General features: G+C 40.3%; 1 pseudogene; it reads left to right on the top strand.

The window, feature by feature from the left end:
- Nucleotides 1–31,207: 31,207 nt before the first annotated feature.
- LOC130028601 (GPI transamidase component PIG-S-like) lies at nt 31,208–48,859 on the top strand (annotated as a pseudogene).
- The last annotated feature ends 23,230 nt before the right edge of the window (nt 48,860–72,089 follow it).

Here is a 72,089-nt window from a genome sequence, read left to right on the forward strand (position 1 = left end):
GGAATTACTCCTGGCAGTGCTCGGGGTGACCATATGGGATGCTGGAAATCGAACCCAGGTTGGCCGCGTGCAAGTATTGGATTACTTTTTAAAGCATTTTTCCATCTGGAACTTTTTTTATTGCTTTCTTATAGCCTTTGCTATTCCAGATATTTTTCATTTTAAATAGCATCTAATATTTTCATATGTAAAATTCTAACTGTAGAGTTTTGATTGTTCAAATTGTTACAAATATTTCTACTTCATATGGTGTCAAACTTAAATGACTGTTTTAGTCAGTTTATTGATAAAAATACTTAACTAAATAATATCTGGTTCCAGAGAGATACTACAGCAGGTAGGGCACTTGCCTTGCACTCAGCTGACCTGCTTTCAACCCCAGGCATCCCACATGATCCCCTGACCACACACTAAATTGCAGAGCCAGGAGTAACTCCTGAGCGCCACAGGTCTGGCCCACAAACCAAATAAATAATACTTAATTATTTTATTTGATCACTTGATCACTTGACTTCCCATTAATCATGGATTTGCTCGAGCAGGCGCCAGTAATGTCTCCATTTGTCCCTGCCGCATGCTAGTGTAGCCCAGTGGCGTCTGTTCGCTCTAGGAACACGAAGAGCCTCAAACCGATCGTTTATGATCTTGATGAAGGAGTCTGACCATCTGGTAGGTGGGTGTAATTATTTTATTTAATTTAAAATACTTTCGTGCTTTAGAATGTGAGCACTGTAGCACTGTCCTGTTGTTCATCGATTGCTCAAGCGGGCACCAGTAACATCTCATAACAAATTGTGAGATTTGTTGTTGTTACTGTTTTTGGCATATTGAATACATGGGTGAGATACTCTCGGTAGCTTGCCAAGCTCTTCGAGACGGGCCGAAGAATCGAAGCGGGTTGGCCCTGTTGGCACATGCAAGGCAAACGCCTTACCCGATGTGCTATCACTCCAGCCCCTAGAATGAGAGAAAATTGGTAATCTTATTTAGCTTGAATTCTGTACGTACTCAAATTTTATATGCCCCAAAATGGCTTCAAGAGTATTGTAAACTATAATACCTTAATAAAAGTATTGTAAACTATAATACCTTAATAAAAGTATTGTAATAATACTTTAATAAAATTTAAAAATTGCATTCCCTATTATATGTAACAGTAAATTACTTCAAGTAATAAGCACACTACTTGGAAATCCAGATGTGAAGTCGTTGAAACATGCACTGTGAGTTCTTGTCTATATCCCCTGGAATGCTTTAACTTCTTCTGAAAACCTCTCTCTACTTTCTGTCCTTTGCTTCTAAGAGCAAAGGATTTTTTCTCTTGCAGAAATGTTTGGTTTAGTGATAGAAATAGTTTTGTTTAAAAAAAAAAGAAAAAAAGTACTTAGACTATAAGATGTCACAGCTGCACACTCCAGGAATTCTAACATTTTGAATGTGGGACACAGTGGGAGTTAAATTTTTAACTGGATGGTACTTAGGGGTTCAAACTATCTCTGCAGCTTGTTGATCTCTTTCAGATTTATTTATGTGTCTCAATTCATGATCAGTTAATGAGCTTATTTGGCACCAGAGGCAGTTCATGGGCATGGCTGCCAGTTCCCAGAAGAACAGGGGGACTGGGGGAAGAACAGAAGTCTGAATGGTTCCCACCACACTGGATGTGATGTAAAGTAGAAGGCAATCAATCTCGATAAGAAAATATTCACACACAAGGCTTAACCTGTAACAACATGTTAGTAATGTCTTATACAAAGGCATAATGGCTCCAGGATGATCAGACAACAACCTTCACACACTTTTGTCTAAGAAAATCTTTTTCGATAATTTTTAATGAATTATTCATAAACGGTCATGGTCAAGGTCCTCCCGTTGTTCATCGATTTGCTCGAGCAGACCCAGTAACGTCTCCATCATGAGACTTGTTGTTACTGTGTTTGGCATATCGAATATGTCATGGGTAGCTTGCCAGGCTCTGCCGTGCGGGCGAGATACTCTCGGTAGCTTGCCGGACTCTCCAAGAGGGGCGGAGGAATCGAACTTGGGTCGGCCATGTTGGCCGCTTGTAAAGCAAACGCCCTGCCGCTGTGCTATAAAAATCAATGCAAAATAAAGTACTTAGGGCCTGTTATTGGGGCAGGCGTGAGTAGTGGCTAGAAAAAAATGTAAATAATGGTGGTGGGAAGGTAATGGTCGTGGGATTAGTGTTGAATATTGAGTGTAATAAATCATCATGAAAAAAATGTATAAAAGTAAAATTAAATCTAAAAACTTTATTTAGGGAAATGTAAAAGGAATAAAATAGAGAAGACTGCATGAATACATCACGATCATGATCACTATTACCCTGTTGTTTGTTGATTGCCTCGAGCAGGCACCAGTAATGTCTCCTTTGCCTAGCCCTGATATTTTTAAAAAGTGCCATATTCAAGGCTGTTTCAGGGTTAGGAGAATGAGCCCCATCATTGTTACTGGTATTTGGCATATTGGGTACACCATGGGGAGTTTGCCAGACTCTGCCGAGTAGGCAGGTTACATTTGGTAGCCTGCAAGGTTGTCCAAAGTAAGAATGGGGTAATAAGATGTCACTTCCAGGAACTGAGTTTTACAGTCTCTGGGTCTTGGCCGTTGATGAAATTACACAGCGCCGGAGGGGGGGTGGGACAGTTGGTGGGTGTGACCCCCACCTACTGGAAGATGGAGGATCTGGGTGGAGGATGCTCAGCCCCTATCCGAGCAGGCTTGGAGATCTAAGCCCCAGGACCCGCACGCCTTTGTTCCTCTTCAGGTACCTTCATGCGTGTGGAGAATGGTCTCAGCATGGTTGTGGCTGGTTCTGGAGGTCTTCAGCTGCCAGGGCTCTGCTCGGGGAGGGGGGGGGAAGGAAACTCAACCCGCCCCCCTTTAAGGGGCCCCGGCAAGGACAGCCAGGCACAGGGGCAGGAGACTGCGCTGTTCTCTTCTGGGAGCTGGGTTTTATAGTCTCTGGGTCTTGGCCGTTGGTCGGATTACACCCACCAACTGCCCCCAGCACCATGTAATCCCATCAATGCATGAATACATGCTCAATAGAAAACACAGGTTTTGGGGGTGTCATGGGGGAAAGCCCAGAGTACATATCTGAGGTTGAGAAGCAGCCAATCTTCTAGGTTTAGAATGAGCCCTGTATACCCTGTATACCTTTACAAAGTTGACATGCCTGTAGGGTTTTTTTTCCCCCCCATACTGCCTTAACCTGAAGTTATCTGCATATAGAAAAGTTAGCCTGGATGTACCAGGAAACAAAGCCTTGGACTCTTGATGGTCCTTTCATATTCATGTAGATTCTCCCAAAGCACCTCCCTTTCTGAGATATTCCCCCATTTTCTACATGGTGCCACAGTTTTTGTATCTAGATGGTAGGCACTTTCACCATCTTCAAATAGTTCATTATTATTATTGTAAAAGAAAATGTTAGCTTCTATTTCTGATACCATTCTATAAAAAGGCATGTTTGGATAAAAAGTCATGTTCCTTATGTTTTATAAAATAGCAGTTAAGATCAATTTTTTCTTTAAAAGCAGTATTAAGTGTTCACTGGGTTCACAGGAGTAGATCAATTCATCTTTTATCAGTGCCTTGTCATTGGTTAAGTTAAATGGGAACTGACTTTATTTTGGGATGATGAAACTGACTAGTAATTCCATCAAGTTTTATAGCATTGAGTGGTTAAGGGAGAGATTCTTAAAGTAACATAGTAAACTCCCTTCCCAAACTATAGGGAAAACAGCTTGCTCACACATGAAAGCAAGAAGAAATTTTTGCAAGTTTCATTGGGTACCAAAATTTCGTTACCATTCATTTGTAGTTCTGCAACGATCAGGGTTGTAGTCAGTTTTTTCTATGAAATATACAATTTATTGACCATTCTCCATTTCATCTGTGTCTTATTTTACACACTTTTGTTGAGTTATACAAAATTCCCTCTATGGAGTGTGTGTGTGTGTGTGTGTGTGAGAGAGAGAGAGAGAGAGAGAGAGAGAGAAAGAGAGAGAGAGAGAGACTGTGTGTTCTGTATTCTTGAATGAACTATATTTATAAATTAGAGTCATACTTTGATGACCCCTGTTTTCTCCTAGTTTAAGTTTTTCGGTGATTGTCACCTTCCTCTAAAGATTATGTATTTGCATGATTAAGATACCCATATTCTTAATATTTCACCTCTAGCTACTATAAAACTTCTATTTAAGTAATAGTTTACAATATGACATAGGATTTAGCTGTACCATAATATAAATCATTATCAGTATATATTACATTGTATTCAACACAAAATTTCTATTTTATACAAGTTTTTATGATTTACTCACTCCATTTTTTGGGAACCAGTTTTTTCACTAATAGACCAAGAACTTGTTGCAATTGTGTTTGCTTGGTAGTTAGCTTATTTTCCACACAAATCATATTGCTTTTATCTTTCTCCTGTTTTACATGACTAAGCTTATTTTTCTGAATCCTTTCATAGTGTTAAAATGGATAGATTTTTAGAAAATATTGTCACTAATTAATTAATGCATTTTTAGGCATCACAATTTACAAAATAATTAATGATTGAGGTTTAGGCACACAGTGTCCAACACAAATCCCTTCTCCAATGTTTACTTGCCTCCACTAGTGTTTCATTTCCCTCCCTCCCAATACTATGTAGAATATTAATGGTAAGAGTAGATAACCTTGTCTCCTGTCCGATCTTAGAAGAAAGGCTTTCAGTTTCTGACCACTGAGTAATGTTCGCTGTGGAGTTGTGAAAACTAATCAGATTTTATTTTTGTAAGAAAATCAGAATAGCATTTAATTGTGCATATCTACTGTGCATTCCATGGTGTTAAATTAATAGTCAATGTGTAATTAAGGAGCAATTTAGCATACTGATAATGAGAAAAGTCAAAGTTCTATCACATTCATGATCCTAACATTACTTCCCAAAGAAATTTTTGCCTTTTTTTTTTAAGTTTTATTTATTGAGTCACTGTGAGAACAGTCACAAAGCCTTTCAGTTTAAGTCTTGGTCGGTCATACAATGAGAAAACACTTGTCCCTTCACCAGTGCACATTTTCCACCACCAAGAACCCCAGTATACCTCCCCCCCACCGTCTGTGAGGCAGATTTCCACTTTACTCTCTCCCTATGTTGATCACATTCAATATTTTGACAAAAGACCCAACATTATTATTTGGAATTTCCCCAACATTCAGAACTGCCAAAAAGATATCATTAGATAATTTGTGTTCTATTTCTGATTATAAAGAGCATATGATGCTGTGTGGCCACTATTGCGGCCACATGATTTTGGATTTCTGATATTTTAGTAATAAGCCTAGAGGGATTACTGCCAAAAACCCCTGGGTTCTGAGATTGGTTTGTATGCCTCTGGGATCATGGTCATTCAGGAGCTGGAGGAGGCGTTTGTGGTGGCAACCTGGGGCCTTGTCAGGGCGGGGAACAGGGCCAGTCCCACCCCCTTTCCATGAGGCTCTGCGTGCCTCGTCAATGCAGTCTCATACCTGGTTGTACATTAGGCTCGAAAAGATGGAGGCCACCATGCCACTGCTACAAGGGGGGACAGGCAGAGGGACAAACACCCTTCCTCTCCCAAGGTAGCATAGCACCGTAGTTTAGTGCACAGTCCAGGTGCATTTCAGTTGGGCATTATATTTTGCTCAAAGTTTCCCACCACCATTCAAGTCTGCCTTCCAGGGAAAGACACTAGATCATTTACTTTCTATTGCTCACTTTGCATATCAGGAAACGTAGTGCGGGGATGTAAGCTGTGCAGTTGGGAGAATAGTCCTGGTGAGCGCATACTGGAGCCATGCTTGTAGAAGCTCATGGTTGCCGGGATTCCATCTGGAGAAGGCGGGGAGACAGCACCTACCCAATCTGGGACTTCCCGATGATATCGGCTTGGTATGGGGCCTGAAGAATTCTCTGGGAGCTGTGGAGCCTGCTGGGCAGGTTTCTTCACTGCTGTGTGCTGCAAGATGCAGGCCGTACTTTTGGACACAGCACTCCTGAGCTTTAGTTGCACTGCTTATGAAATTTGCACACATTTTGTTGTTGTTGTTGTTGTTGTTGTTGTTGTGGAGGTGTTGGTGCTATTACAAACTTTGTGAAGGTGTTTGGTGCTATTGCATACCAGTGATCACACACTCTGTTGTGGTGGTGAGAGCCCCAGAATGCAAAGTTGCCAGGGCCAGGGTTGGCACATGTGGGTGGTGGGTTTGATTGAATTTCTTTTTTTTTTCCCCCTTTTTTTTTTTATTAGTGAAACACCATGAGGTACAGTTGTAGATTTACAATTTTTTGTGCTTGGGTTTCGATTATACAATTATCAGATACCCATTCCTCCACCAGTGCCCATTTTCCACCACCATGGATAATATCCCCGCCACCCCCATCCCCCCATCTCCCCTGACTCTGTGGCAGGGCAATCCCCTGTGTTCTCTCTCTCCTTTTGGGTGTTGTGGTCTGCAAAAGAGGCATTGAGTGGCAAACATGTTCAGTCCATAGTCTACTTTCGACATGCATCTCCCCTCCTGGGAGGATCCTCCAAACACCCTTTATTTGGTGCTCCCTTCTCTATCTGAGCTGCCCTTTCCTCTAGGATACCCGGCTGGCCTCTAAGTTATGGAGTAATCCTCCTGGTGCTGATCTCAGCTATTCTTGGGTATTAATCTCATATTTTGTGTCTTTATATTCCCCAGATGAATGCAATCTTTCTTTATATTGTACTGGAAGTACTTGCAATAGCAATTAGGCAAGAAAAAGATATTAAGGGCATTCAGGTAGGAAAGGAAGAAATCAAGCTCTCCCTATTCCTGGTACTAATCTCGGCCACTCCTGGGTGTTAGTCTCCCATATTGTTATTTTATGTTCCCCAGATGAATGCAATATTTCTATGTCTATCCCTCTCTTTCTGACTCATTTCACTTAGCATGATACTTTCCATATTGTACCACTTGTATGTAAATTTCATGACCTCATCTTTTCTAAAAGCTACATAGTACTCCATTGTGTAGATGTACCAAAGTTTCTTTAACCAGTCATCTGTTCTTGGGCATTCAGGTTTCTTCCAGTTTCTGGCTATCGTAAAGAGTGCTGCAATGAACAAACAAGTGCAGATGTCACTTCGACTATACATTTTTGCCTCTCTTGGATATTTTCGCAGGAGTGGTATTGCTGGGTCAAATGGGAGTTCAATTTCTAATTTTTTGAGAATCGTCCATACTGTTTTCCAGAAGGGCTGAACCAGTCGACATTCCCACCAACAGTGAAGGAGTGTCCCTTTCTTGCCACATCCATGCCAGCATCGGTTGCTTTTGCTCTTTTGAATGTGGGCCAGTCTCTGAGGTGTGAGATGGTATCTCATTGTGGTTTTGATCTGCATCTCCCTAATGATTAATGATGTAGAGCATTTTTTCATGTGCTTTTTTGCCATTCGGATTTCTTCTTTGAGAAAGTTTCTGTTCATTTCATTGCCCCATTTTTGGATGGGGTTGGATGTTTTCTTCTTGTTGAGTTTAACCAGTATTTTGTATATCCTTGATATCAACCCCTTGTCAGATGTGTATTCGGTGAATATCCTTTCCCATTGTGTAGACTGTCTTTGTATTTTGGACACTGTTTCTTTGGAGGTGCAGAAGCTTCTTAGTATAAGATAGTCCCATTTATCTATCTCTGTTTTCAATTGCTCAGCCAGTGGTGTGGCATCTTTGAAGATACCATTAGCTTCAATGTCATGGAGGGTTTTGCCAACTTTATCTTCAATTTACCTTATGGTTTCTGGTCTCATGTTGAGGTCTTTAATCCATTTTGATCAGGGACGAGACAGGGATGCCCACTATCTCCACTGCTGTTCAATATAGTACTGGAAGTACTTGCAATAGCGATTAGGCAAGAAAAAGATATTAAGGGCATTCAGGTAGGAAAGGAAGAAATCAAGCTCTCACTATTCGCAGATGATATGATACTCTACTTAGAGAACCCAATAACCTCCACCAAAAAACTCCTAGAAACAATAGACTCGTATAGTAAAGTTGCAGGCTATAAAATCAATACCCAAAAGTCCATGGCTTTCCTATATGCAAACAGTGAGAGAGAAGAAAGCTACATGAAAAAAACAATCCCGTTCACAATTGTGCCCCAGAAAATCAAGTACCTAGGAATCAGCTTAACTAAGGAAGTAAAGGACCTGCACAAAGAAAACTACAAAACGCTACTTCAGGAAATAAAAGAGGACATGAGGAAATGGAAAGATATCCCCTGCTCATGGGTCGGGAGACTTAACATTGTCAAAATAGCAATACTACCGAAAGCATTGTATAAATTCAATGCAATCCCTATAAGGATACCCATGACATTCTTCAAAGAAATGGAGCAAACACTCCTGAAATTTATATGGAACAATAAGCCCCCACGAATAGCTAAAGCAATTCTTGGGAAAAAGGAAATGGGAGGAATCAACCTCCCTAACTTCAAACAGTACTATAAAGCAGTAATAATTAAAACAGCATGGTACTGGAACAAAGGCAGAACTGCAGACCAATGGAACAGGGTTGAATACACTGACATCTCCCCTCAATCATATGATCATCTAATTTTTGATAAAGGTGCAAGTAATGTGAAGTGGAGTAAGGAAAGCCTCTTTAACAAATTGTGCTGGCATCACTGGATGGCTACATGCAAAAAAAATGGGCCAGAACTCTGCCTAACACCATGTACAAATTTTTGCCTTTTAAGGAGTCATTTGCACAATTATTCTACCTTGTTATTGTGCTGTTCAAGGTTTACACCATATGTACAGTAACTGTTCTTGACAAAACAGAAACAAACTCTGCCCACTTACATTATTTTTTTTGTCATTACTCTTACAACAATTTTCCCACTGTATAAAAACAGCACCTTACGCTCACTTTATTTCAATTTTTAATTGTTTAATATAATAGAAATCTTGACAAGTTATTTGTAGCCATTGTTTAAAATGCATGAAATAAAATATTCTTCTGTTGATACTCTTTTTTAAAGAATTTAAACACCATAGCAGGTGGAAATCTATGTGAACCATTTCCAAGTAATCTAAACTAAATGTACTTACATTATAATCCTGTTACAGAGAAGAAGAAGGGGGCATAGGGGCATGTTTAAATTAAGGAATTACACTCAAACTAAAATTGTCAGGTATAAAGACACAACTAGAGCAGATGGCAGAGATTATTATATCTTACATTGAAAAGAAAATCAGTTACTGTTTTAATATAAAAATGTCTTATGGATACAAAATATTTAATTAAAATAATACATTTTAATTTTATGTTCATTTAATAAGTTACTTTATTAAAATAAAAAAGGCCTTAATTAAATTCAATATACAAATAATCTTAAAATTCCCTCCCATATAAATTAACACTGCAATTTCACTGTCTGTTCTTAAAAACTATTCATTAAATTATATTTTGCTCCATTTCCATATGTGCTAGAATATAAAATACACCCAAAAGAGCAGTTTTATCTGTTATCTCATAAAATTACCATTTCCTACACCATGATTCTTGATGTTACACCTGTTTTTATCCTGGCCGTGTTAAATATGAATCTACAGAGGACAAAAGTGTTAGTGGCTCTACTTCAAAGTTTCTCATCCTTAACTGTGTAAGAGTCACACAGAGATGTATTATAAATTCCTCATTGTCTACCCAGAGATGCTAATTAAGTAGCTTTGAGTTGATACAAGGTAATTTGTTTATTTGTTTTCATAATTTAGCAACATTAATGCTACTCTTACCAGGTTCACTTTTTGAGCAAAATATTTTTAGATTTTTTTCCAATAAAAAATAGATGGGCACAGAAATAGTTCAGTAAAACAGAAAAGGCTCTTGCCTTGCTTACAGGTTTGATAAACCCAGGTTTAATCCCCTGCAACCCATATGATTCCTTGAGTATTGCCAAGAGGATTCCTGAGGTCAGACCCTGGAGTAAATTGTGACAAAAGCAAGCTATGTATCCACCCCTGCAAGAAAGAAAAAAAGAAAAACAATGACTAGATAATGGACATCTGGTCGCATACATTCTTCATTTGTGTGTGTGTGTGTGTGTGTGTGTGTCTGTGTGTATCTATATATGTATGTGTATTGTACTAAGTGGGGGAAAAATACTTTTTACTTGTCAGTTTTTTTTTCCTTGAGTTTTAAGATTGTATTTTTTCATGGTCTTGCTATATAAGTTTTGATATTACTCAAGAAGTCAGCCAACTAGGCTGATCAAAGACCGTATCATGAAGATCTCCATATGCTGACAGTCATCAGAACATCAGAATTGAAGTTATAGAATCTGATTCTATATAATTGAAGAACATCAAAAGAACATCAGAATCCGAAGCTAAAACAGTATACCCCAAAGAATCAAGTCCTTTGTTCATTATGTTATCTTTTTTATTTGTTTATTTTGTTTATTGTAAGTTTTTTTAATTTTTTTTTTTTTGGCCTCTGGTACTATCTTTCAAGCCCCAAAGAACCAACTTTAAAAAAAAAGTGTCAAGGGGGTATGGTGCCGCCAGCAGGTCAATCTGTACCTGTGAGGTGAGTGCATCAGCAGCCTGATGGCAACGTCAGACTTCAGATACCCCCAAAATTGCTGCTGTGCTTTGGCCAGAGCCCAAAAACTTGGGGCAAAGTTTACCAAGAAAGAAAACGGCCCAAAGTTAGGTATGTGGGAGACACACCCACAAACCACCTCCGGCTCAGCTATATAATTGGAGGCATGGCCTCTCTGGTTCCTGACCGAACTGCTTAACAGCCATGATCCCAGAGTCGGAACCCAAAGGCTTTTAGCAGAAATGTGTCTGTTCCTGAGTAGGTTACTGGCCCTGGGCCACTCCAGGTGGGAATAAGATTTGTGCCTTGGCCTGTTCCCCTGGCGGCCTGCTGACCACCATCCTCAGAGGCTACTGGACAGTCAGGTTTGGGCCTCCAGTGACGAAACACACAGGGCCTTACCACATGGGGGTGGAGCCGACTCTCTCCCCATCCCAACAAGACTTCGAGTCACCACCTACAAAAGGCCTCTCTGGCTCCTGATCAAGTTGATTAATAGCCTTGATCCCAGAGACTCAGAAACAAGTCTTGAAACCCAGCGGCTTTTGGCAGAAATGCATCTGGACCACATACAAGGTGGCCGCCACCTCAGAGCTTATTGGAAAGCCAGGTATGAGCCGGCGGTGATGGGGCAACTGCAGTCTCATGGGAAGGGGGACGGTACTGGTCCATCCTTCACACCCTCCCAAGGTCACGAGTTGCCTCCCACAAGCGGCTCTCTGGCATGGCCATGGCACCAGAGGCAAAAGGACTTAATCCAGAACCAGGCAGCTTGTGGCAGAAAAGTGAATGGATCATGCGTTAAACTACAGCATGATGCCTCCCCGGGAGGAAAAGGGTGTTGCTCCCTTCCACCTTTTTCCCCACTGGCAGCAAGGTAGCCACCACCTCAGAGCTTATTGGAAAGCCAGGTATGAACCAGAGGTGAAGGGGCAACTGCAGTCTCATGGGAAGTGGGGCAGTACTGGCTCATCCTTCACGCCCTACCGACATCATGAGTTGGCCCCCCACAAGCAGCTCTCTGGCATGGCCATGGCTCCAGAAGCAAAAGGACTTAGTCCAGAGCCCAGAAGCTTGCAGAAGAAAAGTTAATGGACCATGTGTTAAGCTATGGCGTCATGCCTCCCCAGGAGGGAAAGGGTGTTGCTCTCTTCCACCTTCCCCCCCACCCCCCGGCAGCAGGGTGGCCACCACATCAGAGCTTATAGGAAAGTCAGGTATGAGCCAGCGGTGACGGGGCACTGCAGTCTCATGGGAAGGGGGACGGTACCGGCCCGTCCTTCAACCCCCTCCCAAGGTCACTAATTGCCCCCCACGAGCGGCTCTCCGGCACGGCCATAACACCAGACACACAGAAACCAATCTCATAATTATCTGGCTCTTTGCAGAAATTCAAAATCGTGGCTGCGTGATATTATATGATTCTCATAACCAGCTATAGAAAACAAAGTATTTCACAATGCCTTTTCAGCAATTCTGATTGTTTGGGGGGAAATTCTAAATAATAATGGTGCATCTTTTGTCAAAATAATGAATGTAATCAATGTAGAGAAGAGTTAAGTAGAAATCATCTGCCTCACAGGCATTTGGAGGGGTGGGAGGTGGGGTATACTGGGGTTCTTGGTGGTGAAAAATGAATACTGGTGAAGGGAAAGATGTTTGATCATTATATGACTGGGACTTAAACCTGAAAGCTTAGGAACTTTTCCCACAGTGATTCAATAAATAAATATAAAAAGAAAAATAAATTAAAAATTTAGGTGGAATTCATGCCCAATTCAATCAGCTAATCAGTGGCTGAATAAATAGCAGTACTCCTACAAAAAAAGTGTCAATTTTTTCATTCCCACAGATATTATTCAAATTCCACTGTCCCACTCCTATATTTCCTTGTACGTCCTATGTCCCCCGTTTTTGTAAACAGTCCAGAACTGTTATCTCTGGGCTCGAAGATCACTCCTGGTGGGGATTGAGAGACCATATGTGGCATCAGAGATCAATCCCAGGCTGGCAACTTTCCAAGTAAGCACCTTGCTCACTGGACTATCGTTCTGGTCTCCCATCTATCTTTTTAATGCTTTCTGTTGTTTTACACTGTGCTAGACAAAAAAAAAAAATTATCAATGAGATGTAACATATTTGTATCTTTGAAATAGAAGTTAGTCACAGAACTTGAAAATTAATGACCATGAGACTAAATACTGGCTATGTTCTCAAAATGGTCACGGTCACAATCACGGTCCTCCCGTTGTTCATCGATTTGCTCGAGCGGGCCCAGTAACATTGTGAGACTTGTTACTGTGTTTGGCATATTGAATACGTCACGGGTAGCTTGCCAGGCCTTGCCGTGTGGGCAACATACTCTCGGTAGCTTGCCAGGCTCTCCAAGAGGGGCGGAGGAATTGAACTCGGGTCGGCCATGTTGGCTGTGTGTAAGGCAAACGCCCTACCCGCTGTGCTATAGCTCTAGCCCCTCAAAATTGTATCACATGGTATCTTCAGGCTCCGAACAGCTTGATTCTCTAACAACCTAAATGTCTCAAAGGGTCCATGCAAATATTTTATTAAATAATTAACTGCATGAAATTTGATTATTTTTATGTAAATATTTAAGTTTTAGCTTTTATGGTGGTTATCGAATGTCTTGGGATAAACTTCCATATTCTTCAAAGAACTTATTAGGGGTCTGAAATTTTTCCCCAAGCAATATATAGTTAATCTGTTTTATGAAATCATTCAAGGCATTTAATTTCCCTCATCTTCACTTTTATTCATCTGAAATATAAAATAAACCTGATGCAGTATTTTTCTTGCTCACCTAACTCAAAACTATTAGTATTTAAGAAAATAGTTCCTTTTACTATGTTTATTAAGCAATTTTCTCTAGGAGATTGTAAATATATGTGCCCATTTTTTCCCCAGGAAAGAAGAAAAATGCAGGACAAATTAGGTTTACACATATTTCCATGGGAAAGAAAACTATATTAAAATTATTTATAGGATTTAAACTACTTCCCCAGGCCAATTTCTTAATCCCAGCTGTAATATTTAGGTTCTCTATAAACCTGAATTGCTTAATTACTTACTCCTTCAGAGAAATCACACTACTACTTACTGCAATTTAATTGACACTGGCATGTGCTGTTACATGATAGGCTTAAAAGATCAAACTCTAGACTTCTTTAATAAGAATAGTTTTCTAAATTTCTTTCTTTCAAAGGAATTGAACTCTTAACCATCCAGGGCCCCAGACCAGTTATTAGAACTTTTCTGTCTGTTGTTCTGTATCCAAGCTTGTCACTTCATCAGAACTAAAGTATCTATTCGTATTTTAGAGAACAGCTTTCTGAGCAGAGCAAAAATAGAGCCCATTGGCTTCCTTCTCTAAATTTCCCTGTGAATCGTGAAAGTTCCTCAACATGAGATCTGTAGCATTTCACAGGATTATCAAGTTAGTCTAGGCTTCACTTGTCTTTGATGGTTACCATCTATACACAGTCTGCTTTTCAGTGTTTCTTTGTTCAGTAGCCACTATTCTTAATATAAAAGCTTACCTTTTCAATAATTGTTAGTTTTTAAACACTTCAATATCATCCAGTCCAAGTTAAATAAACATATCTCTCCAAATCATCTTTATCTTTTGAGTACAATAAATTTCTTAAAATTCAACCAGATAAAATCACAAAGTATCTTTTTATTCTAAAGAACAACCCTACTTCTTTTATGTAACAAACTCCTAGTTATAGTTGCCAAAGACATTAAAATTTCAGATTTAAAAAAGCCAGGATAAAAACAAAATAGCACAAGTACCTAGGAAACAGCTTAAATAAGGACGTAAAGGACCTGTACAAAGAAAACTACAAAACGCTACTTTAGGAAATAATAGAGGACACAAGGAAATGGAAAGATATCCCCTGCTCATGGGTCGGGAGACTTAACATTACCAAAATGGCACTATTCCCCAAAACATTGTACAAATCCAATGTGATCCCTATAACAATACCCATGACATTCTTCAAAGAAATGGAGTAAACACTTCTGAAATTCATATGGAACAATAAGCCCCCACAAATAGCTAAAGCAATTCTTAGAAAAGGAAAATGGGAGGAATCAACCTCCCCAACCTCAAACTCGACTACAAAGCAGTAATAATTAAAATAGCATGGTAGTGGAACAAAGGCAGAGTCGCAGACCAATGGAACAGGGTTGAATATGCTGACACTCCTCCAAAATATATGATCATCTAATCTTTGATAAGGGAGCAAGAAATGTGCAGTGGAACAAGAAAAGCCTCTTTAACAAATAGTCCTGCAAAACTGGACAGCTACATGCAAAAAAAAAGGCTCAGATCTCTACTTAACACCATGTACTAAAGTAAGATCCAAATGGATTAAAGGCCTCAATGTCAGACTGGAATCCATGAGGTAGGTACATTGAAGACAAAGTTGGCAAAACTCTCCATGACATTGACGATAACGGTATCTTCAAAGATGATATACCACTGGCCAAGCAAGTGAAAACAGAGATAGACAAATGGGACTGTCTTAAACTAAGAAGCTTCTGCACCTCAAAAGAAACAGTGACCAAAATACAAGGAGAGTTTACAGAATGGGAAAGAATATTCGCAGAATACACATCTGACAGGCGGTTGATATCAAGGTTACACTAAACACTGGTTGAACTCCACAAGAAGAAAACACTCAACCCCATCAAAAAATGGGACGACAAAATGAACAGAAAATTTCTCAAAAAGAAATCCAAATGGCAAAATGGCACATGAGAAAATGCTCTACATCAACAATCATTAGGGGAGGCAGATAAAAACAACAATGAGATATCATCTCACACCACAGTGACTGGTCCACATCCAGAAGAGCAAAAGCAACCGGTGTTGGTGTGGATGTTGGGAGAAAGGGACTCTCCTTCACTGCTGGTGGGAATGCCGACTGGTTCATCCCTTTTGGAAAACAGTATGGACAATTCTCAAGAAATTAGAAATTGAGCTCCTATTTGACCCAACACCCATATATCCCGGAGAGGCAAAAAAGTACAGTCAAAATTACATCTGCACTTGTATATTCATTGCAGCACTGTTCACAATAGCCAAAATTTGGAAAAAATCCGAGTGCCCGAGAACAGATGACTGGTTAAAGAAACTTTGGTACATCTACACAATGGAAGACTATGCAGCTGTTAGAAAAGATGAAGTCATGAAATTTACATGCAATCGGTTCTATATGGAAAGTATCATGCTAAGTGAAATGAGCTAGAAAGAGATGGACAGACATAGAAAGACTGCACTCATCTGGGGAGTATAAAGTAACAAAGCGGGAGTCGAACACCCAAGAATAGTAAGGTAAGTGAGATAAGTACCAGGAGGTCTGCTCCATGGCTTGAAAGCCTGTAGCACATGCTGGGGGAAAAGGCGGCTCAGATAGAGACGGGAACACCAAGTAAAGGGTGTTTGGAGGACTTGTTTGGGATGCGAGATGCGTGCTGAAAGTAAACTATAGACTGAACATGATGACTACTCGATACCTCTATTTCAAACCACAAGACCCTAAAGGAAAGAAAGAGCAAAAGGGAATGCCCTGCTACTGAGGTGGTGTGGGGTGGGGAGATGGGGTGGGGGAGTGGGAGGGCTACTGGGATCATTGGTGGTGGAGATTGGGCACTCATGGAGGGATGGGTACTCAATCATTGTATAACTGAAACCCAAGCATGAAAGTTTTTAAGTCTACAATTGTACCTCATGGTGTTTCACTAATAATAATAAAAAATTAAATAAAAATAAATAAAATATATTCAGCATCTTCAGACTGACATCAATAATAGTTTTAAATAAATATTACATTGTTAGAATTAAAAATAATTATATGAGTATCATAACAAAGATATAGTAGTTCAAATGACAAATACAATGGAGCTACTTAGGAACTAGTTATTTTGTTTTTTGGCTTTTTGGGGGGGAATGGGGTGCAGTGCAGGGGTGCTTAGGGCTTATTCCTGGCTCTACAACCAGGGATCACTTCTGCAGGGTATCAGAGGACCTTATGTATTGCTAGGAATTAAACTCGAATTGGCTGCATACAAAACAAGCTCCATATCTCCCATATTATAGCCTTGATCCTAAAAAAAAGTTTAATAAAATTGAAGGGTATAATGAAAATATATAAAAAGATCTTATATCCTAAAGGTTTCAAAGCACTTTTGGGAATTAGCACCTGAAGAAATTATTTTAAAAAATCACTCAGAATAGTTTTCTTAAGTGTATAATATAATAATGATGGTTGAAGGAAACAAGTGTTAAAAGTGGCACCTGTTTTGGGATAAAGATAAATATTGGTTTTGGACAAGGAGTTATGATATATTGGAATATTTAATTTTCTAAGTAGATTTTTTTTCACTGTTCCTGAAGGAAACAGTTAAGATCAACATACTTGAAGCACATTTTAGCTCAAATAAGAACTAATTTCCAAGAAATTTTGGGTTGTATAAAATTTCTTACCCAAGAGAGAACAGATTACTTTAGATCTTAGTATAATTCATGAAACTACTTCTCATAGTGACTCCTACACAATTTAAATTAGAAAGTTGAAGTTTTGGGGCTGGAGCAATAGCACAGGGGTTAGGGTGTTTGCCTTGCACACGGCCAACCTTGGGTTCAATTCCCAGCATCCCATATGGTCCCCCGAGCACCCCCAGGAGTAATTCCTGAGTGCATGAGCCAGGAGTAATCCCTGTGTAACACTGGGTGTGACCCAAAAGGCAAAAAAAAAAAATAAAGGTGAGGTTTTCCTCTGGCCAGCAAAATAACTTCATGGCTTCTCAATAGAATATGTATTTTCTAAACGGTTTCCTGATTCTCCTATAATCCTCCAGTTAGATGCCTCTCTCAGATATCATAACATCAATAATAGTTTTTAGTTATAGATATTGCAAATACATAATTTATCTAACAAGAGCAGTAAGCAATCAAAGGAAAAGGACAATATATCCCAAAGCTAAATGTAAAAGGAAACAAAATGATTATAGTTGGATGAGCAGTTTTCCATTCATCTCAGTTTATTTAAAAGAGCTGTATTTAGTCCTTCATTGCTCAGGATTTCTTTTGCAGCTTAGCCAGTGCTTTTTTGTTTGTTGGAAATCTAAGAAATTTCATGAAAATTTCTTATGCTTACATTGCTGTTGCCTTTGTTTTTTCCAGAAGATTAGATATTTGCTCACATATTGTGGGATGCATGCAGCAAATAATATTCATAAGATTGCTTTAAGTTTGTACAATGGGATATTTTTTCATGTTATTTTGTAGACTATTTGTTATGGGAAAACATCAGGAGGAAAACTAAAATGAAAACATATTTTTCTTAGAGTAAGTTCTATATTAAAATAAACTTACATTTAAAAACATGCTTCGAGTGCTATGCTCTTGCCATATTGCACCTCAAAAATCTACTTGGTTGATCTTCATATGGTGTTTTATTTTTTTGTTTATAAAAGTATTTTTTGATGAATATTGGCACATTACCTTGTGAAATACCAGTGCAAGTGTGCTTGAAGAAAACAACTGTAGCAGGTTAATGTGCAAGCATTTTTGTGTTAGAAATACAGGTTTAGATTTAAAACGGTGAATGGGCTTGGTGATAGGAGGTCATTTATCTACTTCCAGTGATTATACAAAATTGGTAGCTTTTTGTTACATGAATGGCACTATTACAGTTCACAAAGGGGACACACATATTCCTCAAAATGAATCTTTTATGTAGTTCTTTTCAAATGGTGCTATAGTATCATTTATATAGGGATGAGTTTTCTGACATTTTCCTATTTCTACAAAAATTCATTCTCAAGCTTTCCTGAGGATGCCTCTATGCATTTGAAAAATATTTTCACTTTTGTGGGGTTTTTTGTTTGTTTGGGGCCTATTGTGTTTAAAGATTGCTCCTGGTTTTGTGCTCACTCCTGGCAGAGCTGGAGGACAGTATGTCATAATTTGTATCTGACCCCTGTTGGTTGCCTGCAAGGCAATTGCTTTACCAGTTGTATTCTCTCCAGCTCCTTGAAAATTATATTTAAAATTACTTAATTGAGATGAAATAAGGGAGTCTCACTATCCTTATATGTTTCTAAGAGTTTCAGTAAAATATAATGTGTTTTACTGTTTTACAAACACTTTTCAGCTTTAACGAAACTTAAGCTCTATCCTTAGAGTACTTTCAAATATTTTTTTAGTTTTATTAAGTACAAAAATCTGAGAAATTCTGTTATTCAGTTAAATATTTTTCTACAAGTTCTATTAGTTAGAAAGGGAAATGTAAGTTAAGGCAAAAGGACCTATTAAAGCTATTTTACAGATGAATAATTTAAAGTTGGTTCTATACTTTCTAAATATTAATTATTAGCTCCATCTGATGAATAAAATAGTTTGTCCTAATTAAACGTAATTTTTCCCTTAAAATCTTGAATTCTCAAGTTAACTGTAACTCCTAATAATTTTCATGGCAGAGTGAAATAATTGTCAAATTGAGTGTGTCAAGCAAGAGTCTGCAATAAAAAATCAAGAGAAGCTTGACAGTAATGAAAAGGACCTATAGTTTGTCTCAGAAAAAAATTCATTTTTTTGGTTGAAGAAGTAAGACACAAGATTAATCAAGTGTATTTTCCTTGCTCAAACTGAAAATATGATGGTGGAAAGAGAACTTAATGGTACGATGAAGTGACTGAGGTCCTGTCAGAGGATCTAAAGACCCCAGAAAAATTAATTTAAATATCAAAATATGTGGTAATATTTCTAATTAGATAGTTAGGTATTTTAAACATGTTAGACTCAAGCATGACCATATGAATTGATTAGGCAAAAAAAAGATAAATGAAAATGACATGACTGTTCCACGCTGGAATTTTAAATGCTCTTTTATACATTTTTTCACAGACTTTTCAATTATGGAAGCATTTACTAAGATGATGCCTTCATCAACTTAGTACCCAGATAACTGTGAGGCATATACACACCCTTGTTTGCTCACACTTGACATGTAGAATGAATAAGAAGTAAACTACATTGCTTAAATAAAATTAATTTTGGCTAGCTTTTTTGTACAATAATTTACTTTGTAAAGTAAACCAAGTAATCCAAAAGGCCATCAATAGGAGTAGCCCAAGGAAGGTGCCAGGAAAATTCTGCTTGGTGGCATATTTCAGTTACTCCATGAATATAGAAAGAAAAAAAATGATTAAGATGATATCATGCAAGAGACAAATAGACACACATTTTATTGCCCTTTCACTCAGTAGTCTCGGTTCTGAGGTCATGATGCAAAGGTATGTATTCAATTGGTTTTGACTGCTTCTTTGCTTTAATTGTCTATATCCCACATACTAGTGTAATCAACCTATCATTCCGTTTCTCCTTTTATCTTATTTTACTTAATCAATACTACTTCAGTTCCATTCATGCTTTTGCAAAAGAAAATATTCCATATTGCATACATACGCAATATTTTCTTTACTAATCTGTCATTGAGCACTTAGGTTATTCAAAGCATGGCTACAGTAAACATGCAGTGAATACACATGCTAATATTTCATTTCAAATGAGTTTTTTTTTCTCTCAAACAGATAGCTGACAGTGGTATTGCTAAATCATATGATGGTGTGCTTTTTTAAAAAATACTTTTAGAAATGCTGTTTTTCATGAGGTTTAATCAGTTTATATTCCCACCATTAGAGAATGAAAATTCTTTTTTTCCCTCTCACTTGTCACTTCTGACCCATCTGATATAGATTAATCTCACTAGTGTGAGGCAATATTTTACTATTATTTTCATTCACATTTCTTAGTTAATAATAGATGATGAGTATTTTTATGTGCCTACTTGCCATCTATATTTTTTGGGTAGTTTTCATATCTTCTCTCCATTTTGTGATGGATTGTTTTTGTTTTCACATTGGTGAGTGTTTTGAATTTCTTACAGACTTTGGATATTTCACTTTTGTCAGATATGTTGCATGCTAATACTTTGTTTCATCCACTAGGCTATAATTTTGTTTCAGTAATAGTCTCTTTTTGCTGTTCAGAAACATTTTAGCTTGATGTAATCACATTTGTTTATTTTTACTTTTGTTTCCCTCACCACTAGAATGGCAGCCCCAAGTACAAGGAGAAGTATTCCTGACTCACAGGGAACACGTGTTGAAAAGAGTTTCCTGTTTCCATTTTTGTTGCAGTGCTCTTGGGCCAAGCCTGGAAGTTCTTGGGGTCAGGATCTTCATCTAGTAATGCTCAATAGTCATGCAGAGTCAAAGAACAACCTAAGACCTAACACATACACATACTATGTATTCTAAATTTATATCCCTGAAACTATTATTGATTTTTTTCTTTTATAAACCCAAAAAGTTAAAAATATTTTTTTAGTTATATTAATTTTTATTTTTTCCCTTTATTTTTTATCAGTGAAACACCATGAGGTACAGTTATAGACTTACAAATTTTTGTGCTTGGGTTTCAGTTATACAATGATCCAAGTACCCATCCCTCCACCAGCACCCATCCTCCACCACCGCAGGTCCCAGCATCCCTCCCCCCCCCCCCCTCGTGCCCCCATCCCACCCTGCCTCTGTGGCAGGGCATTCCCTTTTGTTCTCTCTCTCTCCTTTTGGATCCTGTGGTTTACAAGAGAGGCATTTAGTGGCAATCATGTTTGGTCTATAGTCTACTTTCAGCATGCTTCTCCCATCCTCGGAGGATCCTCCCAACACCCTTTATTTGGTGTACCCTACTCTATCTGAGCTTCCTTTTCCCCTAACACTTGTGGCTGGCCTCCAAGTCATGGAGCAAAATTCCTGGTACTAATCTTGGCCACTCCTGGGTGTTAGTCTCCCATTTTGTTACTTTATGTAACAAAATGGGAGACTTAAAATATTTTTTAAAAAATGCATGCAGGACTTTTTAAAGAGGAAAGCCTATCTAAATGTTTGAATTTGGTAACTTTTGTCTTAAAGAAAATTGAAGCACAAAGAGAAATTCTTTAGAAAATAATTGAGACCAGGTTAATAGTTTATATATTTTCTTAAAATAAATCTGCGATACATGAAATAACATGTTATTATGATACTAGCATTAAACACTATGTTAGCATTATGTTTCTAATTAATATTTTATTAAGATATTAATTAATTTTAAAACAATTATATTTCACCAGAGAAATAACTTAATGAGTTGGAGGATATACTTTGCATGCTGCAGGCTCAGGTTGGGTTTCCCACACCACACGGTCCCCTGCACATCACCTTGATTATATTCTTAGTGCTGGAGTAGGTTGAGGAGATTCTGAGATTCACTGGGCATGGTCCAACCACAGAGAGAGAGAGAGTGAGAGAGAGAGAGAGAGAGAGAGAGAGAGAGAGAGAATACAGCACATACTCTATTCTAGCACTGAAAACAAAAGAAAGCTAAAATTAGAAGAATATTGGTAATTTTATTTTGTAATACTAATTTTCTTTTGTTTACCTGTGGACAAACCCTTAGAGGTTTGTCTCCATAAGGAAAATCATTCAGCATCAATTTGGCACATAAGGATCTAATATTTAAGGAGCATGGAGCAGAAATCCCTCTCTCTAATTTGATTGTTCCATGTCAGGAAATAGCTTTTTCCTTTTATATCCTTGTTTTCATTCCACTAATAAGCCATTTTAACTAATTACAATACCAGCCTCTGCTTAAAAATAGGCCCAGTCAACCCGTCATGAATGCGCGTGAACACCTGAGTAGGTGAACTTTTAAACATATCATTATTTACAAGAGGACTGAGTTTTCTTCAATAAATTTCTTAAATCTATTTCAATTGCTCACCCCTAGAGCAATATTTCCTCTTTATGCACTGGATCATCCTTATATTGTTCTTATATTGTTCATAAAATAAAAGCACAATTTTAAAACCACTGAAACTTAAAAATGCAATGATCTAACTATTGCTATTGAAAAACAAAAAATCTGATAAAATGGAAATTACTGCAGTAATTATGAAGATGGAAATAATTCCAACTAATTGCACAAATCACATTTTTAGAATGTGTATTATTTAATAAGTATATATTACGTTTCTCCTCAGTATTTTCTTTGAAATGGAAATGTTAATATACTTTCAACTATAGATACAGAAAAAGCATTAGAAATTTCAGTGCGCATATTATCATTTATATAAAGAAACTTATAAAATATTTGAAAGAAATGTTTGAGCAGTTGATTGTTTTGCTTGCTTTTCCGTTTGCCTTGGTTGAGGAGGGGTGGGGGTGGGGCTGCTCCCAAGTAATGTTTGAGGAACCTGGGGGCCATTCTTAGAGAATTTTTTTTTGACAATGCAAACATAAAATCTTTATTGTGTTATTTAAATTTTTTAATGAAACAAAATAGTTATAATTGGAAGAAGTTTATTTATTTTTTTAATTTTTATTAGTGAGTGGGCACTGGTGGAGGGATGGGTACTTGATCATTGTATAACTAAAACCCAAGCACAAACATTTGTAAGTCTTAGAGATTCTTGACCAACCTGGCTGGCAGTTCATATCATGGGGTTAAAGACAAAATGTTGCTCATTCCCTGTGGTGCTGCTTGAGCCTTGACATGCCAGACACCACTGGTGACATCCCAGCTGTGCCTCCAGGACTCTATACTGACAGTGCTCACAAGGCCTTGTGGTGCTAGGGATTGTCCCTGAACCTTGCAGGCATCCTACCTGTCTTCCCAGGTTTACACAGTTAAGATATAATACTCTTTTCATATTCTCTAATGTAGCCATTCTTGCAATATAAAATAGATACACTTTTTTTTTATTATCCTACATTACATATATCAGCTTAAACAATCAACTCTCTTCATGTTTCAATGCATACTGAGATGGTAATAGAACTATCATTTCATTGCCAAAACTTATGATCTAATAGTTTCATAGGCAGAAAACCTCATTGGGCTCATTGGACTACAATTACGGTTGACACACAACTGCATTATATTATCACTAAGGGAAATCTATTATGCTGCATTTCGTAACTTCTAAAGGTTAACCAAATTCCTTGGCCATGTCTCCTTCCTCCATCCTCAAAACTACCAATATTGCATCTCTAGCAACATTCTTGTGCAGGTACATCGTCATCTAACTTTGCTGTGCAGTCCCTCTCTTTCAATGATAAGTGCTCTTGAACTACATTACGCCAAACAGTGAAATACAGGATAGTCTCTCAATATTATGGTCAACAGATTAGTAAACTTTATTCTATCTGTAATGTCTCCTTTGCTATGTCGTTTAAGTATATTTGATTTTCATGGATTAAGACAGACTTCAAATCTAGTTATTTCTGTGTCTATCAAACTTCTCTGTTGTTTTAATGTAGCTCCTTTAAAATTCTTGATTAAGTTCCTTTAGCAACATAATTCTAAATTCTCAAGAAACTCTTGTTATGAAGATTCTATTCACTGATTTACCAAATAAAATCCCTCAAACCTTTTATCTTTGTAAGCTCCATTATAGAGACTGATTACTTTTTTTATTCTAGCCAGAATGCTGGTAGGAGTAGCCATATGATACAGTTTCATTAATAAATTAGTTTTTGGCTTCTAAAAACAATACTTTCCTTTTGCTTTTAGAAGGAACTAAAGTTATAACTCTCATACATTCATCCTTCTTTTATTTTTTCTGCATATCTATGTGCAAAGAAAATGCCAATAAAAGCATTGATGTCACAACTCAGAATTGGATAACCCACAAAACTAAAACTAAAACTGTCTACTGCAGGATTTTTCCTTATGTGAGAAAATAATATTTATTTGCTTATGTAACATTTGATAGTTTACTGTTATCCACTACCAGAAGCAATCATGTCAAATATACCTTGAATCTTGAAGCAACATATTTTTAGGGGACCCCACCCATCGGTGCTAAGGGGTTACTCCTGGCTCTACACTCAGGAATCATTTCTAGTAGGCTCGGGGAAAGTATGAGATGCCAGGGATCAACACCTTACCCGCTGTATGATCTCTTCACCCCCCTCTTAAAGCAACATTTCCAAGACTTTTTATGAAAAAAATCAAAGATTTTTAATTACATTTTACAGATTTTATTGTTTACCAAACAATTGAACCAAATTTTTAGGTTTATAGATTACCCAAAAAATAGACAAAGAGTAACAAAACACAAGAGTTTGTTTTCTTTTAAATATCACATGTGCTGAAAGTAAAGGACCAAGCATGACAGTCTCTCAGTATTTATATTGCAAACCATAATGCCCAAAAGTAGAGAGAGAGTATGAGGGAAAATTTATGCCATAGAGGCGGGGGGGGGGGGGCAGTGGTTTGGAAAGGAGGGGTATACTGGGGACATTGATGGTGGGGAATGTGCACTGGTGGAGGGATGGGTGTTTGATCATTGTATGATTGAAACTCAAATATGAAAGTTTTGTAACTGTATCTCATGGTGATTCGATTAAAAAAAGGAAAATAATAAAAAAAAATCACATATGCAAGTTATCTACTTAATCCATGTCACCTTGAAATTTACCCTTCTTTATCTAATCTGAAAAAAGGAATCACATTTTAAATATGTTTTCCTTTGCAAGTTTCAATTTCCCGTAGCTTAGTGCTAGATAGTCTGTTTAGGATAAAGTTCCTTTCCTCTTGGTGGCATATCCTCACTAGGCACTCATGCAACACACTTGGCTTTTACAGCTCTGAGTCACTGTAGCGGGGATTGCGTGTCAGCTACTGCAGTGTCAAACTCTTTCTGCACACTTTACAGTTTCTATAGCTTTAGGCTCCTGTGTTGCATGGAAAACATCCTCAGCACCCAGTTCATATGTGGCCTCCAGCACTATTCAGTAGCCAGGAGCTTCTTCTCAGAACTCTTTTAGACCATAGCAGCCTGTTTCCATTAGAATTGTGTGTGTGTGTATGTGTATCTGTATAGTTTTCTTCTGCACCTTAGAGAATGTTCCCAGCAAGTTACAAAAGGAAAATCTTCAGACATACTAGCAACACTGCATCATGGTTACTTCTTTGTAATTCAATGACAAATGGTATAGCTTTTAGCACTGACAAGATGGAAGGCAGGAGCTCTCCCTTGGATATATATCTCCACCAAAACATAGTAACTGATTCATGTCTGCTATTCCCATATTCATTAGAGTTCTCTTTACATTTTACCAGCCTATGCATCATCAGGCTAATCCCAACTGTGGTTAAGAATGAACCACTGTGTGGGCTCTCTCCTGATCGGACCTGACTGACACATTCACTCAGTATTGCTTATAATGGTCCTAGGGCAGTTGGTGCATGGGAGACATAGAGGGGAAAGTAGCCATCAGAGAGTGTGTGCTACTACCCTGCTTTGTCCACAGGATCCTGGGGAGTCAGAGTTCAGTTACTTGTCTGTTCTTGCAGAAAAGAATTTCAGGACAAGCAGATGATGAAGAAAACATAAGGAGGACAGAATGAAAGAAAAGGTAGAAAACATATTCCAGAGTGAACTCTGGAAAGAGAGAAGAGGGGAGCAAGGAGAGGAGAGGAGAGGGAAATGGAGAGGGGAGGTGGAGAGGAGGGGGAAGGGAAAAGTGACAGGGAGGGAGGAGAGGAGAGGGGAAAGGAGTGGAGGGGAGGGGAGATGAGAGGGCACGATGTGAGGAAAGGGGAGGGGAGGAAAGAGGAGGAATGGAGAGAGGGAGAAAAGGAGATAGAGAAGGGGAGAGGAAGAATAAGTTAAGAGAATTATGCACCCCAATCACGATAAAGGTGACACTTAGGAATGGAGTTCACCCCACGTAATGAAAGGGCAAAGAGCACTGCCTGACTTGAGGTGACTGCCATTTGTGGTTACGATGACTCTGGGTCAAGGTGGAGCATGGGCTGTGCTCACTTCTCCATAGTGATCCTATAGGAATTTTGCAAGCTACTCCACCTTGGGAACATTTTGCTGGGATATAGTCAGGGAGAGACTACTCTTTTGTTCTTTGATAGGTATTTGAAAGATTCTTGATGAATCTTTGATAGATTGGAGCTTCTTGATATTTATTAAATTCACCTAAAATTCACAGCCAAAGACACACCCCTCCTACCTGGCTGCTTCAGTAGGAGGACATTTAAGAATTATTAAATCTCATGATAAGCAGCTTAACTCCAAAGTGTATCTCAGATTTTCATGCAATGTATTCCAAAAGGGAATTTGTTCAGTGGTCCAGTAATTTAAACAATTTCCTTTCAACTGGAGATTTGGATTCTCCCAGTTTCTGCTGTATATATCTTTGTAAGTTTGCTTTAAAATACTTTAAAGTTTGAATCAGAAGTAATTGAATCTATGTGACCTTAGAAACATACCAAAATAACAGTCTCAACTTATGAAACAAAAATTTGTAAAAGAAATCTTAGAAAATGTTCCTTACAGTTATCAGTGTTGTATATGATGCCAAACAAAACCTGGTGAAATGCACAATGATATCCTTCTGTTACTGTATGCCATTATAAATACTTTTATAAATTTTATAAAAAAAATTAAGAAGATAACACTTTTCCACATATACAGTTCATGTTCTATGCAGGGGATATTGGTGTGGAGGAATGTATGCTGATGGAGGGATGGGTGTTGGAATATTGTGTGACAGAAACCTAGATCACAAAAGCTTTGTAACTATATTTCACAATAGCACTGTAGCACTGCACTGTTCATCAATTTGCTCAAGCGGGCACCAGTAATATCTCCATGGTGAGACTTGTTACTGTGTTTGACATATTGAATTCGCCATGGGAAGCTTGCCAGGATCTGCTGTGCAGGTGGGATACTCTCCGTAGCTTGCTGGACTCTCCGAGAGGGGTGGAGGAATCGAACTCAGGTCAGCTGCATGTAAGGTAAATGCCCTATCCACTGTGCTATTGCTCCAGCCCATCTCACAATAATTCAATAAAAAATAAACTTTAAAAAATCGTACATAATTTCAAAATATATCTTTAGGCTTGAGCGGGCCCAGTAATGTCTCCTTCGTGAGATTTGTTGTTACTGTGTTTGGCATATCGAATACGTCACGGAGAGCTTGCCAGGCTCTGCCGTGCGGGCGAGATACTCTCGGTAGCTTGCCAGGCTCTCCGAGAGGGGCGGAGGAATTGAAGTCGGGTCCGCCATGTTGGCTGCGTGCAAGGCAAATGCCCTACCCGCTATGCTATGGGGAATCAATAATGTTTGCAGTAGATGTTGTCCCATACTTTGGTTACTTTACTTGTGATTCTTGCTTACAATAAAAAATGAGTGCCTCACTGAAGTCTGGTTTGCCTCCCTGTCATGTAAAGAGGATTTAAATAGAAAAATTTGCCCCAAAACCTGGTATCTGTGGCTAACCACTGATGACTGAGCTTAGTTTAAAAAATCAACACCAACTGCTGTTACAAGGGGAAGTTACACCAGTTAGTGATGATGTGATCATTATCTATTTAGACTAAAACTGCAGAGTTCCCTTCTTTTCCAAAGGCACAAACTGAACGCAACACAATATTCATTCTCACAGTTCACTTTTGATAGCTCTGAGATTACAGATTATGCCCTAAAACTTAATTTTATTCTTTAAAAATTATAATTATATTTAAAAAAATAATTTTACCAATTAAAAACACACAACACCCAAGTAACACATTGTCCCCAAGTGTCCCAGGAAACAATCTGCAAGAACGGAACCATTAGGAGCCTCTGAAAACTGCAGGTGTGGCCAACTGGATTAATGAATTTTTTTTTTTTAGATGTGCAGTGTGCCAGGTGATAGCTCAGTTGGCCAAGTGTGTGCTTTTCATGTGTGAAGCCCATATTTATTCCCTGGTGTGGTCTTGGTCCTCCCATCACTACAGAAAGGAACCATTGAGTATAGAGCTGCATAAAACCAGGAGTCGTTTAAGCACTACCAGATGTACTCTAAATAACAAAAATAAAGCTGCAAGATGTTGCAAGTTTTCTCATCCTAGATGTTCATATTGTTTTTATTTGCAAGTCAAGCATGACATTTATGTTTGTGTCCTTTTTCATTAAATAGTAACTGCTATGACTTCCACTAAAATTTGTTACATTGATTCTTGAAATGTGGGTGATTCTTACAAAGTCTTCAAGAGCAGCATTACGCCTCATATTTGTAGCTCTAGGACTGGAGCGATAGCACAGCAAGTACGGCTTTTACCTCGCATGTGGCTGACCAGGGTTCAAGTCCTCCGCCCCTCTAGGAGAGCCCGGCAAGTTTCGGAGAGTATCCCGCCCACAGAGCGGAGCCTGGCAAGCTCCCCATGGTGTATTCAGTATGCCAAAAACACTAACAACAAGTTTCACAATGGGGACATTACTGGTGCCCACTTGAGCAAATTGATGAACAATGGGATGACAGTGACAGTGACAATGATTTATAGCTCTATGTACATATATAAATTCATAATAAATTGCTGTATCACTGTATTACTGTCATCTCATTCGTGGATTTACTCGAGCGGGCTCCAGTAATGTCTCTATTCCTCCCAGCCCTAAGATTTTAGCAGCCTCTCCTTAGTCTTCCCAACATTTGGAGGCTCTTTTAGGGTCAGAGCAACGACACTTATTACAGTTACTGGTTTTGGCATATTGAATATGCCATGGGGAGCTTGCCAGGCTGGGATAATCTTCGTAGCTTTCCGGGATCTCTGAGAAATATATATATATATATATATATATATATATATATATATATATATGTGTGTGTGTGTGTGTGTGTGTGTGTGTCTATGATTTGTTGCCTACTGTTTGAACTCTATCAAACATGGTGTGGGTAATTATAGAAAATGTGTAGGGAGTACACATGTGTAGGGAGGGGAGCGGTTGAGCTCTCCTCCCCGCCCTGACCAGGTTCCCGGCAGCCGAAGACCTCCAGGACCAGCCACCACCATGCTGAGACCACTCTCCGCACACCTGAAGGTACCGGCAGAGGGACAAATCCACGTGGGTTCCGGGGCCGAGATCTCCAAGCCTACTCGGATTGGAATCGAGCATCCTCCACCCAGATCCTCCAAATTCCAGTAGGCGGGGGTCACACCCACCAACTGGCCCCCTGGCGCCGTGTAATCCCATCAGCGGCCAAGACTCTGAGACTATAAAAACCAGATTATTATGGCATCTCATTCCTACTTTGACAAACTGGCAGGCTACTGAATGTAGCCTGCCCACACGGCAGAGTCTGGCAAACTCCCTGTGGCGTACCCAATATGCCAAATACCAGTAACAATGATGGATCTCATTCTCCTAAAGGGCCTTGAATATAACCTCAGGGCCAGGATGAAGGAGACGTTACTGGGGCCTGCTCGAGGCAATCGACGAATAACAGGATGATTTGTGATTTGTGATTGTGTGTAGGGAGTGTCTTATGATGTGTCAGAAAGCAGCTTGGATCTTGGTGGCAATTGGGTAGTGGAGGTCGGCTGCCAGAACTGAGTCCCTTGGGCTGGGGAGGGCTCTATGGGGTGTCCCAAGTGAAAACAGTCCTATGCAGAGTCATAATATATAGCTAGTGGCAAATAAATAAAGTAAAAAGATTTCATTTTTTTTAATGAAGTCCCTAAAATCCATGTTCTAATGTTCATAGTGATCCTATTGAATGCATTTTTTTGCACACAGTTTGAATTATACTACTTTTGTAATTTACCAATACTTGAACATCCAAATTACAATCCAGGGATACGGTAGAAACTTTTAGTGTTTCACTCAGATCTTTACTAGCTCACTGTGCAGTCCTGCTTTATATGCTAAGAGTTTGTAAGTGGATTCTTCTTGAAATAATTGCTCTTGGCTGAAGGAAATAAAGTTGGGTGGAAACACTTCAGTGGTTAGACCATTGTCTTTCACTGAAGTGTTTAATGAAGTGTCCCATTTAATGATGAAATGGTACATCCACCAAAGGACACTTGAAAACAGATTCGCTTCCCAGCTCTACTCCTAGTCACACCCAGAGGTGCTTAGGAGCTACTGGGGTACATATTGTCAGCTCAGGGAGCCAGATAGCTGGGCATCAAAACAAAATTTTCTCACAAAACAGCATGGCCCTTTGAGTTATCTCCCTAAGCCAAAATCAGATTGTGAGTCAAGCCTTCAGATGAGATTACAACCCAGTAAACACTTAGACCTCAGCCTCATGAGACTCTGAAGGAGAGATTCCTTTTAAGCCATACCTGAATTCTGACCTACAGATATGGTAATGTTTTAGGCAATAAAGTTAGCACTAATTTGTTGTGCTAAAAAGAAACTAATTAATTCACAAACTAAAATATGTTCACATCAAATGAGAAAAATAAAACTTAAGTAATCATTGGAGATATATATATACACAAACACACACGTATATACATATATATCTATATATATACATATATAGTGGTTGTTTCAGAACATGACAAAATAATTTTTAAAGTTTTCCTAACCAAAGGTAGAGATGAATTCTTCATGAATATAAATTGGCCTTATGTGACTAACTTCTAATGAATATAATGAGGTAGAAATGATACTAAATGTCTCTTCTGGAGTGCTGAGATTTCTCTTCTGGAATGCTTGTCCTTGGAAGTGAGCCATTATATATCGAGGAAGCCAAACAGTCCTTGGAAAAGCCACATGTATGTGTTCTGGCCATTGCTCATCTGAATTCTCTGCCAACAACCACCAGCAACTTGCCAGACTGTGAGTGACGGAGGCTTTGGATGATTCAAGCCCAGAGCATTTAAACATGCCCAACTGAGGTTGAATGAAGCATGAATACTTATCAAGCCCAACTCACAAAGCAGATTCCACAGCAAACATTCTCATTAGTTTAAGCTGATAAGTTTTGAGGTGAATTGTTACATTACAAAAGATAACAGAGCATCTTTGTACTTTTCTGACAGGCAAAAGCTTCAAAGAACAATAACACATATGGCTGACTGGGACTTGGAACAAGAACAGAATGTTTAAATATTACTCTGGAGTTTCACTCTGACCAACGATGAGACTACCTTCCAGGACTAGATGTTACCTTCAACTATTGGTTAAGAAGCAACAACAACAGCTCGAGAAGACTTCCCGTCAGGCTCAGCAGCTGCTTAGAAGGTGGCTTTTCATAAATAACTATAAATATTTTATTAGAATGAAAATCTCATTTGTCTGAAAAAAGTTAGAATATTTATTTCTGTACTGACGAAAGTTTACAAAAGTGAATTAGTTCCCTTGATGGGAACATTTACCTTGTGCATATTCAACAAGCTTTTACAGCCTTAACTGAAGTCTATGGGAGAAAAATAAAGACAGATAAGGGATACCACCTTCTTTTTTCAGCATTTGTTTCTCAATTTTATTTTGGGGAGGTAAACACTCAGTGATGTTCAGGAGTTACTCCTGACCCTGTAGTCAGAAATTACTCCTTTATTGCTCTGGGGACCATAGAAGATGCTGGTCATCAAATTCTGGTTGGCCTCTTACAAGACTCTAACTGATGTACTCTCTCCAGTCACTATTGAAATATTTTGAAGTGTTTCTATATGATACTGCAGAAAATGAGCTTTGTTTTAGAACATATCTACTAACAAACATAAAGAAGCCCATCTTGTGTTATAGGGAGCAACAATTAGAGGTGTCACCTTGCACAATATGTACGCAAGTATTTCTGTTGGGTTATTGCAAAAGGTTCAACAGTGAATAGAACTAAAGCAAAGACAATAAAAACCCATCAAAAATTACTGAAACTCAGAATAGTGCTTAAAGACATAGTGCTTGCCACAAAAAGAAGTAGTTTCCATGGGTGATTCACTCTTTATGTTGCAAGTCTCCTGACTCAGGTATCTGACCAAGTGATGTAGGTGAGTTGAGTGAACTGATGAATAAGGGAAGGAGCTGTAACAGAAGGGTGCTACCAATTTTGTTCTCCATATACCTTCATCACCTGCAGAAGTACTTCAGAGGGTTAGGTATGATAAAGTATGCCACGAGTGCCTACACAGCATGGTTGATAGAGTCCCATCAGCCCCATGTGGTAGCCATAAACTGCACTTGAATTCCACTCAATCAATATGGTGGAGAAACTTATTCTCACCATCTGAGTTCCTAAGATCTGTGGACTTATGCTGAAGCAAGAAACTACACTTTGTGGGAAAAATAAGTTTATCCTAAGCCCTGCCTGGGTTTTTCCAGAATATTTACCTTCTTTCACAAAAAAGAATTTCAGGAGAACATGAACAGTGAATTTGAATGGTTTTGTTTAGAGTAATGTGAGTGTAGGGAGAATAAGGGAAGGAAGGAAGGAAGAAAGGAAGGAAGGAAGGAAGGAAGGAAGGAAGGAAGGAAGGAAGGAAGGAAGGAAGGACAGAAGCAGGGATGGAGGGAGGGAGGGGGAGGGGGGAGGGGGGAAGGAAGGAAGGAAGGAAGGAAGGAAGGAAGGAAGAAAGAAAGAAAGAAAGAAAGAAAGAAAGAAAGAAAGACACTCGAGTGCCCTCATTTTGGTTGGCTTAGTTGTTGTTGTTGTCTTTTGGGTTTTGGGTCACACACAGCGATACTCAGGGCTTACTACTGATTCTGTGCTCAGGGATCATTTGTGTCTGAGTTTGGTGACTGTTAATGGTGCCAAGGATTGAACCCTGGTTGGCCACATGCAAGGTAATTGCCCTACCTGCTGTCCTATCACTCTGCATCCCCCAAGCTTTTTCTAAATTAACTCTGAATAACTAAATAAAACCCACATCCCTCAAGATTTCTTAAGAAATGAGGGGTTAATGTCTAAACACTCTGCCTCTCATATCCCTTAAAGAAGTAATTTGATCTGCGCTTTAGACACTTGCTGTGTAAACACACACAAAAGGAAAGCAAAGGGACCCCAGCAGCCTATCTCACCCAATCTCACCCGCCGCCCACATTTGGTAGTCTCAGGCCATTTCCCCACTCCAGGGAGGTGGATGGCGATGGTCAGACAAAGGAAGGAAACAAGGGCCAGGCTGGTTGGTCTTAGTAGTAATTAATTACATGGAAGAAATGTACATCATGTAGGCCCCAGGATCTCTCAAGCACATGCTGCCTGTTCTCTCAGCTTCTGTCCCCATTCTCTCAGACCTGTCTCTTCAGTTCTCTCAGCCCCGTCTTCCCAGGTACTCTAAAGCACGTGTTCCCCAGATTCTCTCAGCCTGTGTTCCCCATTCTCTTAGAGAGCCCTGAAATCTCCCTTATATAGATCATGGTACCCCTAAAGGGCAAAATACCAATTTTGTTGATGACAGTGATATCATCAAAAGGAGTTACAGAAAGAACATTGAGGTGGCAAAACATACATTGTTTCTTTACATCTTCAGGCCAGTAATCTTGGCCTCCTGAAAGAAGATAGAAAACCAAGACTGAAACCTTAATAAGCTACAAGCACTTGGATTTGCATCCAAAAGACCAGTCTTCTAGAGCTTGGAATCTGCATCCCAAAGTTCAGGCCTGGCTAGCACCTGAGATCTGCACTTCTAAGACCAGCTAGGTTTCTGTGAGAAAAGGGAAGCTGCCTCTTACAATATACTGAAATTATTTACTGAAGACAGTTGAAGGGGAGAAATGTTCAGTCTCATCCAAGCTAGTCAGGACACACAGGAAAGCTGCTTCTAGGACAGATTCTCATTTAGTAGATCAACCCACCCTAGAACAGAAAATTCCCTGGGTGTGTTTCTCCTCTTCTTGTCTGACCAACATATAAGCATACACAATATAAATCATTTTGTATGGATACAGTAAGAAATGCCTTAATCTTATAGAATTGCTTTCCTAGGGCCATCTCAATCTCAGACTACAGTGCCCAGGCCAGATAGTCTTTCCTGTTGCTAGCAGGGTCCTAGTCTTGTCATTACTTTTGGATCATGACAGCATTTCCCTATAATCAAACTCTTAACCTATAGTTAAGAATCGTGGCACTTTGGCCTGCTCCATCTCGATGCCAGGGTAGCACATAACTTACTGACTTGCCCTGGTTCCATCGAGTGCCATCTTTCAGTAGGCAGGGGTCACACCCACCAACTGACCCCCAGGACCATGTAATTCCATTAATGGCCAAGACCCAGAGACTATTGTTGGGATCGGGAGTTCCCTAGCCCTGGGAGGCGCGGAGAGACCAGATAGACACAATTCCTGCAGGAGTAAAAACGGGGTTTATTTAGACCAGCATGCTGGGGCTCCGCAGCATACCCCAAAAACGGGCAGTGGCTGAGAGCCCCGAACTTCTTCAAAGGGGATCTTATATAGGCCTTCACTGGCCGTTACAGCAAAGCTCGCGCATTTCATAGCCAATAGATTTGTAACAACATATACTTTCTTAACCAATCCATTTAAAAGTTCCTCACTCCTTAGCCTATAGATTCAAAGATCAGCATTTACGTACATCATTGTCAGCACAAGCAAGGTTATAGCTGGAATCATTAAGCCTTAGGTAATCTCCCTTGACCATCCTCGTTTTGAGTTACCCAAGTCTGCAGGGTGCTTTAGTGAGACAATACATTCCAGGAAAGGGCAATTTCCCCCAACCACCCGCATCCTGAGTTATCCTTTACCCAAATCTGCAGGGTGCTTTACTGAGACAATACATTTCAGGGACAGTAAATCACTTTCCAAGTCCCCTCTCCCCCAGGTGCAAAGCAGCCAAGCAGTTTTACAGAAAGCAATGTTGCAAGTTAGCTAAAGTACACAAAAATTTGATGCCCTAATATGGATTCTTTCACTATAAAACCCAGCTCCCGGAAGTGCACCGCAGCATTTGCAGCTGCGCGACATCTCATTCTTACTTTGGACATTCTGGCAGGCTACCAAATGTAACCTGCCCACATGGCAGAATCTGGCAAACTCCCCGTGGCATACCAAATATGCCAAATACCAGTAACAATGATGGGTCTCATTCTCCTAACCCTGAAAGTGCCTTGAATATGGCACTTTTTAAAATCTCAGGGCTAGGACGAAGGAGACATTACTGGTGCCTGCTCGAGGCAATTGACGAACAACAGGATGATCGTGATCTATACAAAAAGAACATTTCATTAAAGTAAACTATTCAAAAGACATAAGGAGAGGAGAAAGGCAATATTAACTTACAAGTTCAGTGTCCTAGAAGGATGAGACCTTACAAATAAACAGATTCTGATTAAGGGAAAAACTGATTAACTGGTTGAGGAAGAAAGCATAGAAGTGGTTACAGACAAACAAAGGAATGGGAGTGACTCGAGAGCACTGTGATGGGTGCAACCTGATAAATGTAAGCTCCTGGTACTCCAAGAAGTTGCCACAGATTCTGTGCAGGACTTCAGATGTAAGCAACCATCAATCATCCTTTCTCTGTCCTATGGTTGAGTGCCCTGGAGTGTATCACTATCCTTATTTCACAGTGCACTTCTGGAGAAATCAAAACTCAGAGACAACACTCTCTAAGCTTAGAAGTAGAATAGTATACTACCACTGGACTTTACAAATACGGAAACTATATGCAGAAAGCCCTCAATTACTAGACAGCATTTCCTTTGCCTTATTACACATTATAAAATACAACAGAAAATTAAAGGTTAATTGTTAATAACACACATCCTAATGTCGAGCTATGGTCATCCTTGCCCTGAAATTCTCATTTAACTTTATTGCATATTGCATATTGCATATCAATGATTTCATATGTAAAATAAGTGTTCCAATTTTATAATCCATATAGCTCTTAGAGACACACATAATATGAAAAGTACATAGAACATGGTATCTGTTGCCATGGAGAAAACTTAATTGATACATAGAATGGGGTTATCTGATACAAAAGTACTATGTAAACATTATATATAGATTCTGTGCAAAACTATAAGGGCTTGACTTTACACCCTAAAAATCTATTGCATATCGTCATGGTCATTAAGTAAATTTATTCTATTCTAAATGGAATTTTTATCTCACTTAAATTTAAGTAGGCATCTACTTTTATTAATGTCAAAATTGTACTAACTTAAAATTGAGACTCATTAATAGTTTACAATTCTGGTATCCAATTTTGACATTATTGTTAGCACAAGAATTAATTTGTTCCTGAGCTAATGGCTCTTGAGAACTGTATGAATGATGAGTATACAAAACTAAGAAATTTAAGGAGTCAAAGTTTATTGTACAATTCTGGAAGAAGTTTCTGATTTTTCCCCAATGTTTAGGCCTCTCTTTTTACAGTTGCACAATGTCACTTACCCTGTACCTCAATGCCAGTTCAATGTACAACATCTTAAGCCCTGACCCTTTCTGTCTGCTCACCTCCAGTGTATGATGGCCCAATCTTATTTCTACATCTTTCTCTGTCAAGTGTAAGTGTTCCTAGCCTGAAATCTGCAGCTTGAATCTTGTTATTTGTGTCCCCTTGTTGCTCTCTCCTCTGCCTCTTCCCTTCCCTTCCACCCCATTTCCTATTTTCACTGGATGCTCTTTCCAGTGGGAGAGATTTAATATGAAAAATTGAATTAATTAGTTCCCTTCCACACCACTATATCCCACTCTTCAGTACAGATTCACAAAAGTTTAAGAAATTTTGGGAAACTAACTTTTTTTTATGGTCTTTGTAGTCTTTATCTTACATTCTTATTCACATTTTTATCTTAACCCATCTCTCTTTACCACCAGAATCATCAATATTTTTCTTCGTTTCCTATAGCCTGGCTGAGCCATCATCTTTCACTAGCATGCATTCTTCCAATTTTCTCTCTGCTACCGTTTGTTCTTGCTATTTTCTCCCAAAGTCATTCCTTTTAAGTGTTGGTTTCCTTTTTCTTAGTTTTTTCTGCTATAATTATCTTCATCTCAAGTAATATATTCCAAAAACCTAATTCTTGCCTGGTATCAGTGAAATATCATGCATGGGTCACAGAAAATAGCGCAGGTCTGATGGTGCATTTTCATAATTGAAGTTATAAACTACTAAAATTACTTCAGGGTTGTGTACAGAGTAATATTTTATCAACATATTTTGCCATCTACTAAGATAGAAAAAATTCAGAATTCATGTCTCAAATATCTTTGCATACTAAACCTTATAACTACCTGATAAAGATTATCTCAACGTATTTTGTCATTATTGAGAGATAAATAGATTTATGAGATGCCCTAATGGTAAGAAACAAGATATGTGTGTTACCTAGGTTGAGTTGTAAATTTGTCACAAATCAGATGAGCTACATACCTTTATGTTCCAGGAAAATTCTAAAATTCTGTTTTAGCAGGCCAACATTAATGAATAACAAACACTGCTTAGAGTGTAGTAGGCTTGAGCTACTTCAATAAATGCAAAGATAATAGCCCATAGGCCAATGCACACCCCTAGAAAAAAAATTTCCAGTGAGGATAAACTTTGATTTAAAAGGACAGAAAAACAAAGCATTAGTTGAAATAGCGTATAATAAGGTAGTTTGTAAAAGGTTTAATTATTCACATCTCCAGAGGAGGGTATGATGTTATAGTGGAAGAAGAAATCATAAAACTTAGCAGCAGGGGTTCTTCTTTGCAGGTATTAAATAGGTAATTAATCTTAACTGCAAGAGGCAATTAAGCCATATTCGGTAAGGTGAGAATTTTTAGGCTACAATTAGAACAAAACTTTAAGTCAAAGAGGAACTGGCAGGAAAGCAATATAAATGACATGTATGAGTAAAAGTTAACCTTCATAGTGTTTCAGATTTTGTTTACAGCCACTTAACTTGTATGAGTTAAAACACTTTTATTTATAAAAATATACTGGAGTTTCCCTTATTTTTGTTTCTTAGGAGTTACTATAGGTATACTAGTGTAGATGACAAATATATAAATCTAATTAAATATTCTATGTATGACATATATGCAATTTCACAATAAATCTATAGAAATATAGGTTGGAACAAATTTTGTGTCAGGAAAATTAGTAATGTAAATTCAGTGTGGAAAATTAGTAATGTAAAACAAAAAACACTGTTTCATATTTCTGAAGAAAAATCTGAAAAGAGTCATCCTTGAGTTTATCAACTTCCTCATAAAGACAGAACTTTGAGAGTTACTTTCAATCAGTTACTGGAAGATGCAAAGAGCAGAATTATGACTCTATTTCACTTTCTTCCTAAGGAAGTTCCAAATACATATGGACTTACATACTCTCTAGCTGCATAAATAGGATTAATTACACATACAGTGTGGAAGCAGTCATGTAGTTCTTATACACATCTTCAGAATCACTATTATACTTCTCTTCCCATGCCTTCGTAAATACCCCTTCCTCCCTTAGTTAACTCATTCCTTACAAACATTTGCCCCTAAACCCACACCCATTTGTGTACTGTCTCTTTAATCAACTTTCTGCTCTCACACTCCATCTTGTCCTCGAATCTTACTCTGACAAAGAACTTGATCTTTTAGATGGAGGCTACTCACGTATTTTTTGAACCCCAGAGAGTTAAAATTCGAATTTAGATTCTACAGCTTCCTTGAGATCCAAGGTGGCAGAAATTAATTTTAAACTTTAAAAGAATGGGTTGGTATGATAATTTGCTGCAACTCATCTATCACTTGGCGGGAATTTACCTGGGTTCTCCCTGAAAATACTCTTGAGATTCAGGGATAAACAGGAACTACCTTGAAACCTCCTTTATCAACATGGCCATTCAGAATCTGTTTTTATAACATTAGTAGAATTCTTTTCTATATATTTAATAATGCAAGTTCTTAAAAAAAATCTTACCTAAGGATAGCTTTTACTTTTGTCCCATATAAAATATTAAGTATTTAATGTTTGAAAAATATTTTAACTGAGTTTGTAAATTTAGAAGTTAGAAGGGATAAAATATTGATAGTTATTAATAGTACCACCATAATAAAATGCAGTGCTGTTTAACTCTATTTAAACCATAGACTAGATGGTTTATTTATTTAGTTTATTAATTTAGCTTGCCTGGCTGTCCTCACTGGGGTCCCTTGGAGGGGGATGGGTTGAGTTTCCCTCCCTGCCCTGAGCAGAGTCTCGGCAGCTGAAGACCCCTGCAACAAGCCACAGCCATGCTTAAGACCACTCTCCACATGCTCAGACAAGCCTCACACATGAAGGAACCAGTAGAGGAACCCAGGTGTGCGGGACCTGGGGCTGAGATCTCCAAGCCTGCTCAGCTGGGGACTGGGCCTCCTCCACCCAGATCCCTCATCTTCCAGTAGCTAGACAGTTACACCCACCAACTGCCCCTGGCGCTGTGTAATCTTATCAACGATCAAGATCCAGAGACTCTAAAACTAAGCTCCCAGAAACATTTGCGGCTGCATGACCTCTTACTGTCTAGTTCTCACTCTCAGTGAACCTTGCAGGCTACTGAGTATATCCTGCCAACATGGCAAGTTCCCCGGGGTGTATTCGATATGCCAAAACCCAGTAACAATGGTGGGTCTCATTTCCCTGATCCCAAAGAGCCTCTAATGTGGCACTTGCTAAAATCTCAGGGCTAGGACGAATGGAGACATTACTGGTGACTGCTTGAGGAAATGGATGAACAACGGGATGACAGTGACAATGATTCAGTGACCAGTGTCTTGCTGTGCTTTGGGCTTATTCCTGATTCTGTGCTCAGGGATCACTCCTTAAGGGTTTCAGAAGACTATAGGAGTGCCTGAGATCAAACCCTAATTAGCCTCATGCAAGGCAAGAGTACTACCTGCTGTACTAGTACTCTGGTCCCTAAATGTATTTAAACCATATATATGGTGTTTTAAACAACGTAAATGTATTTGTCTGTCTGTTTGGGTATTCTCGGGAAGTTCTGAGAACTGAGAGGCCATTTCCAGTGATTCCTTTTTTTTTTTTTTTTTTTTTTTTTTTTGCTTTTTGGGTCACACCCAGTGATGCACAGAGGTTACTCCTGACTCTGCACTCAGGAATTACTCCTGGCGATGCTCAGGGGACCATATGAGATGCTGGGAATCAAACTCGGGTCAGCCATGTGCAAGGCAAACAATGTACCCACTGTGTTATTGCTCCAGCCCCCTCCAATGATTCTTAACCAGCTGGTGGTCAGTTCAAAGTGGAGGCTGCCAGGATGTAGTAAATGTTTTCCTGTTTGGGCCTGGTAGTGCTGCTGTTTACCCAGGCCTCCCCAGTGGCATTCAGTGTTCTCAGGGCTATACGCAACAGTATTCAGAGGCCTGCGGGGCTATGCTTAGAAATATTTCAGGGACCAGGTTAAGCTAAGGACCAAGCAGGTGGACCACAGGTAAAGCATGCTCCTGAACACCTGTACCAACCCTCTGAATCAGAAATGCACATTTTTACACTTTAGAAGATTGTAAGTTTAACATCAGTGTATCTGCAGGTGTGATTTCTCACGCTGGCCCTCTTTTTGGCTTGTGGGTAGCTAATGTCTTGCTACATCTTCATATGATCTTTTATTCTTTACACCTTGCCCCTGAGTCCTCTCTTTAAACCCTAATTTCTTTTCTTATACGGATAACAATTCCACAGTTTGGATTTGGCTTATCTTAATAGCCTCATTTTAACTTGATTACCTTTTTGAAAACTCTTTCCAAATGTAGTCACTTCCAGAGGTATTAAAGATTAGATTTTAAATGCAAATATTAAGATAATATAATTAGATCAATAATATATACAAATAGTAGAAAAATAGCATAAACTATGGAATTAGAGAGACCTGTGCCAAAATTCCAGTTCTACTCATTTGCCTCATCATTTGTAGTTATTTAAATCTACAGAGAGAAGATGTAATTTCCTTAAGTAGATACAATGGACAATAGTTATTAATGATAATGCTATTTCTGACTTCCACAAACTGCAACGTTGAAAACTACACTGGGTATATTTCCAGTCTCTTTTCACAGCTAAACATCTGTCCTCCATTGACCCAAGACAATTTGTCTTTGTTAGAGAAGTAACTGGATTTCTTACCTGTAAAATGGAAACTGTACTTTTTACTTCATGTTGTTGCAAATTTTAAACTATATATAGAAAAACTCATATACCAATGCCTAGAAAAAAGTATCAACAAATATAAAAATGTATGTTTTTAAGAGAACTAATTTACTGTAAATATTATTCTGCTGCTCTTGTGCAAAATTTTCAGAATAGATCTTATGATTTAGAAAAGCAATTTAAAATGTTCAGAATGACAAATATTTTTAATTTGAAGTTTCTAAAGTGAGGTTTTAAAATTATAAAAGTTTATACTTGAGCAAAATTTATTTAGGCCAGCAATTATTCATCACAAATTTATTGGTCATTTTTTCCCCTAATCATATGTGTTACTATTTTTGTTTCTATTATTCTTTTCTTTCTAGTATAAATGCCTCAGGGATATAAAATTAGCTAAATAAACTAAATTATAATAAACTAAAAAGTTACCTCACAAAACAAAATTAATATTATAGTATTTAAAAAGATAGTATCCATATTAAGATGTTCAAATCTAAATATTTCGTAAACTTATTATGTCAAAATACACAAATTAAAGTTTTATTCTTGTATAAAGCAATATTTTTTCTATTTTTAAATAATTTGACAAAGTTTCTTATTCATCTAAAAGCAACATTTTATGGGTGTATGAATTGGTGTTTCTGTCTAACATTTTTGCTGATATATTTCTCTTTGAGCTAAAATAAATTTTTTTCTAAGAAGAAGATATGTGTGGTTAAAAATTGTTTAGGAATTATAATATAATGAAGTAGGTAATGAAATAAGAAAACCAATACAAATTACTATCATGATCATTAAAAGTTAGAGACAATATATATATATTACATACTTGTTGATAAATCATATGAATTACTGTTATTCTAGTTATTGCTATTAATGTTAAACTCCCTTGGTAATGTAAATTACTCCTTGGTTTTACTAAAATTATTAATCCTTCTAAAATTAAGTTTTATTCAATCTCCTGATTCAAGTATTTTAGTGAGAGTTCACTGATTTAAGAGAAAAGCCAAAAGCTCTTTTGTGTGACTCATAAATTTTTGCAGATCCAAATGCCTATGAGCCTCACATCTAGATACTTTACACTTGCTGTGAAAGTCATATTCAAGTTTATTTCCAACAACAAATATACTCATATGTGCCTGCCTGATTTGACTTAAAAACAAAATATCCTGGGCAAAATAGTCATGATCCCAGAACTCCAGAAAAAGAATGAACATTCTTAAGCATAAGAATGTGAAAAAGCTCTAAGGTGAATTTAATGAATGTATTGAAATGAGCAAGTGTTAGAATTACTATAATCAAGTAGGCCAGGTGACAGAATTATGAGAATTGATAAAAAAGTTGGGGCAGCCAGATCCTTCAGGTCCTAATGTATATAAGAAGTTAGAAGAACAGTAAGAAGTTCTTGGAAGAAACTCAATCTAAATAATACCTGAATTGTACAATTACAATTGTAATTCTAATTAAGACAACTACACCTGCTTTATTTAGAATTTATTAGAAGATTCATCATGAAAACCAATTAGAGGTTTTGATGATGATGATCCCTCTCTCAGACAGTAAAGAGTTATGATTGTCTTGAAAAGAGTGGCTAACTGACATCGAAATATGAAGGGATAAATAGCATATCACCAAGTTGACTTCATTATACATTTGATAAGTACCTAAAAAACTAAAAGTTCATTTATAACTTGTTTTCTTTCTTTCTTTCTTTCTTTCTTTCTTTCTTTCTTTCTTTCTTTCTTTCGTTCTTTTTTTTTTTTGAGGATGGGATCTCTCTGGCTTGACATCAATAAGGAATATTAATTCACCAGCATCAGAGAGATTTTTACTTTGAAAACGTGTTTCCACTGGAAACGCGTTGAGCTGCTTTTGGGGCTTGGTTATGGGAATAGCCAAGCATTGGGCATCTGGGTTCTTTCTAGGCTTGGGTATGGGAGAGCCGAGAGCCTGGCTCTCTCAGTAGTAGGAACTTCATTTCTTTTTTTTTTTAACTTTTATTTGGGCTGGAGCGATAGCACAGCTATAGGACGTTTGCCTTGCACACAGCCGACCTGTCAGACCCAAGTTCGATTCCTCTGCCCCTCTCAGAGAGCCCCGCAAGTTACCGAGAGTATCTCGCCTGCATGGCAAAGCCTGGCAAACTCCCCGTGATGTATTTGATATGCCAAACACAGTAACAAGAAGTCTCTCAGTTGATATGTGTACTGGGTCTGCTAGAGCAAATCGATGAACAACGGGAGGACAGTGCTACAGTGTGGGGAGGAGGGTGACTGGGGAATGTGGCCATACCTGGTTGTGCTCAGACTTACTATTGAGTCTGTGTCCAGAGATTAATTCTGGATTGCTGAACCTCAAACCTGAGTCAGCCATATGCTAATATCTTGACATTGAGAAATTAAGTGGGTAATTAAGAGAGAACTGAAAGGCCTGGGGCGGGGATTGGGGTTGGGGAGAGGGAAGGGTTACTGGGATAATGGTGAAACCCAAATGGAAGGATTGGTGTCATAGTTTTGCAGCTGTGTAACAATGACTTCCATTGTATCATATAATGATGACTCAATAAAAATAAATAAATCAGGGTTAATCACAGGAGTTAATCATGGTCCTCCCGTTGTTCATCGATTTGCTCGAGTGGGCCCAGTAACATCTCCAAAATAAATAAGAAATAATAATAAATAGTTTTCAGAGGATAGCATAGAGATCATATTACAATAGATGTCTTAAATACATATTACAATAGATGTTAGTAAAAATCCCCTAATATCCCTTTCCTTCTCTACTAGTATAATTAGTTGAGTTTTGTTTGTTTGTTTGAGGGCCATATTTTGTAGTGCTCAGGAGCTACTCCTGGATCTACATGTAGGAGTCACTCCTAGCAGGCACAGGGAACCATATGGGATGTCAGGAGTTGAATCTGGCTTATCCCTGAGAAAGAAAAACACACTATCACTATGCTGTCTCTCTGGCCTTGAACCATATTGATTTTTAAACTGAATACACAGCTACCAAGAATAAAGACTGCATTCTATCTTAGGAAGAATGACAACTAAATTTTGAACAACAGTTTATGTATTTAGTATTATGTATAATATCTAGAACTGTTTTAAGCTAGTTGGATCTGTTCAGCCATATTGTTACTTATTGAAGAATGAAGGAACAACTTGATGCTGACTTATCCATCTTCAAAAAATATTATAGGGAAAAGTGTATTGTCATAATTTTACCCTTTTCCTTCCTTTATGTAATTCACATGAACTGGGGTCACAAATGCACATGGTTGTAGTGCTTGCACATTTGGTCATGGTGTTTGCCAGGGACTTCCCACATGTGTTTGCCAAGGTCATTCTCTTTATTTATGGTGTTTGCAGTACATTCAATTGAAATGTTCACTGAAGTTCCACACTCCCATAATAGTTCTTGTGCATCTTCTATTTGTGGGAGTCCTAAAATTTAGAGGGACCGTTTTAACTTAGGCAGCATCAAGTTCTAATTCATAGTCTCACATTTACAACACTTTTTACCAAGCTATTCAATTGGCAGTGAAAAATGAGGAGGGGTACAAACCAATTAAATAAGGCATAAGATAAGACTTGGCAGATTGGTATGATAGTGCAGTGGATATGAAGTAAATATGAAGTACAGTATATGAAATATTTCAGAGCTGTATTAGCAAGCCTACATGTTACTTTAGTTTAAATGGGCCCTCTCAGTAGAGCAAGGTTTTGTTTAGTTTTGGTTTGGGAGCCAGACCCAGTGATACTCAGGGCTTACTCCTGATTCAGCCAGGTTCTTATTAGTCCTTGCCTTCTTGTGTCACTTAGTGCCTTTGCTAGCAGGCTGCTGCTTTAATTAATAACTTAGTATTCTGAAGACCTCTGGCTCCAGCCACAGCCACGCTTAAGATCACTCTCCACAAGTTCGGACGAGCCTCACGCATGAAGGAACCGGCAGAGGAACCCAGGTGTGCAGGACCCAGGGCGTAGATCTCCAAGCCTGCTCTAAATGGAACTGGACATCCTCCACCCAGATCCCCCATCTTCCAGTATGTAGGCGTTACACCAAACAACTGCCCCCTGCGCCATGTAATCCCATCAACGGCCAAGACCCAGAGACTATAAAACCCAGCTCCCAGAAGTGCTCGGCTGCGAGATATCTTATTACCTAGTTCTTGCTCTGGAGAACCTGGCAGGCTGCTGAGAGTATCCTGCCCACAAGGCAGAGTCTGGCAGACTCTCCGTGGCATATTCAGTGTGCCAAAAACCGGTAACAATGATGGGTTTCTTTCTCCTGACCCTGAAAGAGCCTCAAATGTGGCACTTTCTAAAATCTCATGGCAAGGACGAAAGAGACGTTACTGGTGCCTGCTTGAGGAAATCTATGAACAACAGGATAACAGTGATACAGTGATTCTATGGCAGTTGTCCCCATCTCTTAATTAGTCACTGATACTACCATTGTAGTTAACACATATAATGCTTTAATCAGAGAGGATCATTACAATGTCATTTTAATTTTAATAATTGTCTGTTACAGTATCATTATTAGGATTTTAGTGTTTATTTCTACCGAATTTAAGAGAAATATCTGAAAAAATAGGGAAAATCACACCTGTGGAACTCAGGGTTTAATCTGTGCACAGATATTACTCCTTGCAGGGCTCAGTGAATTGGTTGCATGCAAGACAAGCACCTTACCTGCTCTATTATCTCTCTCCAGGACTGAAGAAAAAGTTTTTTTAAAGAATAATCTGCTTTCTGGTTCTGGAGCAATAGCACAGCAGGTAGGGCCTTTGCCTTGAATTCGGCTGACCAGGGTTTGATTCCATATTCCATATGGTCCCCCAAGCACCACCAGGAGTTATTCCTGCGTGCGTGAACCAGGAGTAACCCCTGTGCAACGCTGGGTAAGACCCAAACAGTGAAGAAAAGAAAGAATAATCTGCTTTCAATATCTTGCCAAAATCAAAAAGAGTTGCAAGAACTGTAATTATGTTTTACTGCCTCTATCACAAACATTTGTTAGCAGCAAATTGAAATAAATCATGGACTCTAGTTTCCAATGTTTTATGAACAATTGATTCTCACTCTTTAATGTTAGGTCTGGTGTTAACCATTGATCTTTGATTAAAGTGGATTGTTTAACTTTGTCTAGAAAATTTATGCTAGTATGAAAAACAAAAGGCAAAAGAAGAAATTCTGGTTAATAAGAAGAATGCATGTGTCGCATTTTCAAGTTAGGCACACTTAATATTACATAATATTTTAGTTTTGAAAAAAAATTACTTCAATTTCTACTAGGAGAAGAAAATACCAAGAACTTTCATAACACAACTGTGAAAAAAAGGTTTTTGCTTCCTTTTGTTTCTTGCTAAGTATATTACATATATTCAAGGCAATACAGTCATTGGAAAAGTTATAAATATTTTTTTCTAGTGACAAAATATTTATGTGATATCATCACATGTAAGATAATTATGTATATTATTGATCTAGTAAATTATATTTATATAAGAAAATAAATTGATTTTTCTGGTTTGAATCAGTGTTTCAGTATACATTTAAGTTATATGTTTATTCTAGATTTTAGTAACATATTTCTAATTATTTCTTTATTAGAAATAACATATTTCTAATTTGTGTGTGTATGAGGGCTGGAGTGATAGCACAATGGTAGGGCATTTGCCTTCCAGGTTCAGTTCCTCTGTCCCTCTCAGAGAGCTCAGCAAGCTACTGAGAGTATCGTGCCCTCACGGCAAAGCCTGGCAAGCTCCCCATGATGTATTCGATATGCCAAACACAGTAGCAACAAGTCTCACAACGGAAACGTTACTGGGCCTGCTCTAGCAAATCAATGAACAATGGGAGTCCAGTGACAGTGACAGTGACAGTGATATGTGTGTAGTGCTGGGGATCAAAACTAAATCTCATACATTTAAGGTGTTCTGTTACTGAACAACATCTTCAATCCAAGATTTTCAGTACAAAATGAAATATTGAGGAACAGATATACACGCTAGGACAGTCCTCTCTTCAGACAATTCAATCTCATAAGTCAAGGGAAATACCAAAATTTTCATCCAAATTGTGGGAACCCTTTATAACAAATACCATACCTATGTTTATTTTTAGAATTTCTATAACTTTATAAAAATAGTAAATATATTGAGGTAATGGTGTGTGAATTCACTTTAGAATAAGGATTATATAGGCTATTAAATGGTTAACTTGTGCTTTAGCATTAGGGAAATCATGAGAAAAGATATTTACCTCTATGTCATCTTCTCACTAAAAAAATAGTAATCTATCTCAAAAAGAAAAAAATCTTTTTTTCCTAATAGACACATATTTATAGTGTAAAAAGAAAGAGATTCAAGCGAACATTCCAAATATATGTTATTGAATACTGATGTAGTTTCTTCTGAGTCTGAATTTCCTTATGATTTTTTTTGAAGTTTGATATATAGGTACATATCAATATGTATATTGGAAGTATGCTGCAAAGCTGTCAGTGGTAAGGTAAAGGTAAAGGTAAAGGCCCTCCCGTTGTTCATAGATTTTTTGCTCGAGCAGGCCCAGTAACATCTCCACTGGAGACTTTGTTGTTACTGTGTTTGGCATATCGAATACAGCAGGGTGGCTTGCCAGGCCCAAAGCCTACAATGGCTCGGAGCTGCCAGTTAAGCTGGAGGTGGACATGGTGCCTGTGATGGAGGTGTTCCTGGCGCAACTGTGGCTGCTCTTTGGAATTCCCCAGCCGCAAATGCCCCCAAACTGCCTGTTTCTCGGGCCTCTGAGTGGAGGGCTGATGACCTGGGAGGTGGACCGGCTGCTGTGGGCGCGGACCGTGGAGAACCTGGCCACGGCCACGTCCACTCTCACTTCCATGGCCCAGCTTCTGGGAAAGATCAGCAACATTGTCATCAAGAACGATGTGGCCTCGGAGGTGTACCGGGCTGTGGCCGCCGTCCAGAGGGCGGCCGAAGAGCTGGCCTCAGGGCGCCTGGTTTCTGCCTTCACCTCCAGCCAGGAAGCCGTGACGTCCTCAGAACGAGCTTTTTTCGACCCTCACTCCTCCACCTCCTCTATTTCCCCGATGACCAGAAGTTTGCTATCTACATCCCGCTCTTTCTGCCCATGGCTGTGCCCATCCTCCTGTCCCTGGTCAAGATTTTTCTAGAGATGCGCAAGTTCTGGAAGAAGCCTGAGAAGAGAGACTGAGCAGGGCAGCGTCTCTGGAGAAGCTGCCTTTTGGCCGGCATGAGGTGTAAGGTGGAGAGGAACATTCACAGGACCTGCCACCAGCTACTGGTTGTGTCTCCTGCCCATCGCCCTCCAGCCCAGACACAGCACTCCATCCTGGGATTCCCTCCCCTGCTCTCCCCTCCCCTCCCCTCCCTCCCCTCCTCTCCAGAGTCACATTATCTGGCTCCAACTTGAAGGCCTTTGCCTCTCAGCTTGGGGGCCAGGCACTGCTGGGACATCTGCTCTGTCCATCGTTGTCCCTGTGCTCTGAGAGGATGCATCTGGGGAAAGCCCTGTGTGGAACTTGCACCCTGCCTGCTGCTCTACTTCTCCAAGCCCTCTGAAGGTGCCCTGAAACCCCCTGGTCCCGCACTCCTGTGGAGGGACTGCCACTCCTGTTGGGTCTGGCTTGATCAGAAGGAGTCCATGAAGCAGCAGTCTGGGTACCCAGAGTCATTTCAGGGAGGCCAATGGTGATGGGGACCCATCTTGCTCCAGCACTTCTCTGGGGTGCTGTGGAGAAGCTACTTTGTCTCTCAGTCTCTCACTACAATGGCACTGATGATAACCTCACTTGCTGAGGCGGTTGTGAGAAGTCGCGTGCTGAGTGAGTGAGTGAGTGTGTGTGTGTGTGTGTGTGTGTGTGTGTGTGTGTGTGTGTTTCTGGGCCTCAATAAACATGGGTTGTCAGTGGTATAGCATGTAAATTGCTTTACACAAAAAAGTGTCACATATTTAGCCATTAATAAAAGTAGCTCTTTTTATTATAAACCTTTGTCCCTCTTATCCTCTTGATACCCAATTTTTGCAGATTATTTCCTGAGTCATTCTTTTCTTCCTCTTCCTCAGTATTGCTATCATAATCTACTATCAGTGGTTTTTACTGAAAAGAATAAAGGCATATGCTTGGTTTCTTGACATAAAAATACATATTTTTATTTATTTTTTTGTAATTTTATCTAAAACGTGTTTACGGAAATAAACATCGGTACTTTTGCCAGGTGTTAGGCTTCACTGTTATGAGGATACTGCCCCACCATGCACCACAGAAGAAACAGGCACAAATAAATAAAGTTTTAGAAAACAGAAATGTAATTCAGAAAATAGGTCACTTGAGGATGAACATGGTTCCTCAGCCCGTACCAGTCTTGGCTTATTGAGCTGTATGAGTAATTTTTCTATAATATTGACTCATATGTAATTGGTACTCTAAATGTTTCCCAAAAGGTGCTCATTCAGAGCTTCTACTTACTCATGGCTACATCTGCGTTTTGGTATCTACAGACTGGCATTGCTTTTATGCCTTAATTTTAGTCTCTTTGTAACTCTACTTCAATTTTGAGTAAGGTCCAGTAGGTTACAATTTTCCTTATTAAAAAATTCTCTTGTTCTAAGATAGACCATAGAACACTATTAAGCCTCTAAATTGGGTTCTTTAGCATCAAATGTATTCATCCAATCATCTCTAACTTGTTTATGGACAACGGTCATGATGACATATGCCTAAGACAGGATCATCTCCTTTGAATAAGATGATAATTTGGTCATTTTTTTCTCAAAACTTATTTATATTTTAAAATTTAACTGATTTATTTCAAGTAACAAAAAAGTTCCATGTATTTACATTATCTTATGGTTCCTCTTAAAATGCTAAACAATAATATCTGAATGGCATCATCTATTAGTTACTAAACAGAAGACATGGTACATATCTATTGATATCTTCTGACATATTTTCAACTAGCTTAGGGTAGAAATTTTTTTCTTTGATTTTTTTGTAAATAATGACTAATCTATTAATTTCATCTGACTGTTATTTAATAATAGCATATACAATGGTGATGCTATCATTAATAACTACTTAAGATTCAATCAACGTGAGTAAAAAATAAAATTATGAGGGTTGGGCATATCTGAATCACCATAATCAGCAACCCAATACCTTGGAAGATTTGATATTTACTGGAGGGTATAAAAACGCTACCGAAGTGAACTTTAGTCATTTTATTTTTAGCTAAATGCTTCTTAATTCTATTATATTGTAACTAAAATGTTCTGCAGTATTATATAGAGGAAGCAAGATTGGCCACTGGCTGATAATTATTGAATCTTATTGGTAATTACAGGGAAATCATTAAAATATACCTGAAATTTTTACATATTGATATTTTTCATAGTAAATCTATCCTTTTTTTAAGTTAAAACTCTGGCTGCTTTATCAATAGAGATTTCTTATGAGCTCACCTTTTGTCCAGGCTTATTTGTTGCTTAGCACTACTTCTCCTCTAATTATACTTCCTCTTTCTGGGTCTACCCATTGACTGGCTGGAGCGATAGCACAGCAGGTAGGGTGTTTGCCTTGCATGCGGCTGACCCAGGTTGTTTTTTCAGCACCTCTTGGAGAGCCCGGCAAGCTACTGAGTATCTCGCCTGCAGGGCAAAGCCTGGCAAGCTCCCAGTGATGTATTTGATATACCAAAAACAGTAACAAGTCTCACAATTTGTGTAAGATGTTACTGGTGCCCACTTGAGCAAATCAATGAACAACAGGAGGACAGTGCTACAGTGCTACAGTGCTACCCCATTGACTAATCTTATTCTATGCACATGCTTACCTAAAAGAGAAGCTGAAATGCAGGCCTGCCTGTGCAGACCCAAAGATTCACTACTATTCTATTAAACCACAGGCCACCTAAACTAAATACAATTTTAAACATCCATACAAGAAGTTAATAAAAAGTCAAATCTATAATCCTCTTTTATAATTGCCTTCTAAACACTAGAATCTAACCTAGGAGAGAACCAAAAAAAAATTCATATCCTTTGCTGATCTGAATTATGTAACTTCCATTTCTAACATCTTTTTAGTAAACAGTGATGGCTAACAGAAGTTTTGGATGACTTTTTGGAGCTCTCTTTATGGATATTACCTTTTCATATGAGGCAGGTGAATTTCCTGAAGGACATACATAATATTTGAGAATGAAACTTCAAGCAAGAAGATTCTCTCAGAATTTAGATTTTAAAAAAAGTGCCACATAAAGTGAATGTTCTGAATATTTTAGTAACTTCTAGTAAGGCAATTTTGAAGTTTAAATTATGTATTTTATATCTAAATTTAAAAAGAAGAAATAGGTATATCATCCATTTTAAAAAGTCCCTTTAAGTCGTTAATGGAAACTTTCTCTAAATTAAAATTGCATATTTTAATTCCAATACTGACTAAAGATCATATATCATCTGCCTGCAGAACCTTTATAGAAAATAATTCTCTTTTTTCTTCACTTGATGACAGATCATTCAAATTTTATGGTTTATGTGTAGAGCTCAGGATAGAAAATTAGTGAACTTTAACACATAATTGAATTTCTTTGAGGTTTCTCTTAATAGAAGGTAAAGGTAATATTATGTAGAGGATAGTTTTCAAGACAAAATAATATTAGTTCAGTTAAAAGGTGAATTTTTGTCAGAGAGGTTCAGGTTTGATTTCCTCACACCTCCTGGTCCCCAAGTACTGTGGATGTGACCCAATAAAACAAAGCAGAAGGTTCCCCAGCGCTATCATCCCACCGTTTACATCAGCTCCCTCATATTTAATGATGTATGGGTCTGAAAAGCTATCTGCCCCAAAGAGAGAGAGAATGTACTAGACATAACACTAAACCCCCATTAAGAATAAAAATCTAATCACATGCCAGGTACCTTTTCTGTCAAGCCTGAAAGCTAACTTCCGCAGAAGTCTCCCAGCTCCACAAAACTACTGAGAACGTCATGTCACCCAGCCTTTTCTGCTACATTATCACACCTGAAAGCAGTTCCTAAATATTATTTTTCACCAAGAAATTACTCTATATTTTCCACATACCCTAGTTTCTTTGTTTTGATGTGCTGTGTTTGTTTGTTTTAATGTATTTCCTCTGATTTAACCTACTGTTACTTCTTTAGTTCCTGTTGGTAAAGTGAAAAATTTGTTGCTGTTTTTTAATGTTGCTGATAGCATTGGTATTCATGTCAAATCAGCTTTAATTTAAATCATAGCTCTGAAATTCAATAATACCATGGCCTTGAGCTTGTCACTTAGCTTTAATAAACTTCAATACCCATCTGCAAAAATGGATATGTTTCTTAGAGGATTATTTCAATAAGGTGTTCAGAGGACATGAAGCATAGTGTAATGAGCAATACATAATGAACAAACTTGGCAGTTGGCTGTTTTTCTGAGAACTTAAGTAGCATAGTTTACTTAAGGTTTTCAATCATTCAACAACGTGCTTGATATTTAAACTCAGGACTGCTAACTGCAGCAGTACAGGGAAGTTTTCTTGGTCAAGAGCAGCCCAATAATTTTTTGCTTGTAGACTTGCTGCCAGGCCACACATCCCAGCCATTGTCTCATTCAGAAACACTAAACAACTACTCATGCCTAGGAATATTTAAATTGAGGTCTTCTGACCATTACGCCATTACATGAATTCTTTCCTGAGCAAATAAATAGCCTTTACCAGGAGCCAATAAATAGCCTTTACCAGACCTCTCTTGCACAGGCTTGAAAAGAGCAATGCTGAATTCTTCATTCTGATGTCGGTGGGCCCCACGGGTGACTTATGTGAAGTGGGGAGGAGAAAGACGGTCACTTTCTCCCCACCCGCCTCTGCCACCCGGGACCCTGGGTAGGCTAGGACCGGTAAAGTCTGCAGTGAGCACCTGCTCGGCACGGGCCTAAGCCCCGCCAGCCCCACAAGGTGGCCGTCAAGCCACACCTGAAGTCCTCTTGATCTTCTCGGCACAGGAGTTAATCCCCGCCACCCGATTGCTCGGGGAGCCACGGACTCAAGCTGGGGCGAGAATTTGCTCTGTGCAGGAAAGAAGAGACCAGTCCCAAGTCTTACCCGGGGTTTCTGGGGTTCTTGTCTCACTCACAGAAAAGAATTTCAGGAGTAGACGAGCAGTGAAGCAACAGGCTTTTGGAAAGGGAGAGAAAGGGATAAGCAGATAGTAAGAGAGAGAGAGTAACGCGTCCAGAGGGAATGCAGGCTTCTCCGAGGGTGGAGAGAGCACCAAGTGGGCTCTCGAGCTGGTTCTTATAGATCCTTCTGACTAGGAATGTTCTGGAAACTCCTTGGGGCTGGGTCGCTGGAGTTAACCAAATTGAAAGGGGGGTTTTCGGAAAGGAGGAATTTCATGGGGAGGAGGCCCATATCTTCAGGGTCTGGGGATGGTCTTATCAAGTCTTTATTCTCTGTGTCCACAGGTGGGTCAGTCCTAGAATTCTTCTTCTATGAGACTTTGTTTCATTCCAGAGAGCCTTTCCTTATCTACCTGCCTACATCAATCCTAAAACTTAGGTTAAAAACAAAACACACAAGTTAAATGTAGCTTTCTCCAGTCTTAGAAAAAAGTAATTATCTTTCTCCTGAATTTCTAGTAATTCATGTTTAGAACTTATAAGGAAAGACCAGACCAGTGGGGAAACCCAGCATTTAAGGGAAGAGAGCCTTCTTAGGGACACATGGGTGGCAGTGTCGTTTAGCCCTATGTTGATCTATCACTTTCTTTTTAAATTTTATTGAATCACCGTGAGATAGTTATAAGCTTTCATGTTTGGGTTACAATCACACAATGATCAAACACCCATCCTTCCACCAGTACTCATTCCCCACCACCAATATCCCTGGTATAACCCCCCTTTCCCACTCTCCCCCTGCCTCCATGGCAGACATGATTCCCCATAATCTTTCTCTACTTTTGGGCATTATGGTTTGCAATACAGACCCTGAGAGGTTATCATGTTTATTCCTTTATCTACTTTCTGCACACATCCCCCATCCCGACCGATTCTTCCAGCCATCTTTTTCTTAGTGATCCCTTCTCTACTCCAGCTGCCTTCTCCCCTTTGCTCATGAGGCAGGCTTCCAGCTATGGAGCAATCTATTCGTCCCGTGTATCTACTATCATTAGGTGTTAGCCTCATGTTATGTTGTTTTATACTCGACAAATGAGTGCAGTCCTTCTATCTCTGTCCCTCTATTTCTGACTCATTTCACTTAGCATGATACTCTCCATGTCTATCCATTTATAAGCAAATGGACTTCATGACTTCATCTCTCCTGACAGCTGCATAGTATTCCATTGTGTAGATGTACCAAAGTTTCTTTAACTAATCATCTGTTCTAAGGTACTTGGGTTGTTTCCAGATTTTGGCTATTGTGAACAGTGCTGCAATGATCATATAGGTACAGATATCATTTCTACTGCACTTTTTTTTGTATCCTCGGTGTGTAAACACAAAAAAACAGCAGTGGTCTGTCTCTCCCGCCACCTGAGCTGGGTAGTCTTAGGCCATTTCGCCTGTTCCAGGGAGGTCAATGGCAATGGGCAGGTGAAGGAAGGAAACGAGGGCCAGGTTGGTTGGTCTTAGTTGCAGTTTATTCCAATCCTCTCTCCATTCACTCCTGTCTCTCCTCTGCCTCTTCCAGCCCACTCTTACAGTCTCATTATATGCCATAAAAGAAATTTATGTCATGGAGGGCCCAGGTTCTCTCAGGCTTATCACCCCTGGTTCTCTCAAGCCAGAGAGCCCCCAAATCTCCTTTTATTGATCATGGCACCTTTAAAGGGTGCAATGCAGTGAAGTCATCAAAAGGAGTTACTGAAAGAACATTGAGGCAGCAAAACATGCATTGCTTCTTACATCTGCAGGCCAGTAATTTTGGCCTCCAGAAAGAAGATACAAAACCAAAATTGAAACCTTTCTTGGACTACAAGCACTTGGATTTGCATCCCAAAGACTAGTCTGGCTAGAGCCTGGAATCTACATCCCAAAGATCAGGCCTGGCTAGCATCTGAGATCTGCATGTCAAAGATCAGCCAGGTTTCTGTGAGAAAAGGAAAACTGCCTCTTACAATATAGTGAAATTATTTACTGAAGGCAGTTTGAAAGGTAGAAATGTTCAGCCTCATCCAAACTAGTTAGGACACACAGGAAAGCCGCTTCTAGGACATATTCTCATTTAGCAGATCAACCCACCCTGGAACGGAATCCCCTGAGTGTGTTTCTCCTCTCCTTGTCCAACAAACATTTAAGCATACATAATATAAATCGCTTTGTATGGACACAGTAAGAAATACTTTAAGCTTATAGAATTTCTCTCCTAGGGCCATCTTGATCTCAGACTACAGTGTCAGGCCAGATAGTCTTTCCTATCCCTAGAAGGGTCCTAGTTTCGTCATTACCTTTGGATCATGAAAACATTTGTCTATGATCAAACTCTTAATTTACAGTTAAGAATCGTGGCACTTTGGCCTGGCCCATTTTGATGCAAGGCAAGCACATAGCTTACCACTTGCCCTGGTTCTATCCAATCCCTCGTCAGTACCCTGCTTTGGGGGGTGCTAGGAGTGAGGGCAACTGAGGCTAAATTGAGAAAGCAGATGCCGGGAATGAATATTCAAAGTCAATTAAATCCTAAATTACAAAGCATAATATTAATTGTCTTCCTGTATCTATACAAAAAGGACATTGCATTAAACTATTCAAAAGACATCAGGAGAGGAGAAAGGCAATATTAACTTAGAATACAAGTTCAGTGTCCTAGAAGGATCTGATTTTACAAATTAACAGATTCTGATCAGGGTAAAAGCTGATTAATTGGTTGGGGAAAAGAGCATAAAGAAGTGGTTACAGACAAACAAAGGAATGTGAGTAACTCGGGAATATTGTGATGGGTGCAACCTGATAAACCTAAACTCCTTGTGGCAAGGGAGAAGGGACAAATCAATTGTTATCCTACTCTCGGGATATATTTCCAGAAATGGTATTGCAGGGTCATATGGAAGCTCAATTTCTAGTTTTTGAAGGGCTGTCCATATTGTTTTTCAGAAAGGCTAGACTAGTGGGCATTCACACCAACAGTGAAAGAGTGTCCCTTTTTCCCTACATCCACACCAGCACTGGGTAGATTTTATTCATTTTAATGTATGCCAGTCTCTGTGGTGTGATATGATACCTCATTGTTGTTTTGATTTGCATCTCCCTGATGGCTAGTGATGTGGAGCATTTTTTCATGTGCCTTTTTATCATTTGTATTTCTTTTTTGAGAAATGTTCTGTTCATTTTTTCTCCCCATTTTTTGATGGGGTTGGGTTTTTTTTTCTTGTACAATTCTACTAATGTCTCATATATCCTGGATATTAATCCCTTATCAGATGGGGTATTGGGTAAATATTCTTTCCCATTCTGTGAGCGCTTTCTGTATTTTGGTCACTGTTTCTTTTGAAGTGCAGAAGCTTCTTAGTTTGATGTAGTCCCATTTGTTTATGTTTGTTTCCACGTGCATGGTCAGTGCTGTTTCATCCTTAAAGATGTTTTTAGCTTCAATGTCATGGTGAGTTCTGCCTACATTTTCCTCTATGTGCCTTATGGATTCATGTCTGATATTGAGGTCTTTAATACACTTTGGTCTAAATTTTGTGCCCGGCATTAAATAGAGGTCAGAGTTCATGTTTTTTCAGGTAGCTATCCAGTTTTCCTAGCACCATTTGTTGAAGAGGCTTTCCTTGTTCCACTTCACATTTCTTGCTCCTTTGTCAAAGATTAAGTAGTCATATATTTGGGGGTCTGTGACAGAATATTCATCTCTTTTCCATTGATCTGCTGGTCTGTTTCTAGCCCAGTACCATGCTGTCTTAATTACTACTGCTTTGTTGTACAATTTCAAGTTGGGGAGGGTGATGCCACCCATCTTCTTTTTCCCAAGGATTGTTTTAGCTATTCGTGAGGGTATATTGTTCCATATGAATTTCAGGAGAGTTTTGTCTATTTCCTTGAAAAATGTCATGGGTATACTGATAGGGACCACACTGATTTTGTACAGTGCTTTTGGCAGTATTGCCATTTTTATAATGTTAATCCTCTCTATCTGATCTATCACTGTCAATCACTTTTGTCTTCTCAATTATTTTCAAACTCCAATTTTGAAGTGCCATCTACTGACTGTCACAAATACTTAATTTCATTAATAGCAGCATGTATAATGGAATAAACAGGCTAGGCAATATTTGGGGAGCCAGTATATGATTCACTGTGCTCTCTCATCAGTGATGCACAGGTCACAGATGCAGCTTCATCTTGTGTCTTAGAGAGAATGTAGAACATGTGCCAGCCTCACCATTGCCATGTCATGTGCATGTCATCAGTGAGCAATTATTCTCAACTATAATAGTGTATATATTAGAATCAAGAGATAATATTATTTTATGCAATATAGTTTACAGCAAAATATTCCTTATTAGGAATAAAACTTCCCCTAATAATTTTCTCCCCTGCTTAATGTTTTCTGAAAGTATTGCTTGTGTTCTAGAATAAAAGCTAAAAATTTAAAAAGGTGCATTCACTATAAAATGCTTTATATCATTTTAAATCTCTTGCAAAATAGTTTTGTCTACAAAATATTTTTAAGTATTTCTTCTCCTGCAACAATAAAGATTTGTATTTCCCTTGTCTCTTTCATAGAAATACATGCTCATAAGATTCACTATTTTTTTTGCAAGTGAAATGTAAGCAGAAATAAAAGTGCCCTGCAGTAGAAGAAAACTTTTAGGAATAGTGTTTGATTTATTTCATCCCCTTTTAATATTTTTATTGAATCATCATGAGATAGAGTTACAATCTTTCATGTTTTAGTTACAATCATACAATGATCAAATACCCATCCCTCCACAGTGCACATATCTCACCACCAATGTCCCCAGTACACACCCCCTTTCCCACTCTTCCCCTGCCTCCATTCCATGACAGTTTCTCTCTCTCTCTCTCTCTCTCTCTCTCTCTCTCTCTCTCTCTCTCTCTCTCTCTCTCTCTCTCGGTATTATGGTTTGCAATATAGATACTGAGAGGTTACCATGTTAGGTTCTTTATCTACTTTCTTTTTTTTTTTTTTTTTTTTTTTTTTTTTTTCCCCTTTATTTTATTTTATTTTTTTTAAAGTTGTAGATTTACAATTTTTTGTGCTTTGGTTTCAATTATACAATGATCAGATACCCATCCCTCCACCAGTGCCCATTTTCCACCACCATGGATAATATCCCTCCCACCCCCATCCCCCCATCCCCCCATCTCTGTGGCAGGGCAATCCCCTGTGTTCTCTCTCTCCTTTTGGGTGTTGTGGTCTGCAAAAGAGGCATTGAGTGGCAAACATGTTCAGTCCATAGTCTACTTTCGACATGCATCTCCCCTCCTGGGAGGATCTTCCAAACATCCTTTATTTGGTGCTCCCTTCTCTATCTGAATAGCCCTTTCCTCTAGGATACCCGGCTGGCCTCTAAGTTATGGAGTAATCCTCCTGGTGCTGATCTCAGCTATTCTTGGGTATTAATCTCATACTTTGTTACTTTATATCCCCCAGATGAATGCAATCTTTCTATGTCTATCCCTCTCTTTCTGACTCATTTCGCTTAGCATGATACTTTCCATATTGTACCACTTGTTTGTAAATTTCATGACTTCATCTTTTCTAAGAGCTACATAGTACTCCATTGTGTAGATGTACCAAAGTTTCTTTAACCAGTCATCTGTTCTTGGGCATTCAGGTTTCTTCCAGTTTCTGGCTATTGTAAAGAGTGCTGCAATGAACAAACAAGTGCAGATGTCACTTCGACTATACATTTTTGCCTCTCTGGGATATATTCCCAGGAGTGGTATTGCTGGGTCAAATGGGAGCTCAATTTCTAATTTTTTGAGAATCGTCCATACTGTTTTCCAGAAGGGCTGAACCAGTGGACATTCCCACCAACAGTGAAGGAGTGTCCCTTTCTCGCCACATCCACGCCAGCATCGGTTGCTTTTGTTCTTTTGAATGTGGGCCAGTCTCTGAGGTGTGAGATGGTATCTCATTGTGGTTTTGATCTGCATCTCCCTGATGATTAATGATGTAGAGCATTTTCTCATGTGCTTTTTTGCCATTCGGATTTCTTCTTTGAGAAAGTTTCTGTTCATTTCATTGCCCCATTTTTGGATGGGGTTGGATGTTTTCTTCTTGTGGAGTTTAACCAGTATTTTGTATATCCTGGATATCAACCCCTTGTCAGATGTGTATTCGGTGAATATCCTTTCCCATTCTGTAGACTGTCTTTGTATTTTGGTCACTGTTTCTTTGGAGGTGCAGAAGCTTCTTAGTTTAAGATAGTCCCATTTATCTATCTCTGTTTTCACTTGCTCGGCCAGTGGCGTGGCATCTTTGAAGATACCATTAGCTTCAATGTCATGGAGGGTTTTGCCAACTTTATCTTCAATGTACCTTATGGTTTCTGGTCTGATGTTGAGGTCTTTAATCCATTTTGATCTTACTTTTGTACATGGTGTTAGGCAGAGTTCTGAGCCTATTTTTTTGCATGTAGCCATCCAGTGATGCCAACACAATTTATTAAAGAGGCTTTCCTTACTCCACTTCACATTACTTGCACCTTTATCAAAGATTAGATGAGCATATGATTGAGGAGAGATGTCAGTGTATTCAACCCTGTTCCATTGGTCTGCAGTTCTGCCTTTGTTCCAGTACCATGCTGTTTTAATTATTACTGCTTTGTAGTACAGTTTGAAGTTCGGGAGGTTGATTCCTCCCATTTTCTTTTTCCCAAGAATTGCTTTAGCTATTCGTGGGGGCTTATTGTTCCATATAAATTTCAAGAGTGTTTGCTCCATTTCTTTGAAGAATGTCATGGGTATCCTTATAGGGATTGCATTGAATTTATACAATGCTTTCGGTAGTATTGCCATTTTGACAATGTTAAGTCTCCCGACCCATGAGCAGGGGATATCTTTCCATTTCCTCATGTCCTCTTTTATTTCCTGAAGTAGCGTTTTGTAGTTTTCTTTGTACAGGTCCTTTACTTCCTTAGTTAAGCTGATTCCTAGGTACTTGATTTTCTGGGGCACAATTGTGAATGGGATTGTTTTTTTCATGTTGCTTTCTTCTCTCTCACTGTTTGCGTATAGGAAAGCCATGGACTTTTGAGTATTGATTTTATAACCTGCAACTTTACTATACGAGTCTATTGTTTCTAAGAGTTTTTTGGTGGAAGTTATTGGGTTCTCTAAGTAGAGTATCATATCATCTGCGAATAGTGAGAGCTTGATTTCTTCCTTTCCTACCTGAATGCCCTTAATATCTTTTTCCTGCCTAATCGCTATTGCAAGTACTTCCAGTACTATATTGAACAGCAGTGGAGAGAGTGGGCATCCCTGTCTCGTCCCTGATCTTAGAGGGAAGGCTCTCAGTTTTTCCCCATTGAGGATGATGCTTGCTGTAGGCTTGTGGTAGATGGCTTTAATTATGTTGAGGAAGGTCCCCTCTATACCCATTTTGGCTAGGGTTTTCATCATAAAGGGGTGCTGGATCTTATCAAATGCTTTCTCTGCATCTATTGATATGATCATATGCTTTTTATCTTTTCTTTTGTTGATATGGTGGATTATGTTGATTGATTTCCGAATGTTGAACCATCCTTGCATCCCTGGGATGAATCCTACTTGGTCATGGTGTATGATCTTTTTGATGAGTAGTTGGATTCTATTTGCTAGTAGTTTGTTGAGGATCTTTGCATCTGTGTTCATCAGGGATATCGGCCTGTAATTCTCTTTCTTTGTGGTATCTCTGTCTGCTTTTGGTATCAGTGTGATATTTGCTTCGTAGAAACTGTTTGGAAGTGTTTTTGATATTTCAATTTCGTGGAAAAGCTTAAAGAGTATTGGGAGTAAATCCTCTTTAAAGATTTGGAAGAATTCACTAGTGAATCCATCCGGGCCAGGACTTTTGTGCTTGGGGAGACTTTTTATTACCATTTCAATTTCCTTGATGGTGATAGGTCTGTTCAGGTATTCCAGGTCTTCTTGGTTCAGCCTTGGGAGTCTGTAGGAGTCTAGGAATTTATCCATTTCCTCGAGGTTTTGATGTTCCGTGGCATAAAGCTTCTCAAAGTACTCCCTGAGGATCCTCTGAATTTCTGTGGTTTCTGTTGTAATGACCCCCTTTTCATTTCTGATTCGGTTTATTAGGGTTTTCTCTCTCCCTTTCTTTGTGAGTTTTGCTAGAGGCTTATCGATCTTGTTAATTTTCTCAAAGAACCAGCTCTTGGTTTCATTGATCTTTCGGATTGTTTTTTGGGTTTCCATCTCGTTAATCTCTGCTCTGAGTTTTATTATTTCCTTTCTCCTGTTCGGGTTTTGCTCCTTTTTTTGGTCCTTCTCCAAGCTCTTAAGCTGTGAGGTTAGGTTACTTATGTGTGCTCGCTCCTCCTTCCTGAGGAATGCTTGTAGAGCTATAAACTTTCCTCTTAACACAGCCTTTGCTGTGTCCCATAAGTTTTGGTAACTCGTGTTCTCATTTTCATTCGTTTCTAGGAATCTTTTGATTTCCTCTTTGATTTCCTGTCTAATCCACTCGTTGTTCAATAGTGCACTGTTTAATTTCCAGGTGTTTGATTTAGTTTTCTGTTTTTGTGTGTGATTTACTTCTAATTTCAGCGCATTATGGTCAGAGAAGATTGTTGATACAATCTCTACCTTCTTAATTTTATGGAGGCATGTTTTGTGGCTCAGCATGTGGTCTATCTTGGAGAATGTTCCATGTACGCTTGAGAAGAATGTGTATTCAGCTTTTTGTGGATGAAGTGTCCTGTATATATCTACTAAGTCCCTTTCTTCCATTGTTTCCCTCAAATGAAGTATGTCCTTGCTAAGCTTGAGTCTGGTTGATCTATCAAGAGGTGACAAAGCAGTGTTGAAGTCTCCCACTAATATTGTGTTGCTATTGATGTCTTTTTCCAAATCTATGAGTAGTTGTTTTAAGTACTTTGCTGGTCTCTCATTAGGTGCATATACATTTATTATTGTAAGTTCTTCCTGTTGTACAGATCCTCTGATCAATAAGTAATGGCCTTCACTGTCTCTTATGACCTTCCTCACTCTGAAATCAATGTGGTCTGATATAAGGATGGCTACCCCAGCTTTTTTATGGGAGCTGTTTGCCTGTAGGATTGTTTTCCAGCCTTTGACTCTGAGTCTGTGTTTGCTTTGACTATTGAGATGCGTTTCTTGCAGGCAGCAGAATGTTGGGTTCAATTTTCTAATCCATCCTGCCACTCTATGTCTTTTAATTGGTGCGTTTAGCCCATTGACATTGAGAGAGATTATTGTTATGGGATTTTGTCCCATTGTTCTGTTAAAATTGGGTGTATTTGAGGGGCCTTTCTTGCCTTAAAGTAGCCCATTTAGTTGTTCTTGTAACCATGGTTTTGAGTCTATGAAGTTCCTGAGCTGTTGTTTGTCTGTGAAACTGTGTGTTGTTCCTTCTATTATGAATGAGAGTCTTGCTGGGAAAAGTATTTTGGGGGAGGCATTTATTTCATTGAGTTTTTTTACTATGTCCCACCACTGTTTTCGGGCCATGAGGGTTTCATCAGAAAAATCAGCTGTGAATTTTAAGGATGCTCCTTTGTAAGAGATTTCTTTCTTCGATCTTGCTGCTTTCAGAATTTTGTCTCTGTCTAAGGTTTTGGTCATTTTGATCAGAATGTGTCTTGGGGTATTTTTATTCGGATTTCTTCTAGCTGGTACCCTTCGGGCCTCCTGAATGTGGTCACAAGTTTTCTTCAGCTCTGGAAATGTTGTAGCAATGATGTCTTTGACAGTTTCTTCTTCATCGAGGTTTTCTTCCTGTCCCTCTGGGACTCCAATAATTCTTATGTTACCCCTCTTGGCTTCATCACGATCTTCTCTTGCCATCTGTTCCCGAATTGTGAGTCTCTTTTCCATTTTCTGCTCTTTTCGGGAGAGTCTCTGAACATCATCTTCGAGCTCACTGATTCTGTTCTCAGCCGCTGTTACTCTGCTGCTGAGGCCTTCCACTGAGCTTTTCAATTCGCCTACGAGATTTTTCAGGTCTGACATTTCTGATTGCATTTTCCTCATTTCTGCCTTCAGATCCTCTTGTCTTCTATTGGCATTGGTTTCCATTGTTTCTTTTAATTCCCTAAGCATCCTAAGTAGCTCCCTTCTGAATTCCTTGTCAGAGAGGTTGTCTAACACTACAGTACTGTTGGTGTCATCTGGGCTAGACTCTTCAATATGAATGTTTGGTGGGCTTTTGCGTTGCTTTACCATTGTGAGAGGTGTGGTTTAGTCCTTCACGTTCAGTGTTACTATTCTGCTTGATATGCAGTGTGAGTTAAGATAGGCTTATGAGTTTTTGGCAACTGTATTTCTAGTGGCTGAGCTAAAATAGAGAAGTTTCCATCTAAGAAGTTAGCTTATGGTTCCTATGGCATATGTAGTTGGAAAATATTTCGCGGCCGCGTTAGCGGCCGCGGCTCCGGAAAGAGTCCCTGGCACTGGGCGAGGAGTTGGGAATGTCTCCTGTTTGGAATTGGAGCCGTTCAGCTTTGTTGCCCAGAGCTGGGCCTCTGTGCCCGTCCCACGCGGCTCAGGGGTTGAAAACCGGCTGTCTCGGGGCTGTTTCTAGCTGCGCGTGCCCAGAGAGGAACCCGGGCCCTTGGGGGCGGGCTGTACCTGTTGGAATTGGAGCCGTTCAGCTTTGTTGCCCAGAGCTGGGCCTCTGTGCCCGTCCCACGCGGCTCAGGGGTTGAAAACCGGCTGTCTCGGGGCTGTTTCTAGCTGCGCGTGCCCAGAGAGGAACCCGGGCCCTTGGGGGCGGGCTGTACCTGTTGGAATTGGAGCCGTTCAGCTTTGTTGCCCAGAGCTGGGCCTCTGTGCCCGTCCCACGCGGCTCAGGGGTTGAAAACCGGCTGTCTCGGGGCTGTTTCTAGCTGCGCGTGCCCAGAGAGGAACCCGGGCCCTTGGGGGCGGGCTGTACCTGTTGGAATTGGAGCCGTTCAGCTTTGTTGCCCAGAGCTGGGCCTCTGTGCCCGTCCCACGCGGCTCAGGGGTTGAAAACCGGCTGTCTCGGGGCTGTTTCTAGCTGCGCGTGCCCAGAGAGGAACCCGGGCCCTTGGGGGCGGGCTGTACCTGTTGGAATTGGAGCCGTTCAGCTTTGTTGCCCAGAGCTGGGCCTCTGTGCCCGTCCCACGCGGCTCAGGGGTTGAAAACCGGCTGTCTCGGGGCTGTTTCTAGCTGCGCGTGCCCAGAGAGGAACCCGGGCCCTTGGGGGCGGGCTGTACCTGTTGGAATTGGAGCCGTTCAGCTTTGTTGCCCAGAGCTGGGCCTCTGTGCCCGTCCCACGCGGCTCAGGGGTTGAAAACCGGCTGTCTCGGGGCTGTTTCTAGCTGCGCGTGCCCAGAGAGGAACCCGGGCCCTTGGGGGCGGGCTGTACCTGTTGGAATTGGAGCCGTTCAGCTTTGTTGCCCAGAGCTGGGCCTCTGTGCCCGTCCCACGCGGCTCAGGGGTTGAAAACCGGCTGTCTCGGGGCTGTTTCTAGCTGCGCGTGCCCAGAGAGGAACCCGGGCCCTTGGGGGCGGGCTGTACCTGTTGGAATTGGAGCCGTTCAGCTTTGTTGCCCAGAGCTGGGCCTCTGTGCCCGTCCCACGCGGCTCAGGGGTTGAAAACCGGCTGTCTCGGGGCTGTTTCTAGCTGCGCGTGCCCAGAGAGGAACCCGGGCCCTTGGGGGCGGGCTGTACCTGTTGGAATTGGAGCCGTTCAGCTTTGTTGCCCAGAGCTGGGCCTCTGTGCCCGTCCCACGCGGCTCAGGGGTTGAAAACCGGCTGTCTCGGGGCTGTTTCTAGCTGCGCGTGCCCAGAGAGGAACCCGGGCCCTTGGGGGCGGGCTGTACCTGTTGGAATTGGAGCCGTTCAGCTTTGTTGCCCAGAGCTGGGCCTCTGTGCCCGTCCCACGCGGCTCAGGGGTTGAAAACCGGCTGTCTCGGGGCTGTTTCTAGCTGCGCGTGCCCAGAGAGGAACCCGGGCCCTTGGGGGCGGGCTGTACCTGTTGGAATTGGAGCCGTTCAGCTTTGTTGCCCAGAGCTGGGCCTCTGTGCCCGTCCCACGCGGCTCAGGGGTTGAAAACCGGCTGTCTCGGGGCTGTTTCTAGCTGCGCGTGCCCAGAGAGGAACCCGGGCCCTTGGGGGCGGGCTGTACCTGTTGGAATTGGAGCCGTTCAGCTTTGTTGCCCAGAGCTGGGCCTCTGTGCCCGTCCCACGCGGCTCAGGGGTTGAAAACCGGCTGTCTCGGGGCTGTTTCTAGCTGCGCGTGCCCAGAGAGGAACCCGGGCCCTTGGGGGCGGGCTGTACCTGTTGGAATTGGAGCCGTTCAGCTTTGTTGCCCAGAGCTGGGCCTCTGTGCCCGTCCCACGCGGCTCAGGGGTTGAAAACCGGCTGTCTCGGGGCTGTTTCTAGCTGCGCGTGCCCAGAGAGGAACCCGGGCCCTTGGGGGCGGGCTGTACCTGTTGGAATTGGAGCCGTTCAGCTTTGTTGCCCAGAGCTGGGCCTCTGTGCCCGTCCCACGCGGCTCAGGGGTTGAAAACCGGCTGTCTCGGGGCTGTTTCTAGCTGCGCGTGCCCAGAGAGGAACCCGGGCCCTTGGGGGCGGGCTGTACCTGTTGGAATTGGAGCCGTTCAGCTTTGTTGCCCAGAGCTGGGCCTCTGTGCCCGTCCCACGCGGCTCAGGGGTTGAAAACCGGCTGTCTCGGGGCTGTTTCTAGCTGCGCGTGCCCAGAGAGGAACCCGGGCCCTTGGGGGCGGGCTGTACCTGTTGGAATTGGAGCCGTTCAGCTTTGTTGCCCAGAGCTGGGCCTCTGTGCCCGTCCCACGCGGCTCAGGGGTTGAAAACCGGCTGTCTCGGGGCTGTTTCTAGCTGCGCGTGCCCAGAGAGGAACCCGGGCCCTTGGGGGCGGGCTGTACCTGTTGGAATTGGAGCCGTTCAGCTTTGTTGCCCAGAGCTGGGCCTCTGTGCCCGTCCCACGCGGCTCAGGGGTTGAAAACCGGCTGTCTCGGGGCTGTTTCTAGCTGCGCGTGCCCAGAGAGGAACCCGGGCCCTTGGGGGCGGGCTGTACCTGTTGGAATTGGAGCCGTTCAGCTTTGTTGCCCAGAGCTGGGCCTCTGTGCCCGTCCCACGCGGCTCAGGGGTTGAAAACCGGCTGTCTCGGGGCTGTTTCTAGCTGCGCGTGCCCAGAGAGGAACCCGGGCCCTTGGGGGCGGGCTGTACCTGTTGGAATTGGAGCCGTTCAGCTTTGTTGCCCAGAGCTGGGCCTCTGTGCCCGTCCCACGCGGCTCAGGGGTTGAAAACCGGCTGTCTCGGGGCTGTTTCTAGCTGCGCGTGCCCAGAGAGGAACCCGGGCCCTTGGGGGCGGGCTGTACCTGTTGGAATTGGAGCCGTTCAGCTTTGTTGCCCAGAGCTGGGCCTCTGTGCCCGTCCCACGCGGCTCAGGGGTTGAAAACCGGCTGTCTCGGGGCTGTTTCTAGCTGCGCGTGCCCAGAGAGGAACCCGGGCCCTTGGGGGCGGGCTGTACCTGTTGGAATTGGAGCCGTTCAGCTTTGTTGCCCAGAGCTGGGCCTCTGTGCCCGTCCCACGCGGCTCAGGGGTTGAAAACCGGCTGTCTCGGGGCTGTTTCTAGCTGCGCGTGCCCAGAGAGGAACCCGGGCCCTTGGGGGCGGGCTGTACCTGTTGGAATTGGAGCCGTTCAGCTTTGTTGCCCAGAGCTGGGCCTCTGTGCCCGTCCCACGCGGCTCAGGGGTTGAAAACCGGCTGTCTCGGGGCTGTTTCTAGCTGCGCGTGCCCAGAGAGGAACCCGGGCCCTTGGGGGCGGGCTGTACCTGTTGGAATTGGAGCCGTTCAGCTTTGTTGCCCAGAGCTGGGCCTCTGTGCCCGTCCCACGCGGCTCAGGGGTTGAAAACCGGCTGTCTCGGGGCTGTTTCTAGCTGCGCGTGCCCAGAGAGGAACCCGGGCCCTTGGGGGCGGGCTGTACCTGTTGGAATTGGAGCCGTTCAGCTTTGTTGCCCAGAGCTGGGCCTCTGTGCCCGTCCCACGCGGCTCAGGGGTTGAAAACCGGCTGTCTCGGGGCTGTTTCTAGCTGCGCGTGCCCAGAGAGGAACCCGGGCCCTTGGGGGCGGGCTGTACCTGTTGGAATTGGAGCCGTTCAGCTTTGTTGCCCAGAGCTGGGCCTCTGTGCCCGTCCCACGCGGCTCAGGGGTTGAAAACCGGCTGTCTCGGGGCTGTTTCTAGCTGCGCGTGCCCAGAGAGGAACCCGGGCCCTTGGGGGCGGGCTGTACCTGTTGGAATTGGAGCCGTTCAGCTTTGTTGCCCAGAGCTGGGCCTCTGTGCCCGTCCCACGCGGCTCAGGGGTTGAAAACCGGCTGTCTCGGGGCTGTTTCTAGCTGCGCGTGCCCAGAGAGGAACCCGGGCCCTTGGGGGCGGGCTGTACCTGTTGGAATTGGAGCCGTTCAGCTTTGTTGCCCAGAGCTGGGCCTCTGTGCCCGTCCCACGCGGCTCAGGGGTTGAAAACCGGCTGTCTCGGGGCTGTTTCTAGCTGCGCGTGCCCAGAGAGGAACCCGGGCCCTTGGGGGCGGGCTGTACCTCTTTATCTACTTTCAACACACATCTCTAATCCTGAATGATTCCTCCAATCATCATTGTCTTAGTGATCCCTTCTCTATTCCAGATGCCTTCTCCCCCAGCTCATTAGAGAGGCTTCCAAGTATGAGGCAATATTCCTGGCCTTTGTGTCTACTGTCCTTGGGTATCAGTCTCATATTGTGTTATTTTATATTCAACAAATGAGTACAGTCCTTCTTTGTCATTCTCTTTCTGACACATTTCACTTAGCATTAGTCTCTACACTTATAAGCAAATTTCATTAATTCATCTCTCCTAACAGCTGCATAGTATTCCTTTGTGTACATATACCAAAGTTTCTTTAACCAGTCATCTCTTCTAGGGCACTCAGGTTGTTTCCAGATTCTGGCTATTGTGAACAGTGCTACAATGAACATATAGGTTCATGTGTCTTTTGCACTATGCTTTTTTGAACCCTTGGGATATATTCCCAGAAATGGTATTGTGGGGTCATATAGAAGCTCAATTTTGAGCTTTTGAAGGACTGTCCATATTGTTTTCCAGAAAGGCTGGACCAGTTGGCATTCCCACCAACAGTGAAAGAGTGTTCCTTTTTCCCACATCCACACCAGCACTGGTTGTTTTTCTTCTTTGGAATGTGTGCCAGTCTCTGTGGTGTAAAATGGTATCTCATTGTTGTTTTGATTTGCATCTCCCTGATGATTAGCGATATGGAGCATTTTTTCATGTGCCTTTGGCCACTTGTATTTCTTTTCTGAAGAAGCTTCTGTTCATTTCTTCTCCTCATTTTTTGATGCGATTGGAGGTTTTTTTCTTGTACAGTTCTACTAGTGTCTTGTATATCCTGGACATCAACCTCTTATCAGATGGGTAGTAGGTAAATATTCTTTCCCATTCTGTGGGCTCTCTCTTTGTTTTGGTCACTGTTTCTTTTGAGGTGTAGAAGCTTCTTAGTTTAATGTAGCCCCATTTCTTTATGTTTGTTTTCACTTGCTTGGTCAGTGGTGTTTCATCCTTAAAGATACTTTTAGCTTCAATGTCATGGAGAGTTATCTCTACATTTTCCTCCAGGTACCTTATGGATTCGTGTCTGATCTTGAGATCTTTGATCCACTTTGATCTGACTTTTTTGCTTGGCCTTAGACAGAGATCAGAGTTCATTTTTTTTGCAAGTACCTATCCAGTTTTCCCAGTATCATTTGGTGAAGAGGCTTTCCTTGTTCCACTTCACATTTCTGGCTCCTTTGTCAAAGATTAAGTGGTCATATATTTGAGGGTCTGTGACAGAATATTCAATTGAATATTCAATTCTGTTTCATTGGTTGGCAGGTCTGTTTCTAGTCCAATACCATGTGTTTTTTTAATTACTACCGCTTTGTTGTACAGTTTGAAGTTGGGGAAGATAATGCCACCCATCTTCTTTTTCCCAAGGATTGTTTTAGCTATTCATGGGGATTTATTGCTTCATATGAATTTCAGAAGTATTTCCTCTATTTCTTTGCATAGTAAATAGCAGGCTACAAAATCAGCACCCAGTAGTCCATTGGTTTCCTATATAAAAATAATGAATAAGAAGAAAGAAAGATACATTTAAAAAAAATACCATTCAACATATTACCTCAGAAAATCAAGTACCTTGGAATCAACTCAACTAAAGAGGTGATGAATCTGTACAAGGAAAATTACAAAACAGTACTTCAAGAAATAAAAGAAGAGACTAGGAAATGGAGACATATTCCCTGCTCATGGATAGGGAGGATTAACATTATATCAAAATATTATCAAAATGGCAATACTTCCCAAAGCACAATACAGATTTAATGAAGTCCCTATTAGAATACCCATCGCATTTTTCAAAGAAATATACAAAACACCCCTTTCAATTTCTGTAGTGCATATGATGAAGAATGAGGACATTTTTTCAGTCTGCGTCTTTCAGTGACTATAAACCTGTAGAAAACAATTTCATTATACATGAAGATAATGTTGCATATCTGTGTGCATTGCATGTGCACATATATGTTCTTATGTGTTAAGTCACTGAGATTAGGCCATATTCTTTTGTGAAAGCATAACCTCAGTTTAACTCATTCACAGATTTTTTTTACAGATGTTTAGATGCATAATTGGGAAATACATCTAAACATCTGTAAATCTTAGGGTGGATGAGTTAAATGATGCATATTGGGAAAACTCTCATAACTACAGTTACTTAGAAGCAGATATTGTATATATCTAGAAGGAGATATTCTATTGTTATTCTATAATAGAATGCCTGTGTTTTTTATTTATTGGGTTATGTAGGGTTTCTTTTATACCTAACAGAGAAGCATACGAAAATTAATAAATTTGCTTTAGAAAAATATTGACTTTGAATTCTCTAAACTACAAAATTTGAAAGGAAAACTTCCCTTCCTTACAACAACAAGAATAAATATATTAAATATTTTTCAGTTTGCTTGTGAAACATGAATTGAAAATATTTGTAGACTCAACAAAATTACAAGGTCAGCCTGTGAATCAGACAAGATATATTAAAGGTCTGGACACGGGAGATATCAATAGACAAAGAAAAAGAAACACTCAATTAATGAATTTTTTATGTAGAATTATCTTAGTATCAGTTTGGAAAGGGAACATTTAAAGGGAGAGATTGGTGGCCATCCAAGTGTTCAAGTCAGAGACCCTTCCAGGCAATTCTTTACCAATTGAACCAGAGATTTAATGTGAGGGCCTGTAGATGAGATGCTGCATAGCTCCACATTGCCAAGGAGTACCCAAGCCACCTTTGTGTCACTTAACCAGCCTCTTGGCTCACACCTTGCAATGTTCTGGAGACACTGGGATTGCATAGGTGATGCTTCGGATGCCTGGGACTAAAATAGAATCATTCATATACCTTAACTACTATATTATCTGTCTACTAGATATGTTTTACTTTTAAATTTATTTTATGTTTATTTGCTTTAGAATCACACCCAGCGATACTCAGGGCTACTCCTGGGCTACTCCTGGCTCTAAACTCAAGGCCCATTACTGGTGGGACTTGGGGGAAGACATGTGGTGCGTTCAGATTAAACTTGGATTGCCTGTGTGCAAAGCAAGTGCCCTACCCACTGTACTGTTGTTTAGGTAGTAGATACAAGTATTAAGAAAAGAAAATGGCATCAAGAGTAAATGTAAGATTCTAACTTGAATAAAGAAAAAAACAATGGTGCCACTTTTCATTAGTGGAAACATAAATAATAAAAAAAAATTGAGGAAAAAAAGCATGAGTCCTTTTTAAATCTTGCCATGTTATCTTTAATTTTCAGACAACTTTAGGTTGATACTAGTATAGTAGTTTAAAGTACAGTAGAGAGGTTCATGATCACAATCACCATCATCCTGTTGTTCATCTATTGCCTTGAGCAGGCACCAGTAACGTCTCCTTCGTCCTAGCCCTGACATTCTAAAAAGTGCCACATTCAAGACTCTTTCAGGGTTAGGAGAATGAGACCCATCATTGTTACTGGTATTTGGCATATTGGGTACACCACGGGGAGTTTGCCAGACTCTGCCGTGTGGGCAGGTTACATTTGGTAACCTGCCAGGTTGTCCAAAGCAAGAAAGAGAAAATAAGATGTTGCACGGCTGCGAATGTGGCCATGCGCTTCCAGGAGCTGGGTTTTATAGTCTCTGGGTCTTGGCCATTGATGGGATTACACAGCGCTGGGGATCAGTTGGTGGGTGTGAGCCCTGCCTA

This window comes from Sorex fumeus, unplaced genomic scaffold (assembly GCF_029834395.1).
Source record: "Sorex fumeus unplaced genomic scaffold, SorFum_2.1 ptg000003l, whole genome shotgun sequence".
In the NCBI taxonomy this organism is placed as follows: Eukaryota; Metazoa; Chordata; class Mammalia; order Eulipotyphla; family Soricidae; genus Sorex; species Sorex fumeus.